This window comes from Aristolochia californica, unplaced genomic scaffold, assembly GCF_029961685.1.
Source record: "Aristolochia californica isolate CCGP_79_NKW_82.1479 unplaced genomic scaffold, dmAriCali1.0.hap1 SCAF_1, whole genome shotgun sequence".
NCBI lineage: Eukaryota > Viridiplantae > Streptophyta > Magnoliopsida > Piperales > Aristolochiaceae > Aristolochia > Aristolochia californica.
This window is the reverse complement of record NW_027181770.1, coordinates 54,258,010-54,320,713: the sequence shown is the minus strand read 5'-3', so window position 1 is coordinate 54,320,713 and position 62,704 is coordinate 54,258,010. Positions and strand designations below refer to the sequence as shown.

General features: G+C 38.3%; 3 protein-coding genes across 3 annotated transcripts; 1 reads left to right on the top strand and 2 right to left on the bottom strand.

Moving 5' to 3' along the window:
* The first annotated feature begins 5,208 nt into the window (after positions 1–5,208).
* LOC137948894 (uncharacterized) lies at positions 5,209–9,185 on the top strand. Its single transcript, XM_068795107.1, has 4 exons — positions 5,209–5,769; positions 5,964–6,212; positions 7,259–7,400; positions 8,782–9,185. Exons 1-4 carry the CDS (start codon positions 5,209–5,211, stop codon positions 9,183–9,185), a joined length of 1,356 nt encoding a protein of 451 aa, XP_068651208.1.
* A 7,164-nt stretch (positions 9,186–16,349) lies between these two features.
* On the bottom strand, positions 16,350–36,614 carry LOC137948887 (origin of replication complex subunit 3). The gene is made up of 9 exons (XM_068795094.1): positions 36,500–36,614; positions 36,205–36,417; positions 35,952–36,126; positions 35,562–35,731; positions 35,270–35,400; positions 25,539–25,812; positions 25,346–25,420; positions 16,740–16,816; positions 16,350–16,458 (listed from the first exon to the last, which is right to left on the bottom strand). Exons 1-9 carry the CDS (start codon positions 36,572–36,574, stop codon positions 16,350–16,352), a joined length of 1,299 nt encoding a protein of 432 aa, XP_068651195.1. The 5' UTR covers positions 36,575–36,614.
* A 4,195-nt stretch (positions 36,615–40,809) lies between these two features.
* LOC137951216 (beta-amylase 1, chloroplastic) lies at positions 40,810–43,393 on the bottom strand. The gene is made up of 3 exons (XM_068797803.1): positions 42,612–43,393; positions 41,878–42,088; positions 40,810–41,789 (listed from the first exon to the last, which is right to left on the bottom strand). Exons 1-3 carry the CDS (start codon positions 43,238–43,240, stop codon positions 40,896–40,898), a joined length of 1,734 nt encoding a protein of 577 aa, XP_068653904.1. The 5' UTR covers positions 43,241–43,393; the 3' UTR covers positions 40,810–40,895.
* Between the last annotated feature and the right edge of the window lie 19,311 nt (positions 43,394–62,704).

The window sequence follows — 62,704 nt, the reverse complement described above, 5'->3', positions numbered from 1 at the left end:
TAACGTGTCTTTCCTATCTTATTCGAAACATGTCCTTAAAACACTAAGATCGGTCTTTCCTTTCTTATTTCTTCTCCTTGAACATCATCTCTTGTGTTGTAGAAGTACTCTCCTTATTATGACAAAACAAAAGTATCTGGTGTGCACCTCCTTATTTCTGCAATTTCTAATTTTAGAAACTCAGTTTGAAAGTTATGAACGCTGCTGCCTTTAATTACATCTTTGAGATTCCTCAGCCTTTCCAAAAGTAGTTCTTCAATCAGTCATATTTTTCATCACTTCAGAACAATACCTATAGACCCACTACCTGACAAGATCGGGAGTATGTTCAACATCCAGCTTGAGTCAAGTCGAGTAGTTTGTTTTTCACCCTTAAAAATGGTGAATTTTAGAGCTATCCTTAAAAAGTGAGTAGACTCTTTCTATTGCCCTTTAAAATTAAGTGGAGCTTCTCATTGTTTGGGAAGGCTTCCCCCCTTGTAATCTGCTCGTTTGAGTTTTCACTTAATAAAAATCAGCATCTTTTCAAAAAAAAAAAAAAAATTAAGCGGAGCTTTCCAACTTAGACCCATTTTTTTTACTGGTATATGGAGCCTTGGTATTTGGCAAGGAATGATGTTTCTTCTCCATATTAATTCTGAGCAAGTTAGGTCTCTTGGAAAATGAATAATCCCCAACTTGAGGAGGGGAAGTACAAATAAATAGGTGTTTGGTAGAGCCTACAATGAAGAATTCAACTAATTATGGTGAAAGTTAGACTGGAGACCAGTGTCAAATTTTGAATGGACGTCCAAGTAAGGGGGAGAACGGAAGATGAAATTTTTAAGCAAAGGTATTGAAGAGTATCTATGCCTAAAAAAACTGAAGTAAATTTGGCAGAAGCGGAACTTGGGAAATGGCTGGACAAGGGGTCGGTCAAGGAGTAATTTCCTCCCACCAACCATCTGGGGAACGAAGTAACTCCCACTCAACGACCACTCCCTCTGATCCAGCACCTCTAGTAGGACAGCACCCAGGAAGAGGCGAAGATCGAACCAGTCTGGGGAAGCAGCACCGGCAGCAGCAGCAACGAAAAGGTAGACAACCGGAAGAAGAAGAAAAGAGGGAAAAGGAAGTTATTGACTCTGAAGATAGTTCAGGCGAGAGATGGCAAACTGTAATCTCGAAATCCTCACGCCGAAGGATCCTTGTGGAGGATCCGACCAGATACGAATTCCGGAATGGAAAAGCAAAGCTGACTTTTCGAAAGAGGAAGGAGAAGAGTGGGGAGGCCATCCAGATTCATGCACAAGAGGGGAAAAAAAAATCATACATCTCCCTCCCGATCTCCGCAGTCAGTTTTTTCCTAGACATTTTCAGGAAAGTCCATGTAGGAAACACGGGAAGAAAATACAGTAGATCACTCCTCACCGGCGATCTGGAATTCCAAGTACACAGACAGTATCATGGAGGACTTCTTCAATGCGTCATCAACCAAAGACGTGGCCAAATGATAATGGGTATGATTTTTCTCCCACAGCCCTCCACTTCTGGAATGGGTTGGAAACGCTTTGATCAAATTCTCCAGCAGCTAGCCACCCCACCAAAAATCCACTCACAACCCAGCGCTTCACACCAGACAATTCTGTCGCTCCCTCCGGATCCTCCACCAGAGAAGACTCAGGTCTGCAAAACCAATTATCCAATACCACCACCAACACCACTCCCCCAATTCTCACCCCAAAAAAACCAATTCTGTATATCCCTACCAGCCCACATTGAAACTGAGGGCAAGCGCAAAATGTCCCTGGCAGTGCTTTTGGAAGACCCGGAAAATTTTTTCACCAAAAGACAACTCCAAGAATGGCTGCAAAAACGAAATATCACGTTCACAGCCATCATCAAAGCTCATGAAAGGAGCTGGATCATCAACTGCCATTTGGAGGAGGGCCGCAAGAGACTACATTCACTAAAGGCAGAGACTATTTCAACGATCCTCCACATGACCAATTGGAGCCCAGAACTCACAGCCCCCATCTCGGGCCAATGGGTGATCGTCAAAGGTCTTCCGGTGGAAATCTGATGTCGGCATACTCTAGAATGCCTCACAAAAGAATTCGGAGAGATTATTTGGGCCGAAAGCCAGCCAACGCAGCTTCACAAAGAAAAAATTTTCATTCGGCCAAAATCACCGGTAAGTGGTTTACAGTTTTTTCATATCTCCTGCGGAAAAACCATGATCTGGGTCTCCATGGAATTCGGAGATCTGGAAACCCTCCCGACAGCCAACTCGGAAGAAAACACAACCCAGACTCAGCCGATCCGCCAGTTGCTGACTCGGAAGCATCACTCGGAGTTCAATCGGACATGGGTTCCGAAAAAAAAAAAAAAAAAATCCAACCACACAAAATCAATCCCCATATCCCGAAACAGTCCAATCAACACCAGTTCACAGTAACCCTCTTACTGCCTCCGCCAAAAAAGATTCTATCCACATAAATGCCTCCGCAGACAAAATCCCATCTCTGAAATCGCCCTTGGCCACAGTGCCAATCACCAATCCCAAAACATCTGCAATACACCACTCCCCAAATCCAAAATCTGACAGGATCTCTCAACCCGATCTACAGACACATCCTGACAAGGGGATTATTACTTCCCCATGCTCACATCCATCACTGTCAAACTCTACCTCACCTCGACATAAAAACCAAAAAAAGAAACACTTTCACCCACATACCGACCTCTCCATTTACCAAAAACCATCATCACCCTCTCAAATCATTGACATTTCCAATGCCCCTCCGATCTGGCAACCTCGAGCCCCGCACCATACTTTTACACATAAAAAAAACACCTTTTCAACCATCAAATCCACAGCAGTCGACCTCATCAACTTCCAAAGCCCCTTAGTCCACATCACGCCGTCGCCCCGTCATTTCCTTTCTACATCAACCCCTTCCCCACCGCCGCACCTCGATTCCCAAAGCAGTACCACTCGCCTGCCATACATCAACCTCCAACACCCTTCAGTCGACATCACGTCGTCGCCCCGTACTTTTCTCTCTACATCACCCCCCTTTCGCTCTGCCGCTCCTAGATTCCCAAACCATTACCACTCGCCTGCCATATGTCAATTTCCAAAACCCCTCAGTCTACATCACGCCGTCGCCCCGTCCTTTCCTTTCTACATCAACCTTTTCACCTTCGCCGCTTCTCGTTTCCCGAAGCAGTACCACTCGCCTGCCATACGTCAACCCCTCAGTCCACATCACGCCACCCTCCCGTCCTTCCACTTTTAAATCCCTCCCCTCCCCTCCGCCGCCTAAATCTTCCTTTTCCCGAAGTCTGCCGTACGTCAACCCCTCAGTCCACATCACGCCACCCTCCCGTCCTTTCACTTTTAAATCCCTCCCCTCCCCTCCGCCGCCTAAATCTTCCTTTTCCCGAAGCCACACCCCTCACCTGGCATTCCCGTCCCGCAGCTTCTCTAACTTGATAAATCCCCTTTCCCCCCCACTTTCACCCACATTCTCGGCTCCTTATCGAGGATCTCCCTCTGCGACCCCCCCCGACCTCAAACCTTCCACATCACCCATCCCATCCATCCCAGCATCCCGCTCCTCTCGCCGTCCCATCAGACCCTCCCTCTCTTACTCAAATCTCCCCTTATACGGCCACCCCTCAAGCCCCGCTAAGGCCATCCCTCCTCTCCAATGAATCCACTTGGGATTTCGAACCCCCCTTTTACTCCCCTCCCCCTTTATATATTCACTCTCCCACTATCCTTTGCCCCACCCCCCTTCGTATTATCTTCCCCCACTCAGACACCATGGAAAACCCAAACCCCAACACCTTCACCCCTCCCTTCCACACCAATACTGGAAAACAAATTGCCAACACCCCTTTCCGGTATACCTACTCCAGGAAAAAAGAAGCAGGGAAAACTAAAGCCAAATTCGGTAACCCCGCACCTTCCGAAAAAAACACTGACAAAGATAAAATCAAAGACACTACCCCCCCCACCTTCCCCCCCTCCTAATCCCCCTCCTGTCCTTCCAATGGAATTTCCCCATGATTGGTACGATCTCCCCCTGCTTTCCCCTCTGGAATCCCTCCAATTTGGTCCGACCTCCCCCCAACTATAACCTTTGAATCTACCCTAGCCAAGGCCTTCACTCCCAATCTGCGGGATGAGCTCCTCCTGTTCCTGCTGGAACAGGAACAAGACTTTCCTAGAGAAGAATTTTCAGAAATGACAGAGCTTGCCAACATCTTTTGTGCGGGATACATTGAAGCTGGCGCCGTGGAGCGAAATATCAACTCCCACCGTTCCCCATGATCGTTCTATCATAGGAATGTAAGAGGTCTCGGCTCTCTGGCCAAGCGTGCCCTCGTCAGAGCAGCGCTTTTTGATGTTAAACCAAAAATTGCTATACTTCTTGAAACGAAGATACAGTCTTTTGATTACTCAATTGTGTGTAATATATGGTATGACTCCAACCCAGCGTGGGCGCATGTGGGTGCAATTGGCCATTCTGGGGGCATTATTGTCATCTGCGATCCAACTGCTTTTGATGCTATTTCCGTCCTTCCGGGGCGATACTTAATCGGTATCCAGCTCCGGGATCACAACCTCGGTACTTCTTGGGCTCTAACTGGCATATATGGGCCTACTCATTACTGTGACCGAGCATCTTTCTGGGAGGAAATCTTTCAGCTTGTCCAATTGAGGGACCTCCCTTGGCTCATTGGAGGAGACTTCAATGCGACATTACTTTGCTCTGACAAAAGTCCTCCTGCCTCCCGAACCTCATCAACCATGAGAGTTTTTTCTGACTTTATCAATAGTGTTGCTCTTTCCGAGGTTCCTCTATCGGGGAAAAAATTCACTTGGACAAATTGCCAGAACACCCACCCCCCCCCCCCCCCCCCCCCCCCCCTATTTTGTCTAAATTGGACAGATTTTTTGCCAATATAGAATGGAACCTCCTTTTTCCCAACACCTCTGGCCAAGTCCTAAACAAAATAGGATTTGACCATTGACCTATCCAACTCAATTCTCGGCCTGTTGCATGGGAAAAATCTCCCTTTCGGTTTGAGAATGCCTGGTTATTAACCAAGGCTTTCATCCCTTCTTTGAAATCAAGGTGGCTCGAATTGGAAAATCATCCGAACCCGGGTTGGGCCCTCCCTCAAAAACTGAAAGCCCTCAAGACAAAGATCAGAATGTGGGATAAAAATCACCGAGTTTCTGCTGCTTCCCAGAAAGATTCGATTCGCCGCCGCATTTCTGAGCTGGATCTACTAGAGGAACAAAGGTTAATTTCTCCTACTGATTTTTTGATTAGAAATAATTTAAATGTTGAATACCGTACGTTTCTTCATTCTGATTCTGTCCGTTGGAAACAACGTTCAAGATTTCGTTGGATGGCTGAGGGTGATGGAAACACAAAGTTTTTCCATTCCATCGCCTCGGCCAGGAGGAGGACTAACCGTATCACTGCTCTCTGTAACGGAGACCAAGTGGTAACAGATAGTGCCTCCATTTCTAACCTTTTGGTGAAGTATTTCTCAGAGCTATATTCAGAAGTCTGTTTCAGAAGACCAAATATCCATCAGCTCGATTTCGAGCGCATCTCAACTGAAGACGTTGTTGATCTTGAAACACCATTCTCCTCAGAAGAAATTGAACGGGCTGTGCTTGGCCTTCCTAAAGATAAAGCCCCCGGACCAGATGGCTTTAATGGTGAGTTTTATCAATGTTTTTGGGATCTGTTAAAAAATGATGTATGTGCCTTCGTTCACAATTTTCACCAAGTGGGAATTACTCACTCTGGAATCGGCGCATCTTTTATTGCGTTATTCCTAAAAAAACAAATTCGGAGGAACCTAAAGATTTTCGGCCTATTAGTCTCACTTCCAGTTCATATAAAATTATTGGACGTATATTGGCTAATCGGCTAAAAGTTGTCCTTTACAAGGTACTTAATCCTTGTCAAAGTGCTTTTATCCGAGACAGAAACATCCTGGACTCTTCTCTAACTGCTCATGAACTTCTTGATTCGTTCAAAAAATCTTCACTTCCTAGGTTTGTTCTAAAAATTGATTTTGAGAAAGCCTTTGACCCGGTTGATTGGAAACTGGTGGATTATCTTTTTGACCGTATGGGTTTTGGTACAAGATGGAAATTTTGGATGAGCTGTATTTCCTCTCCTTCATATTCTGTTTTGGTAAATGGGAAACCCCGAGGATATTTCAAAGCCTCTAGGGGGATCAGACAAGGAGACCCCCTTTCTCCATTTATTTTTACTCTCATTGGAGAATACCTTTCCTCTATGATCCGGTTTGTTAAACGTTCGGGTTGGCTCAGTCCTATTTTTTCTGATCCAATCCAAGACGTTCCCATTCTTCAGTTTGCAGATGATTCTATTTTTTTTGGAGAAGGGTCCATGAGACAAATAAAACACATGAAAGCAATCTTGAGCATCTTTGAAATGACGTTTGGTCAAAAGATAAGCTGGGAGAAAACAACAATCTTTGGATTTAATATTGATGCATCTATTCTCAACTCAATGGCAAACTATCTGGGTTGTAAGGTAGCATCAGTTCCGAGTACATATTTGGGCTTACCTTTGACTCCTTTCCTGCCTTCGAAAAATTCTTGGTTTCCGGTTGTTGAGAGGCTTGAGAAGCGTCTGGCTTCTTGGAAAGGAAATTTTTTATCCAAAGCTGGTAAACTGGTTCTAATTAAATCATGCCTTCATGGAATTCCATCCTATTTCTTATCTTTGTACCATTGTCCAGCTTCTATTCGGGATAGAATTAATTCTTGAAAAGAAGATTTTTGTGGGATGGGCCAAATGGGGAAAAAAAGTTTAATCTTGTAAAATGGGTAGATGTTTGTAAACCAATTGTAATGGGGGGCCTTGGGATTCGCGACGTTGCTACCACCAACAAGTCTCTGCTATTAAAGTGGTTTTGGAAGTTCAACATGCAACCCAATCTACTGTGGCGCCGAATGGTTGCAATTAAATCCGGAAAAGAGAATGGCTGGTGGACGGATGGGGGAAGATTTTATAAGTTATCCCTTGTTTGGAAGAAAATTGTCAAACTCTTACCTACCTTCAAATCTGCCGTCAAATGCTATATTGGGAGTGGTACAAATACTCTTTTCTAGTCGGTTTGGTGGATCGGGGCTAGTTGTTTAGAGGAAAGTCATCCTCTTTTATTCCAACTGTCAAGATCTCGTAGTTCAATGATTTCTGACCATTGGCAGTCTTCGGGTGGTTGGAATCTTCATCTCAAGCGGGCATTAAATGACTCTGAAGCTGTTGAAGCTACTGGTCTGATCAATTTACTTTCTGGTGTGGCCTTAAAAAATTCTGCCGATACACTCATCTGGACGCCCAACAAACAAGGTATGTTCTCTACAGCCTCAACGTACCATCATATGATTTCATACCCGCCTCTTCACGCAGAACATCCTGCTGCTTTTGCATGGTCGCTCCCGATTCCTCCTCGCATCAAATTTTTCATCTAGACGGTATGTCGTAAGAAAATCTTAACTTCTGACGCTTTGCAAAGACGAGGCATTAATATTTCCAATCTAGAATGCCCATTTTGCAACACATCTCCTGAAACAGCAGATCACACGCTTCTACATTGCGAATATGCTCATAAGATTTGGACCGAATTAATGGACAAGATCGGTTTATTATATTGCCCTTCGCAAGATTTGCAAAACACTATTTTAACATTGGTTAGCTCTCGTCTTCCGAAGTTAGGGAAAATCTTAATATCTTGTTGTGTTGGACACATTGCGTGGAATTTATGGAAAGAAAGAAACAATCGCAAATTCAATCAGAAAGCTATTCCTCGGAATATTCTTTGTGGTCAGATAGTCAGTCAAGTTAGCTCTTAGGTTCTCCTTCGCAAAGAATTCTGTGATCTAAGAGCAACAAATATGAGGGAAAATTGGAGAAATGTTGCGAAAATGTCTCTTATTTCGAAGGTTCCTATTATGTTAGAATGGACTAGACCTCCTCCTAGACACTTTAAATTAAATTTTGATGGAAGTGCTTTCGGTTGTCCGGGCCCAGCTGGATTTGGTGGAGTAATTCACGATGATCAAGCGAATCTTCTCTTCACTTATGCGGGTCCAATTGGAGTATCAGACTCTACTTGTGCGGAATTACATGGCTTGCTCAACGGGCTGAAACTCTTCAAACAAAAAAAGGACGGTGCTCTCTTGATTGAAGGGGATTCTCAAGTTATTATAAACTGGTGCTCCAAGCCATCAAAACCTCCTTGGCGTCATTGGAAGATTTTTGATGAAATTTGTAATTTAACTTCTGTTTTATTATGTATTTGGAAACATGTTCCAAGATCCGCTAATCATTTAGCCGATGTTCAAGCTAAAAAAGGCGTTACCCTCCAACATCTTGTTGTGGAGGAAATGTCTTTTTAGTCTCTAGGTTTGTATTTTCTTTTTGAATACATTTACAACTCTTCTCAAAAAGAAGCAAAAGTATTGAACTTGGAGAAATATTGAAGAATAAAGATTCAAGAGCAAAAGGAAATTACTCTTTGCAAGTTCAAGTTACTAACTCCAACTTGAAGAGTGTTAAACACGATCGTTTCATTGACTATAAGGCAAATCTCACAAGTGAAAGCGGCTTGAATGTCATATAGGGCTACGGGCTCTAGTGATCAAGGGACTTGAACATCACCTCTCCGCATGGAAAGGTAGGATGCTCTCCAAAGCGGGTAGATTGATCATCTTAAACTCATGCCTCGCAGGTATTCCTAACTACTTCCTCTCTTTCCTGGCTTGTCCTGCCTCTATTAGTCGGCACATTGACAAGATCAAGAGACGTTTTCTGTGTCATGGCACTGGAAATGAGTTTCACTATCACCTTGTCAGATGGGATGCAGTGTGTAGGCCAAAGTCTTTGGGTGGGTTCAGGATTAGACGCACCAAGGAAATGGGGTATGCTCTATTGCTCAAGTGGTTCTGGAAGCTCAACTCTTCCTCAAGAGCTTTGTGGAAGCCAATGGTTGCCTTCAAAGCTTCGGGCGTCTTGGAGATAGATGGATCACTGATGGCAATTGTCGTCATCTCTCCCCCATCTGGAAGGCCATGTTTCATTTGTTCTCCACTTTCCGCAATGCCATTCGGTTCTTTGTTGAAGATGGCTCCTTAGACATGGCCTTACCAATGAGGAAGCCATTTCTGTATGTGGCTTGATTGATAGTCTTGGTAGTGTTATGGTCCGTCCTCAGACAGCTGATCGGATGATTTGGCTCCCTGACGATAGCGGGCGATTCTCGGTCTCCTTGGCTAGGGGTGGCTTTGAACCGAGCCAGTTCGCGAGCCGCTCGAGTTCGGCTCGGTTCAACTAGTTTTATATCGAGCTCGAGCCAATCTCGAGCTCAGAAATAGGTTTGTTTAGATTAATGAGCCGAACCCGAGCAGACCCAGGTTCGGCTCATCGGCTCGCGAACCAGCTCGTTTTAACGAGCGGCGATTCGGGAATCGGAGGAGTTCTAAAAAAAATTCGGGACAGAGAGTCCCGTCTCTTCCCTTCCATCCTACCCGTCTAGAACCCATACTTCTTTGCCATTTCCTGCCATTTCCATGCCGTTTCAGTATGATTTTCTCGCAAAAATCACTGTCCGTCAGCGGGTATTCATGGGAAACGGGGGATTTTGGTCTTCAAATCCCTCGTTCTCCCACTCCCTCTCCAATTCCTCAATCTTTGTCAAAGACTTCGATTTTTTCGTCTTCCTCTGCGATTTCTTCCTCTTCAATTTCTTCATCCGAAGTTCTTCCTCACCGACGAACGAAAGCCACGGTCCGACAAGAGGTAAGATTTTTATTTAATGTTTTTTTTTTTTTGCGTCGCCGACCTAACCCTACAAAATCTCTAAATCTCACTTCGTTTCAGCAGTGATCCTTCATTCTTTGAAAGGTTTTGGAGATATCCCCGAATGGCGAACACTCTCTATTTCTGTAAGTGTTGATTTTTTTTTTTTCATTTTTATCTTCTGTATGTTTTCTTCCTCTGCGATTTTGGAGTTGATTTTTGTTTTTCATTTTTATCTTCTATACGTTTTCTTCCTCTGCAATTTTGGTGTTGATTTTTTTTTTTCATTTTTATCTTCTGTAAATCTAGTTAGCCTTTGGTTGACAGGACTCTGGGGTTCGTTGTATATGTTCCAGATAAAGTTAAATACATCATTTTAATCATTTTTTTACCTTTTTTCCTCAATCAATAAGTTTTATCTCGTATCGTTTTCTATCATGTGGTTTTTTTTAAGCACGAAGAGAAATTAGCAGACCATGTAGTTGATTATTATCTTATTACTCACATGCCTAAACTTTGACCTTCCAATTTCCATCAATATTGCTATCAACGGTATTGGTTTTAAATGCATAACTTCTGTTCTCTCTTAAGAATCTGTTTAAGCTGAAAAGGATCATTCATCCTTTGCTCGGCATTGCATTCTGTACAGTGGTCATTCATATGTTGTCCTACATTTGGTATCCTATACGATTTTCCTGTGGACAAAGTCTCAAAGCCCTTCTTCTAGTCACAATATGTGGATTATCAACATTTTCAATGTACAATGCACATCTACTTTTGCTAGTTCACTACTTATATTGATCTCTGTTCATATAGATTGTGTCCATATTAATTATATTTTATCTGGTAGTGGACTTTTTTTATCCGAAATGCAATGATTAGTCTTTACCTTTTTTCTGCAGCTTCTATTGTGACTTGGTTCTGTTTTTTTTTTTTTAAATAACTTGAGAGAATTAAAATTACGATAACATGCTCTTTGAATCAATTGTGTAGACAAAAATCATGTCCTAACTGCAAAATTGTAAAAAAAAAACCTATCTGGTGTGATCAGAGTTTGTTCTTTCTTCATGTGTCTTTTTCTTATTCCTATGGAACTCTTCCTCTTCCTAAATATAATATTGTGGTCCATAAAACAACCATAATAATTAAATTGTTGTTCACCAAAACAAAACTTTTTTTATGCATATGGAACTCAACCCAATTATGTTATGTTAGACTAGTAACAAGTCTAGTAAGTATGTATTCACCATACATATTAGATCAGAACATTTCGGAATACAGTACATAATTTTTATTTTTAGACCCAATATTTCGTTGAATTGATACGTTAGATACAAACGGATGTAAATTATCTCTCTTTTTTGCAATCGATTTTTATCCTTCCTCTTCAATTTCTTCATCCAAAGTTCTTCCTCGCTGACGAGACGAAAGCGACGGTCCGACGGGAGGTAAGATTTTTATTTAATGTTCTGTTTTTTTTTCGTCGCCGACCTAACCCTACAAAATTTCTAACTCTCGTTTCGTTTCAGCAGTGCTCCTTCATTCTTAGAAAGGCTTTTGGAGATATCCCTGAATGGCGAACACACTTTCTGTTTCTGTAAGGTTTGAATTTTTTTTTTCATTTTTATCATTAATTTCTTGGTATTGAGGTTGAATTTCATCAGAATATTAGAAGAGAATGTTGGTATGCTTATTTCCTTCTCTTAGAAGTTTTAAAATTTATATATAAAAAAGGATCGGTATATTGGACAGGAAACTATTGGATGCAGGGCTACAGGCTCAAAGAGACCCCGTTGCATTGAAAGACAAGGGTCGTCTCACAACGTCACGTACCTTCCTCTAAGAATAGACAAGTATCTTAAATTATGTGTAGGATCTTTGTTGTTTGGATAACTTTCTTTTCTCTATGTTTTTAATTTGTAATTTTGTTTTTTTGTAGAAGTAAGAATGTCAACACCTCCTCAATTGACATCAATAATTAACACTAGTTCTAGTGTAACTATAAATAGTGACTCAACTCCACCAGAGTCACTACCCTCTGTCATAGAAGTGGACCCAGATGAAATTACCATAAATGAGTATGAAGGTGACTCAACCCATACTTCAAAAAGACAAAAAAAATCTCATGTGTGGTTGGAATTCAAAGAAGTATCACTTAAGGGTACAAAAAAGGCTCAGTGTGTTCATTGTAAAATCAATTTGAGTGTTATTAGTAGTGGAGTGACCACACATATGAGTCGACATTTGAAACGTTGCACTAGTAGAAAAGTGGAAATGAGAAAACAAAAAAACTTAAACTTTCAACCAATGGGAGCGGGGTCTAATGTTGATCAGAGTCCATCTGGACTTCCTTTTATGGATTTTGGAGGAAAATATGATCAAGCTAAAACGAGAGTACTCATTGCTCATTGGATTCTTATGCATGAGCATCCATTCATGATAGTAGAAGAGGAGGGATTTAATTTTGTAATGAAGATGGCAAATATGAATTATGAGAAAATATCCCGTAAGACCATTAAGGAGTGTATGGAGGTGTATGAGGCAGAAAAAAAGAAATTGAAAATTTTGTTAAAAGAGATTAACAAGATTAGTCTTACCACGGATCTTTGGAAGTCCCAAAATCAAAAGATTGAATACATGGTTATTACTGGGCATTTTATTGACAGTAATTGGAAGCTACAAAAACGAGTCTTTGAGTTTTGTGCATGTTCCTCCCCCTCCTCGTGGCGTTGATATAGCAGATGTTATTTACAAGTGTTTGAAAGAGTGGGAGATCGAAAATAAAGTTTTTAGTATTTCAACTGATAATGCTGCATATAATGATGTTTGTATCAGAGTTTTGAAACAAGATTTTTCAAGGAAAAAAATTTGGTGTGTGGTGGAAAGTTGTTTCATGTGCGTTGTTGTGCTCATATTTTGAACTTATTAGTCCAAGATGGTCTTGTTCAGATTAAGGATATCATTGATAATGTGCGTGAAAGTGTCAAATTCATAAATCTGTCTGAGGCTAGACTTCGCACTTTTTTCTGAAATTGTACAACAATTAGAACTTGGTGAAAAGAGGTTGGTTATTGATTGTCCAACTCGTTGGAACTCCACTTATGACATGTTGTCTTTTGCATTAAAATGCAAAGATGCAATTTCTAGATTTAAAGTTAGAGAACCAACTTATGATTGTTTGCCAAGTTTTGATGAATGGGAAAAGGTTGACATGGTGTGTGAGATCTTAGAAGTTTTTAATGCAGTTACTAATATAATTTCTGGGAGTGACTACCCTACTTCTAATTTGTACCTTAGTGACGTATATAGGGTAAAAAAAGTTTTGGATTTTCATTCTACAAATGAAAATGTTTTCATTAGGACAATGGTTAGTAGAATGAAAGAGAAATTTGAGAAGTACTGGGGTGAATGCAATTTATTGATGGTTGTTGCTTCAGTTTTGGATCCAAGGGTCAAATTAAAGTTGATCGAAATGTGTTTTCCAGTGATATATTCTAAGGAGGAAGCTACAATGAATATAAATTTAGTTCGACGCACCTTATATGAGATCTACGAGGAATATGGATCCTTTTATAATGTGGATACTAGAAATGAAGAGATTGTTTCAAGTACTAGCTCTATGGGTGTTTCCACAAGTCGTAGGCCTTCATCAAGTTCAGGTTGGTCAAAGTTAATGAGTTATATGAAACAAAAGGATATAGTTAATTCACCAAGGTCAGAATTGGAAATTTATCTTGAAGAAGGTGTATATAGTTGTGAGGAAACTTCACAATATGATTTTGATGTTTTAGAATGGTGGAAAGTGAATCATATGAAATTTCAGGTATTATATAAGATGGCAGCAGACATCCTTGTAATTCCCATATCCACAGTAGTTTCAGTGTCTACATTTAGTGTTGGTGGTAGAGTAATAGACTCATATCGTTCTTCCTTGGCACCAAATACAGTTCAAACTTTGATTTGTGGCAGTGATTAGGTTCGGGTTCTTCACAATGTAAAGAAAAATCAAAAGGTGAATTTCTTTGCTTAATTATTTATTATGATATTTTTTAGTTTATTTTTTAGTATTATTTATTAAAATTTTGTTTTATGATTACAGCCTGAGAAGAAGAGTGTAGAGATAATGCTACCAGCTACATGATTTTTCATGTTTCTCTCATCATGGTAATTTTAATATTTTTAACGACATTAAGTAACTAGTAGTGGAAGAGTATTTTTTTTATCTGACAATAACTAATTTTATTTTTTTGTTTTTGTCATAGGTGGAGATTTTGCTCATGCAAGGACTCATATTATTTTCTAGCATTAAGAGAAACAACTATAGTTTGTAATTTTATAATGGATTTATAGTTTTTATTTGGGTGATTGTAAATTGATAGTGATATTTCATTTAATTTTGTTGTGTTTGATTAATGTATGGAACTTATTTATAATGTTATGCAGTGTATAAAGTGTTTAGACTATTTTATGGAGTGTATAAACAATTTCATGGGGTGTTTATGGAATGTATAGATAATTTGATGGAGTGCTTATGGAGTGTTTATGGAGTGTTTATGCAGGTATTATGTATATTGATTATGCCCAATTTTATACAGGTATTATGTACATAGATTATGCTCAATTTTAAGAAAAAGTTATGCCCAATCTTATACATGTATTATATATATAGGTTATGCTTAATTTTATGTAGAGGTCATGCCCAATTTTATGTAAAATATATGTATAATTTTATATACAATTTATTTGATATATATTTTTTAAAAAAATTTAAATGTATATTGAGGCTCGAGTTCGGCTTGAAGCTCGGCTCGAGCTCGATTAAAATTTTTGGGCTCGAGCTCAATAACAATTTTAGGCTCGAGACGAGGCTCGGCTTGAACATAGGCAGGTTCGGGCTCGGCTCGGCTCGATGCCACCCCTATCCTCGGCCCACCGCCATTTTATGGGATGGACTCAGCCACCAGCCCCCCACCTAGTAGCTTTTGTTTGGCGCCTCTTGGCCCCACTCAAGGTGAATTTTTTTCTCTAGAGTGCCTGCCGTAACAACATCCTCACTGCAAACAACCTTATTAGGCACGGTAACACCACTCTCGATCCTCTTTGGCCTTTCTATAGGACAGAGGCTGAAACAGTGAGTCACCTTCTACTCCACTGTGGCTTTGCTTGGAAGGTCAGCTAGACATACATGATTGATAGTATGTGTCTCAACTTCTGCATCCCACTTGACCTGAGCACCATGTGTTGTTTCTCTTTTGGGACCCGCCTTCCCAGTCTGGGCAACCTTCTGTTGGCTCCCTGCATTGCTTTCGTCCCTTGGTGCCTTTAGAAGGAGAGGAACTTCAAACGGTTTGACTATACTTTCCGCTCTGGTGTTGAGGTCTCCTACACTACCAAAGGGCTTATACATGGATCCGTACTCGACAAGAATTCGCTTGCCTCTCTTGTTCCCCGGTCCACACAAACTGGAAGATTATTGCTCAGATGTCCATCCCCTCTGCCCCCCACCAATTTGCTGTTTGGGAGCCTCCTGCCACCGGTCATTATAAGCTGAATTTTGATGGTATCACCTTTGGGAACCTGCGTTTAGCTAGTTTTAGCAGGGTGATTTTTTATCCAACAGCACTACCATACTCTCTTACTTTGGCCCTCTCAAAATTGCTGACTCGACCACTACTGAGTTCTCTGGTCTCCTTCACAGCTTGCGTATTTTTCAAGACTGCTTCAATGGTCCCCTTATCGTGGAGAGAGACTCCAAGGTCGTCACCGGATGGACAATTTTTTTTATATTTTGGACATTGTATCCACCATTTCTTGTACTTGGTCTCATGTACTTAGATCAGCCAATTCGGTTGCTGATTTGTGTGCTAACCAGCCCCCCCCCCCCCCCCCCCCCCTTTTATCCCTTCAATCTCTTGTTGTTAGGGGAAGTCTCCCTTGATGTATCTTCCCTTTCTTTGAAATAAAATTATCATCATTTAAAAAAAAACAAAAAAAAAAGTCTCATAAGTGAAAGCAACCCAAAGAAAAAAAAAAAAAAGTGGTCGCCTATTTGAAGCGCATGAAGATGGAATGATCTTGTTTAAATTCTCTCGTTTTAGTTCCTATTTTAATTTTATTTCTTACATGTTATATTTAGGTGTAATTAGGTGGCTGACAAGTAAAGTTAGCTTGTAATTAGAAACTCTTAATTATAACAATAAAATGTTGTATTGAGAGGAGGAACACAGTTCTCCCTCCCCTCTTTTCTCTCTTTCCAACATGGTCTTCTTCTCTCTCTTTTTTCTCTCTCGTTCTCCACTCTCTCTAGCATGTTCATCCTCTGAAATTTAACATTAACAATCACAAATTGTACAGGCTACAGCATTAGAACAAAAAAGGAGCAAGCTAAAAGAAAAATCTGAGCCATATTGAAGAAAGTGATGTTGCTAGAACAAGTATGAAGATGCAATACTGTTCAAACAAAGCTTTACCATAAAGAACTATGACAAACGTAATATGCAATCAAATATGATGACTTACCATAACCACAGAACCCCATTTTTCCCGAGTCCTCTTCAACTTTGACAGCCCAAGCGCCAAATCATCTCTGGTTTTTCCCACATCTTCTTCCCTGGGAACAAATACAATTTTTTTCTTTTTTATTTTTTAAATGATGAGAGAAAACAATAAAAAATAGTAGAAGAAAATTGCTTAGCATTACAAGGATAAAATCAGCATCACAAAAAATCAGAGAAGAAACAAAAACAAATTGTATGTGTTGCTTCTATCCAAAAGCAGTTCAAACATGAGATTTCTTGAGTTACTTTTTCACATTTTTAGACATCTATATTATCTTGTCACTAAGCTTACTTATGTTAACTAATTAAAATCCATGCTAATCCTGCATAATACCTCTGACTCGATGGAAGAGCAAAAGCATGTTTGAGCAGCTCATCAGGCAATGTTTCACATTTTTCTTTCCAAAAATCCTGTTCCAGAAGTCAAAACATAGTTAAAGAAATATTGAAAGAATGCCAAATACAACGCATCAGAGAATTTGTACCCTTGAAGGACCTAAATTTCCATCACTGTTCCTAGAATGAACAGCAAAACTCAAAGATTCAAGCAGTTAAAAACAGCAAAGAAGATACAATAAGGCGACACTCATAATCCTCTTTTGTCCCTTCAGACATGTATTCTTGGTTTCAAGGGTCAGACAGAGAATGAAGAAAAAGAAAAATCTCATACAATATGAAGTCACATGAATCTTAAGATTAAAGGGAGATATCAAAGAGAAATGAGAGAGAGAAGAAAGGGAGAACCAGAGAAGCTGTCACGATTTTTAGGGGTCAAGTTCAACCCCTTGCCCCTTTCATATATTTCAGTAAAGTCAAATATATACAAAAAGACTAACATGCCCCTCTCTCTAATACATGTAATTCAGCATATTCTTAAGTATATAAACCATAAACTAACATATAATAGAAGCACGTAAAAAGCCTTTAATCCAACCACCCAAAAAACTCCCCACTATCTGACCCCACACTTTATAAACCAGTGTCCTCTCCCTTCCCCTACTCCACAACCAAGCGACCCAATCAAATGGCAACTCCTCTTCATCCATGTCCCCTCCCACAAGTAGTCACCCAAACTCCTCGTCTGCAACAAGCAATCCTTAACCACCCACAAATGAAGAGCCAAGCAAATAGAAGCAAAAGTCAAAATCAATCAATTTCCTGAATGCAGCTCAAAATGGAGCTAGAAAGGATAGGAGAATATGATCTAAGGTCTTTTGCCCTCCTATATCAAGGACATACTTCAGGAAATGACTTCAGCGTAAACCTTCTCAACAACCATATCTGGTCCTACAAGAAATTTTCTGAAGGGTCTAAAGAGAGAGTGGGGTTGACCAGACGACATCCAGATCACCAATTCACAAAATACAGAGTCCTTAAAACCGGGCCATTTCTCAAATCAATGCCCAGTAGAGAATCAATCAAGCATACAGGACACTCAACTCATGATCCGGTCAACAATCCAAGATTTTGTTGCAATGATGGGTATAGATGTAGATAAGCTGTAAGAACCGGCCTTTCATACAATTCTCCAACCCTCCAACCAAACCCCCCCTCCTCCAGTCCTTATGATAACCCATTCACAGAACATTAGAGGCCTAGGAGCCTCCAGCAAGTGTGCTTTTGTTCAAGAAATGCTCCAAGCAGATCACCCCCATCTAATTATTCTCCAAGAGACCAAACCACCTTGATTCTCCCTGAAAGACATTTTGTCTGGTCAATAGTAAGCCTAGGAGGCCACGCCTCCAGCTCCCCTGGAGGAATCCTTGCAATTTGGAAAACCTCCCTACTCAATATTCACTAAATCCCCAAAGGAAGTTACTCCCTCGCACTGAAATTTCAAGATTTGAAGAACAACTCAACCTGGCCTTTCTGCAGCTTTATGACTCCACCACTAGGCCTAGATTGAACATGAGAATACTAGGAATACACAGTCTATCCCATGGGGTCTCATTGGAGATTTTAACATCGTCAGAAGCCTCAATGAAAAGAAGCCACCAGCCACTTCCTTTACAGCATTAATGGAAGATATTTTTTTACGAAAGTGAGAAATTTCATTAAAGAGAGAAATTACTTAGGTACAAAAGTAGGTTATGAAACTGCCCAAAAGAAAAACTCATCTTGTATCCAAAGGGAATGATTCACCCACAATAATATCATGTAAAATCAACATCCAATCGAGCTAGAGAATTTTGCAATACAAATAGCACTTCATACAACATGAATTCCAACAAACATCAAACCCAAACAAATAGAACGAATCTCATCAAAGACATGAAGTAACCACAATGGTGGTGTGCCTTATCCATGAGCCAACTAATAACAGACATCTCCTTCAATAACAAAGGAAGTTGCGAAGAATTGCCTATTGAGCCTTAACTATAGAGAAGTGCTCAGGATTCTGTCTTTGAAGAGTCCTAGACACTTAAGGGAACAGAGAAAACACAAAGGACTATACCTGAATGATCTCTAGCGAGACCTCCCCATGCGGGGGCATGGATTACCTTTAGAACTTCCATCAAAATAAATTTCAATCCAACCCTCCTAAGAAGGAGACCATTCCACAACTAAAGAATGCCTTGATTAGGAGACAACCACGTTCAAGACTGTGTTATAGAGGTGACAGAAAGCAAAAGATTTTTTTTTTTTTTTTTTTTGAAATGATATGCAAAAGATTTACTTACCCAAAAACTAAATATAGTGAATTATACACTCAATAACACCACTTATAGACTGGGAAGCGCCTCCAAAAGTCTGACAATTTCGCTCTTTCCAAAGAGCCCAAAGTATAGAAGAAAATGCTGCTGACCATATTGAAACAGTATAAAACTGAAGAGTGCAAAGAGAGAAATTAAGAGGGAGAAAAGGACAGAGAGATGAGAGAAGAGAGAAGAGAGAATGACTCTCATTGGAGGTCACGCTCGAACCCCATCTTTATTAAGTGGATTTAAGCCAAATTACATAAATGGCCCTATACACTTAAAAACATTTAAACCTTTACATCTCCCAATATACATACTCAAATTGCATGAAAATAAAATTAGACACAAATCTAATCATGCAGAATAAGATAGTGTAAACTCTAGACATTACAGCTAATGGAAAAAGACGAAACTACCTTCAATAGATTTTCTAACACTCTCTCTCAAGCTAGAGCATATATATCCATAAGGCCAACTTGTTACAGGATATCCCAAACTTCGTTTCTCCAATGCTTTAGTAAACACATTTCTAATCTGACCACCAAATTGCATGTAGGGGGTGATAACTTTCTTCTTTATCACTGCATCTCGAATAAAGTGGCAATCTACCTCAATATATTTAGTTCATTCATGAGACATTCCCTGTAATAAATATGGTTGTCTGATTGTCATAGTACATAACCATAGGCTCATCCCTCCGTAGATTCAATTCACTTACCACAGATTTCACTGACCTTATGAGTCATAGTTCTATACTCAGTTTAAGTATTGAACTAAGCTACAACATTTTGTTTCTTTTTCTTCCAATTTAAATTACGTCTTAGAAATACACGATAATTTGTGGTAGACTTCCTGTCAAGCTTAGATCCTGCATAGACCGCATCTGAAAATGCTTCTATCTTCATGGAATCACGAGGCTTAAAGAATAGCCCTTTCCAGGTGACCATTTCAAATATCTTAAGCTTTTCTGGGCAGCCTTCAAATGAACCTTGCAATGACAACCCGTGAATTGACTAACAACATTGTTGCCAAAGAATATGGGAGGCCTAGGGATTCGGAAATCTAAGGAAATGAACCAAACACTGCTCCTAAAATGGTTATGGAAGTTCAATACACTTTCTTCCAATCTTTGGAAGGAAATGATACTTGTAAAACTTGGTTGTGATTCTCCATGGTGGATTTCAGGTGGTAATCAGAGATGCCTATCTTCAATTTGGAGAGCACTATACTTACTTCCAAAATTCTCCTCAGCCAGTAGATTCTTTGTTGGAAACGGCAGATTCCTCAAGTTTTGGGATGATCTGTGGATGGGGCAAGAACCGCTACAGAACTTTTTCAGAAATTTTTTTCTCCTCTCTGCACAAAGAGAGATATCAATAGCTGATGCTTTTGAGGGGGGTGGTCTGAGCCAACATCCCAGAAGGGGTCTTTCCAACACAGAGGCTTTGGAAGCCAGCCGCTTGATGGATTCTTTAAATTCGATCAGAATTAGACCTTCAGAGGCGGACAAGCTCATCTGGTGGCCGAACAAAAGAGGTACTTTCTATGTATCATCTGCATACGGACACATTAATGGCTGGGTTTCAACTCAAAGGGAGCATGAGGTCTACTTTGTATGACGTCTTTGTGCCCCTCCAAAGATCAAATTCTTCATGTGGAATGCTTGTCAAAGTAAGATTCTCACGGCAGACGTGCTTAGAAGAAGAGGTCACCCCTCTATCGACCCCTTGTGCCCTTTTTGCAACATTGTGGCTGAAACCACAAGTCACATTTTGCTACAATGCACTTTCTCATGGAATGTGTGGACTTCCATTCTTTGTATGTTGGGGTTACAATTCTACATGACAGTTGATCTGATGTCTTTCAGCAAGTCGCTCATAGCTACTCTCCTTCCTGGTCTCGAAAAAGTGATGATCTCCGTTTGTGCTAGTTTCATCCCGTGGGGGCTTTGGAATAAATGCAACCGAAGGCGTTTCGATGCAAAAAGTGAATCAACGATAAGAGTCGTGGACCGAGTGGGTGACCATATCTCCTCTTGGTTTCTGACTAAGAAGTCCTCCTCATTTGTGGGTACCTCTATCCGTGAAAACCAGAGAAATTTGGCAATGATGCATATTGGGACAAAGGTCCAAGTCATGCAAGAATGGACCCCTCCTAAACCCGGTAACTTTAAGTTGAACTTTGACGGCTCTTCTTTTGGTAATCCTAGGATTTCTGGCTTCGGAGGTGTTATTTTGAATCCTTCCAGTAATCAGCATTTCTCGTATGTCGGTCTTTTAGGCATCTCCGATTCTACGTCAGCTGAGCTACATGGCCTCCTCAACAGGTTCCATGTTTTTAGAGATAAGTGCAGCGGTCCCCTTCACATTGAAGGGGACTCGAAGGTGCTCATCGATTGGTGTGAGTGTGCATCCCCTCCCTCGTGGCGCCGTTGGGACATCTTTCAGGAGATTCTAGAAATTGCCTCCCAATTTTCTTGTATTTGGTCTTACATTTCGAGATCTGCAAATTCAGCAACAGATGTGTTTACAAAGCAAGGAGCAACCCTGCAATCTCTTGTCGTTAGGGATCTACTCCCTCCTCCTTTGTAATTTTTCTCTTGTTAATATAAATACATCTTTAGCAAAAAAAAAAACATTGTTGGCAAAGGATATGTCAGGACAAATAACAGTTACATGTATAAGTTTGCCAACTAACCGACGATATACAATTTTATCATGGAGTCCACACTCTATTCATCATGAAGATCATACCCAACCTCCATGGGAGTCTCGGTTGTCTCATCACCCAACAACACATACTCTTGCAACATATCTATCATATATTTTCTTTGTGTCAAATCAAGGCCAGCCTTGGTTGTAGTTACTTCAATGCCTAGAAAATACTTTAGTGAAACCAAGTCTTTAGTCTAAAACTATTTGGTCAGATGTGACTTTACCTCCTCAATGCATATCAAATCATTACGAGATAAAAAATAATGTAATCTGCATATACTAGCAACACCACAATATGAGACAATGTCTTTATGACAAAGAGTGAATGATCACAGTGACTTCTGGAAAACCCAATAGACATGACGACCTGACTAAATTTCTCAAACCATGCTCGAGGACTTTGCTTGAGGCCATATATAGCTTTCTTAAGCCTATATACCTAGCCAATCTCCCCTTGAGTAACATTCTTAGAAGATTGCTCCATATAGACCTTCTCATCAAAATCACAATACAAAACACCATTTTTAATGTCAAGTTGACACAGTAGCCATCCCTGGTTTACCGCTACAGCTATCAAAATTCAGACAGAAGATAGTCAGGCAACTGGAGAGAAGCACTCAAAGATATCAACTCCATATATTTGTGTGTGGCCCTTGGCTACCAACCGAGCCTTGTATCTCTCAATAGATGCATCGGCCTTATATGTTAACGTATATACCTATCTACACCTAACAACTATAGCACTGAGGAGCAGGTCCCACAACAGTCAAGTGCCTCTATCTAGTAGTGCTTCTATCTCAACATCCATAAGAAGCTTCCAATGAGGAGTAGAAAGAGTATCCTCCACATAAGAAGGCATAGTGGAAGAGGACAATGACAAGACAAACTGTTTGTGCTGATCAGACAATAAATCAAAGGAAACAAAGTTGGGGAAAGGATAAAGAGTACCTTTTCGAACATCTTTCCAAACAACAATAGGAAAGTGTAGATCACTAATGCCAAGATCAATAGACAAAGAGGGTTCATGGTCCAATGTGAGAGAGGGAACTGTCTTGTGTGGTGCCACAAGCCATTTGTGATATAACTGTTAAGGTTTCTCTATATCCGCATCAAATGAGGGACTGGGAAACTCTCACACTAAAGCAAGGACAACAATCTTTGGACCTGTAGTAGATGCAAACACATCTATGGAGGATGAATGGAAAAATGGAGTCTTCTAAAAAAATGTCACATCAATCGACGCAAATGTTTTCTTAGTAGAAGGACAGAAACATTTGCATCCCTTCCCTGTATGTGAATATTCCAAGAAAACACACATTACTACACGAGGAGACAATTTGTCGCAGGAAATACCAAAGACATGTGTAAAATATACACAACCAAAATAATGTAGTAGATAGCATTAACACCTGTATAGAGATTTCACCATCTAGAACAAATGAAGGGATCCTGTTATTGAGAAAGCAAGTAGTAAGAACAGCAACAAGCCAATATGATTCGGGTCATACGTATGAGCATGGGTACGGGCGACTTCCAAGAGCTGACGATTCTTAAGTTTTGCGATAGCATTTTGTTGTTAGGTAAAGATACAAGATGACTGATGTATAACACCATGATTCTGAAAAAACAGGTCAAACTTCTGATTCATGAATTCCTCATTATCAATGCTAAGCACACAAATAGAGGTATTAAACTAATTTTTTGTTTAATTAAAAAATTTGGTACATATCAAACACTTTAGATCTCTTACGTAAGATATACACTCAATTACATCGACTAAAACCATCAATACATGAAAGAAATTACTTATAACCAAAAATGTTGAACACTGGAAAAGGCCCCTAAACATCAGAATGAACAGTATCAAACAAGCAACTGCTTCTGGATTGACTTATGGTAAAAAGAATCCGATGATGCTTGCCCAACTGATAGGAGTCACACTGAAAGGAAAGACAAGATGGAAATGCAGGAAAAAGTTGAATCAACTTTGCAGGAAAAGGATGACCTAACCATAGATACCACTATAAATGTTAGACTGCAGAATGCAATGCTTGTAGAAAATCTTGTGAAGGAGAACGAGGCCCGAGGAGCATGAGGCAGCCATTGCTTGGCACTTATCGGCACCCAAAAAGATAAGATTATCACTCTGAAGAGCCTGCCTGAACAAGATTCTCACTTTAATAATCTTTGTTCCCCCGTGCAACCTTTGCCCCCTCTGCAGCATTGAAGAAGAATGTGTCACTCACATTCTCCTTCATCACTCACATTCTCCTTCATTATCCTTTTGCATGGCAGGTATGGTCATCTTCTCAACTATATCAGTTTGCAACTCTGCCTCCCCAAGGACCTTGTTGCCACCTGCCAAATGCTTCTGGAGACCATGATACCCAAATTGTGGAAGCTTCTCCTCCTTGCATGTCTGGCCCATATCCCTTGGTGTTTATGGAAGGAAAGAAATAACAGAACGTTCAATTATAAGTTTGAAAGTGTGGAAGACATCATTATCCACATCTTTGGTCATGTTTCTTTCTACTTCACTCAAGGAAGTCAGTTCGCTTGCCTGCCCGAGGCTCCTCTCTGCATCAATTGGCGGGCTATGGCCCGAATGTCTACCCCTTCCAAGCAACCTTCTATGCAAGAATGGCAACCTCCTCTAGTGGGCACCCTCAAGCTCAATTTTTTTGGCAATGCTCTGGGCAATCCGAATGTGGCTGGACTTGGTGGTGTTTTCTACAATTCGAATGGTACCCCCCTCATCATCTATGTGGATACGATGAGAATATCTGTTTCAGCTGAGTTTTTTGCCCTCCTCCAAGGCCCCATTGAAGGTCACTCAAAAGTGGTGATTAGTTGGTGTGCTTCCTTTGTTGAGCCCCCTTGGCAGCATTGGGATGTTTTTTATGGAATTTCTGATATCACTTCTGTAATTTCATGTTCTTGGGCTCATGTCCCTAACTAATTCCTTTGCAGACAAACTTGCCAAACAAGGAGCCTCCCTCCAATCCCTTGGTGTAAAGGGATGGCTTCTTTGATCTGTAATTCTCTTTTCCTAATATAAAAGTACACTCGTTTTCAAAAATAAAAAATAAGTATAGTATAATCAGCCTCTCTCGCACTCGGAAATAATCGTCCTCCTTGTTATGAGATCCTGAAAAACATAGTGAGAAGGACAAAAAGTTAGGTCAGGCTGAGTTATGCCTTCAACCCCTCTCCTCCTCTATTTATTATACCTTTCAACTTAATAATTACAAGTATGCCTCTCACCCAGGGTTGGAATAAGAAAAGAGTACAATCTGAAATATAAACTAATTACATCAATACCCTTATTCTTTCTATTTTCCTACAGCTAATATAGCCCTCTCTCTCTAATACAAGAAATTCAGCATATTCATAAATCCATAAACTGTAAAGCAAACATATAACAGAAAATTTAACAAATTTAGAAGAGAGAGGACTGAATGAAACGAGGATACTCTTTCTCAATTCTCTGTTTTTTCTTTTAATTAACATTAGGCACAATAGTTTACCTGCTCATCTTCTTCAAGCATACCATTGCCTAAGAAGCTTAAAGGCTCCAGCAAGAAATGTTTAACACGAGCGATCTGTAGAACTCATCAATATTGATTAATAATTTGATCAATGTGAGATATCAAAAGTCACAATGAATGAAAAAGTACTTTTGGAAGAAAAGTATGACATCAAAACAACTGAAACGCAAACCTTTATAGCCCGAATGAAAGAAGTTATTGTTCCATCGTGCTTTAGGAAATAATTCTTCAAAAATGCTGCTACACTGTATCCAATATTGAAACCAATATTCTGCTTTACAAGAACATCCTCAATTATGGCATCCAGTTTCTCCAAAGGAGATCCCATAGTGAATTTACAAGGCTGCAAGTGTTGCAATGTATTTGATGGAAGCAGTTTTGCTGGAGCATCAACCGTTGTTGCAACTCCCACCAATAAAATGATAGGAATCTTAACAACCCACTGACTATAAAACATAAAAAATAAGTTTTCAGGGCCAAGACAATATATATGAACCACCGATAAAATACACTATAAAGAAAAGTGTGAGAGCAACAACCTTTGTTGAAATAATAGAGACCGTAAGAACCCAATCATCAAAAAACATTGAAGATAAGTTTTTAGTGCTAGCACAAAAATATTTGTAAAGATAGGGCCAACATAAGTTTCCACCAATGAATATTTTAGATACCTAACCAATGCGCCAAAAACTCTCGGGCTAATGGAATGCAGAAAGTTAAACTCTTCAACCTATCCCATACTAAGTTGGGCCAGACCCAGTGCCCATACCCCAAGTTGAGCCTCTTAGGATAATTACATCCCACTATGCTTACGTGTTGGCGTCCTTGATGGCCCACTCAATGACGGCTTTCACTCCAAATCAGGTAGCTTTTTTCACCTTTGCAACAGCTCTCACTCTAGTACCAGGTAGCCTTTTTCATAGGCTACCCTATGGGGTTCAAACATATGACATGGTAGCTGCTATGTACGACCATAACATAGGTTAGTCCAACCCAGCACACACGGACTCGGTTGGGCCCCATAGGACCATAACAAAATGCATGAAACAAACCCATGCAAAAAGCCCAAATGAGCAACAAACAATTGAGAGTAACAAGTAATGACCTATGTCGGCATTTGAGAAATATCTCCCAATATGAATGGAACAAATCAGTTGGGAGAAGAAATCCTCAACAAAAACATACCCTCCAACTTCAAAATTAAAATATGAATATAATCATTTTGTTAGGTTGACAGCAGCACAATATCAGGAATGTTACAAAGAAAGGTCAATTGCCCTTATTTCATAAATGCTACAGGCAAGCATCATGATCAAGAGTGACCTGCCCTGGTCCAATAAACAACAGTGACAACTACAAGAGCAATTTGAAAGAGAGCCCAACATCTGAAAACTCCACTGGCAAAGACAACGTCAAACATGCACAATGATCAACATTTTCTTTTTGGAATGCTGAGAAAAGCCCTTATTTTAACTTACGAAGATTTAATTTTTTTTAAATTACCTTACAAGAAAAGAGAGTGAGGTAGAGCCTCGAACTTCAAGGGTAAGGGAGAGAGTCCCCAATCACTACAACCTGATAGGAGAACCCATCCTTTAGTCAACCCGATAAGTTCGTTGTTCACAAGAATCTAGACAGCATCAAGGAGAACCCATCCCTCAAGGACAAGAACCTTTGATCTCTAAATGTCCATTCGACCTATACACAAGCCCTTTTCCATTGAACCCTTCAGATACCTTAATATTGTGTAGACAGGATCCAGGTGAACCTTTCAAGGAGATTCCATAACTTGGCTAACTACACTAACGGCACAAAATATCTCTCATTTGTAACAGTAGCATATAACAACTTCCCAACTAGTCTTTTATATTGCGTCTTGTCATGTAATATTGGATTGTGCTTGTCATGTAATATTGGGTTGTGCTTGTCATGTAATATCGGGTTGTGCTTGTCATGTGATATCGGGTTCTGCTTGTTATGTAATATCGGGTTCTGCTTGTCATGCAGATCAATATGACTACCCATACGAACAACAATCGATTTAGCGCCCAAGATTACAGTCTCCTCTAAGAAGTCAACTATACCCTTTGTGACAAATCCAACCCAAAATTAGCCTTTGAAACTTCAATGCCCAAAAAATATGTTACTTGTCTAATATCCTTTGTCTAAAAATGATTCTTGCCTTCCTCAATACCCCTACAAATCACTGCCAAAGCTCACAATATCATCAACATATACAATGTGCATCACTACTCCAGAGTTTCTCTTCATGAAACACTAAATGATCGTAATGGATTCTCTAAAAATCGAGGTCATGATACCTTACTAAACTTCTCAAACCATGCTTTTAAACTCTTCTTCAGCCCATACATAGTGTTTTGGTCTATAAACCTTTGCAAACTTCCCCTGAGCAAAACATACCCTAAAGATTACTCCCTAAACACTTCTTCAGCCAAATAACCATAAAGGAACACATTCTTAACATTAAATTGGAGAAAGAGCCATCCTTTATTACCTACTACAAATAATAAGATACATACCAAGCTTAAATGAGTAGAAGATAAAAAGGTTTCAAAGACATCAATAAAAAGTGAAAAATTGAAGAAGAAAGAGAAAAAGAAAGGGAAAATAGAGAGAAAACAGGCAAAGAGTGCTTGAAACTGCATTGATTGGATGCTGAAAATCGTGCCTCCTTTCAATTTTATTTCACTCAAGTGATTACACATAAGATGACAATAATGCCCCTTATAACCTCAACTTACATAAATGAATACAACTCGAAATTTAACCAAACTTGAACTATAGGTTCCTAACATGGCATATACTCTATAGTTAACTCCAGAAGTGTACACCAATAATAAAAAATGACCAAAATACCCTTACACATATTTTAACACTTCCCCTCAAGCTAGAGCATATATATCAAGAAGCCCCAACTTGTTACAGAAAACTACACTCTTTCACGCCCAAAGCTTTTGTGAAAATATCACCAGTTTGATCAGCTGACCTAACGTACAGTACAGTCACTGCTCCACTCATCACGACATCATGGACGAAATGACAGCCAACCTCTACATGTTTTGTACGTCCATGGAATACAAGATTGCAGCTCGATTATCACATTGCATAATCATAGTCTCAGTAGGAATAAAACTCATCTAGTGTAACACTGATCTAACCCACATGAGTTCGCTTACTGTATGTGCCATTGTTTGGTATTCAGCTTCACACTTGAGCAAGTTACCACATTTTCTTTTTTACTTTTCTAGCTAACCAAGTTTTCACCAACAAAAACAAAATAGCCAATAGTAGATTTCCTATCCAATTTTGACCTTGCATAATCTGCACCCGAGTATGCTTCAATCTTTAAGTGACCATGGAATGCATAAAACAACCCTTTTCCTTGGTGCTCCTTTAAGTATCATAAAATCCTATAGGCTGCCTCCAAATGAACCGTATGGGGAAATCCCATGAACTAGCTAACCATGCTGACAGCAAGTGATATCTCTAGACATATGACAGTAACATAAATAAGCTTACCTACCAGCCTCCGACCCATAGTCTTGTCCCTAATCTCTGCACTATCATCTTTATCAAGGTAATGACCAACTTCCATAAGAGTTTCTACAGGCTTTGCCTCTAGTATCCATACTTCTAGAGCATATCTGTCACATATTTCCTTTGATTCCTGTTTAACTCCTAGTAACCTCACTACCCAAAAAATAATTTAGGACCCTAAGTCTTTAGTTTGAAAATGTTTACCAAGATGTGTTGATAGAAAATCTATTGAAAGGTACTTTCATCTTTTTTATATTAAGTATAACTTCTAGAGTTTACACTATCTTACTCAACATGACTAAATCTGTCTCTAGTTTTATTTCATGTAATTTGAGTATATATATTGGTACATATAAGGGTTTAAGAGTTTTTAAGTGTATAGGAGCAATTCTAAAAAAATGCACTTAATAAAGAAGATGGGGGGTCGAGCACAATCCCCAATGAAAGTCATTCTAGAACTCTCTCTTCTCTTCTCTCTCTCTCTCCTTCTTCTCCCTCTAAATTCCTCTCTCTACACTCTTCAATTTTATACTTTTCATGGTATCAGAATAATAGATCTTGGTTGGAAGCTTCTATCCCTTATCAGCCCTCCTACTTTAAGCCAACAACCACCAAGGAAAGGGATTCTTCAATTCTTTGGTTGACTGGTTAGTAAAAGTTTGAACTTTTGTGTTCTTCTTCTACCATAATCCTTGGGTTGATGGTTCCTACTGCATATTAACCAGTTTTGTGGCTGATTACTGCCCCATGAGGTTTATTGAGTTAAGATTTACCCTTTTTGCATTATGCGCACCCCAACACTAGGTTCTCTATTTGCATCATTCATTAATTGGCTGATGTCAGCCCTAATGCTATTTTAATTGCATAGATTTAGATTATTCTACTCTTATGGTTGGCACATAATGCAATTTTTTCCTAACCTTAATTTTCAAAGAGTGGCCCACCTAGAAGTATTCACACAAGTGTGGGAAATGAAATTAGGGCTGAAATGAGTATTATTTTACTCTAATTGCTGATTCTAGAGAGATTATCACTCCAGTCAAGGGAATCAGAAAATTCAAAGGGGAAAGATGCGATTTTGATTAAATCTAAGAGCCTGAATGGTCAAAGCTATCTCAGTTTGTCAAAGTTAGTTCAAATATACCTGAAGGCAAAGAGAAAGTCAAGTTCATTAGGGAAGACCATCCTGTCTCTCTGAATGATAAGTGGAAGTTGAAGATAGTCGAGTGATGACCTAGCTGATCAACAGTATTGATTCCAAAATGTGGAATCAGATTATGAACTGCTAAGGAGATGTGGGTATCCTTAGAATCCATTTATGCTCAGAAGAGCAATTTGTCATGAGTTTAAGAATTACATGCAAGATTGTTAAGCCTCAAGAGAGTTCAGAGATCTGTTATAGAATACTACAATGAACTCGTGGGTATACCATAGGAGATAAATATTTTCATTCTTTTACTATTGATGAAAGGCAATCTAGAAAACAGCATGGACAATTACATATTGCAAAATTTCTGAATAGCTTAGGGCCAGAGTTTGATGCTGTTAGGGCACCACTATTAGCCTCAAAGGAAGTACACACTTTGGCCACGGCCTTGTGAAGAGTCTTGAGCAAAAAGTCTGCTACTATATCCCAGAGAAACAAAGATGTGACTGGTGTTACTGTATCTATGCTCGATACTTTGGGTAACTTGGAATCATCTAGAGGTCGAGGTAGAAGTGCTAGAGGCAGAGGAAGGGGTGAAAATAAGCCTGAAAAAAAATGTATTCATTGTGGTGCTCCACCCATTTTTTTTAACAAGTTGGACAAATTTTGAAAAACCTACATGGGCTAACACTTTTGTTCATGTAAGCACAGAAGCATCTATTGGGCCTATAGTGAATATTATACCTGTGGCATCTAATGAAATGCAACAACTAGTTTAGCATATGGTACAGTTGACTACCGCCTCATCTATAGCATCTATGGCTTAGTCTTCCACTCCTACAACCACTATGGCTAGTTCAAGTACTTCTCCCCTTTATGTGCATCCTTACTCCACCTGCGGTCTTGACTCAAGAGCTACTACCTAAATGTCAGGTATGTCCTCTTTGTTTTTTTATTTAAAAGAGTCTACTATTATTAAACATGTTAATCTGGCTAATACGTCCATTTCATCAGTTCAAGGAATGGGCACATTATTTCCATCTTTAATTCATGTCACCTCAGTCTATACTATTTGTCATTGAATTTCCTCACTCTATGTTAAGTTAGTCAACTTACCCAATCCATGAATTGTTCTAACTTTTTATCCTTCTCAGTGTATTTTTTAGGATCTCACGACAAGGAAGACGATTGGTTCCGCGCATGAGAGAAGCTGATTATAATATTTGGAGAGCTACTCACAGATTCTTTACAGGCAAATAGGGGTATTTTGATCATTTTATATATTTTGTGTGAGTTTGTAGAAGTGACAGAAAAATTGGGTGATTGGTAGGAGTCTATGGTCCATATTGCACACTATTTTGATGCGTAATTAGTGATATATAGAGCTTTGAGACATGAGAGGTATTTCTGCAAATAGACATTAAATCACTTAAGTGAGAAACAAAAGAGAAGGGGGTCGAATTCTTTTCCCAATCAACTGTCATTCAATGCACTCTCTTTCCCTCATCTCTCTTTCTTCTTTCTTCCTCTTTTCACCTATTTTCCATCTTTTCACATGGTATTAGAACAATAAGATCCAAATTCAGATTTCTTTAGGCACTTTATTCCTCTTTTTTTTACATTTCCACATTCCAAGTAAGGGGAATTTCAAGATTTATTAACGATTGGAAGTCCAGTTTAGGCTTTTTCAATTCTTGTATGTTTAACTTATGCCCCTAGAGGGTTGTGTCTTGGGAATTTCCCAACTAGAGTGTGCACCCACGAGAAGGCTGACATCAGCCAATTTTTCAAGAATTTTTACTTGTTTATGGTGTTAATTTGTATTATTGAGATTGAATTTGGATGATTGAACTCAGATTGGACTTTTTTATTGAAACCCCTAAGTGTTGAAGTACGGTCAACATTGCCTGCATAGGCATCGAGTTGTGATTGCTATCTATTGTTGATGTGTTCATTATTTTTGGTTGATTCTGAAGAGAAAATTATTCCTACAAGAGAGGAAAGGAGTTCGGAAGGTAAGCACACCATTGTTATTACTACAAAGTTCAGTACACTAGAGCGTCAATCAACCAAAGAGAAACACTTTCTCAAAATTTTCAGGTGTGTGCAGTCTAGTGGGCCCCACACCGAATTCAATTAGGGCATTTCAACACCCAATTTACATAATTTCGAAGCAATAGTGATCAACTTCAGCAATTAAAACCATAAATCGATGAAAGAATGACTTAATTGCAAGAAATCAGGATGATGCAGGCTATATAAATGATGACTCAAGTATTAGGGTTGATGATGCAAGCAGATTTGAGGAATTTCTTCAAATTAGGATCATCAAACACTTCTAAATCCCTACAATAAATCAAATAGAAGCAGTAATCATTAGCCAAGAGACTAAGACAAGCAAAAAAAGGGAAATTTTGGAATTTTTACCCTATCAGTCTAGAAATCTGGGAAAATCTTTCAAGGAGATTGCTGAAAATGGAGAGAAGATCCACAAAATTAAAAGAAATCAACCCAAGAATTGCGTTACAGCTCTGGTACCATTAAAATTATGAGATTTGGGGAGAAAATAGAAGAGAAAAAAGGAGAAAAAGAGGCCTGGAAGAAGAGCAGCCTTTCTGCCTTGGAGAGAGTGCCAAAAAGGCACATCCTCCTTTATAATCAGGGTTTAAGTGATAATTTACAAAAGGATAAAAATGTCCCTCAATACTGAAAATTACTCTCCTAAAATGCATGTCTAAATTGAATGAAAATTGAACCAGATATAAAATAAGATATTGTCTATCTAATAGCCATACTATAAGAGAAAAATATGCTATGGAAATATGGATAATGACCAAAATACCCCTAGACTGGTATTTCAACATCTTCTATTATAAATAAAAGACCATTGTACTCAATTTCATACACAATTAATGAATTATTTTTCTCTCCTAAAATTCTAAAAATTCTTAATGCAATCACCCAAGAGGATCAAAAACACGACAGTTTATTAACTGTCACACACACAGGAAGGGCCAACCAGCACACCTCCTAACCCAATGCAAAGCACAATTATTTCATACAATGGTAGAATCCCACATCACACCTGCAAACCTGGGGGTTGAGGCAGTTAAAAAAGAAAATTGAAGTCTTTGAAGACCTCTCTAAACAAGAAAGGTTGAATCTTGTAACTGGGAGTTGCAAATGCAGAATTCAAAAAAAGGAAAACTTATAAGATGCTCACCATGAACTCGTACATCACTCTGATACAATGTTGGATTAGGTAAATAGAAGGGTAGAGAGAAGATTTAGAATAAAGAAAGATAGAAAGAGACAAGAAGAAGGAACAAGTAAATTCTGGTTCTTGGCAGAGAGACCAGCACTTGATTTGGGGTCAAAAGACGATCCCTAATCCTCTTTATTAACTCCCTTAAGTCACATTCAGGAATAGTACATTAATACCCATCTCACTAGAATACAGTCCCTCATACCTCCTTGTTACTGAAAAACAAAAGCATAACTAACTTTTTTTTTTTGAAATCGGAAGTATAAGCTATAAAAAAAAAAAACAATACAAACACAACTAGCTAGGCGGGCCTTCCTCCACAACGAGGTGTTGGAGCAAAATACCCAAATTAGCCTGGATGTCAGCCAAATGATTGGCAAAACGAGGTATGCTTCTAGTTACAGTTTAAGGAAGAAATTAAATTACAAATATCAAAATACATATCCCAATGTTGCCAAGGAGGTTGGATTGACTTTGCACACCAAGGACGGGGGGGGGGGGGGGGGTACCTAAATTACACATTCAATCATAAGCACAATGACCAAAATACACTGAAAAGATACATTATTCAATAGAGAAGTAGACATTGTGAATCATAAAGTTAGCCAATCTACCAGCAGAAAGTGTTTTTTTTTTAAATTTCCTGTCCAGCATGTAGAACTAAATTTGGTAAATCTTAATTAGAGTTTATCTCCTAAAATGGAATAATATAGAGTTTACTGTTTTGTTGAATGTCTATTCCTATAAAAGCACTTCATATGTAACAAAAGTCTATCTTTGCCTATCGAATGAAATTTTCGTTTATGATCTCTTCAATAAACTTATCCTTTTAGTTTTTATTCTCTGTTTGCAATTTTTTCTTCATAGCTGCAAAAATCCTACTTTTCATCCTTCTAGTTTAACCCATCAGAAGTTTTCTACGTTACTGTTGAAATACAGGTTACCCATAAGAAGAGTCAACGATGTTAGTCCTTGAATTGAAAACACCATGCTACACCATAAGGCTTATTTCCAAAGAGCATGGCCTGCCTTAGGAAAACAATTTGGCTGTTTCCAGCTAACAAAGCCTGAAATGATGCTGAATTTTTTCAATGTGGGCTCCCCAGACCTAAAAAACAATTTTTCCTGTTTATTTCACTCATCCCACATCAGGAATTTTTCATGACCCACAGTCTAGATAACCCTGGTCCCATAAATGTTCAGGTTATTGCAGTCATATGAGAGTATGTATAAGAAGAATGAGGCTAAAGCAAGTTATAGAAAGTTACTGTAGTGAACTGATCTGAGAATTCTGGCTTCCATATGGAAAAATCAGATCTCAATCCTTTCACGAGCATGCCATTAATTTGCAGAAGGAAATTGTTTCACTTTTCAGTTTCCCCATCTCTAAATGATCTATGAAGATTTGGATCAAGCCAAATCAAAATTTGGCTCACATTCGGAGCACAAATAGAAAAATGCTGATTTCTTGCCAGGCAAAATAATCTAGGAAAACAATCAAAAATTAGTAATGGAAACAATCAAGATCCTCCCCATACATTCCAAGACATGGTTAGCACAGAGAACCAACAGAAAGAGAAAGAAAGAACAATATCCTGGATAGAGAAGCAACTAGGGGGAGGGCACCAATCAAACTACAATAAGCCAAGTTATGCATGTTGTAACTGCATAACCACCAATTTCACAATTTCAAGTTCCATGAGAACTTCAAAGATCAAGAGAATATCCTGAAGCCATTTAACAGACACCAGGATGAACTGTAATTATTCAAGCTGATCTACTTAACTTTTTCTTGAAACAAGAGCTTCTTTAGTTAGACAATCATTTCACAATAAGCCAGAATAATGCATCGAAGATACGGGTTTATGGTCAAACATGTGCAAACAAATGGGACAAAATTGAAAATAAGCTAAATAAAAGAAAGCATAAATACCTTAAGAGAGCAATGAAGTCTGCTAAGACAGAACCATTACAGCGTTCCATATCATCAATTATTACAACCACTGGTTTATCATAGTTTTCTGCTTTGATATACCATGCAGCTAATATAGCAATATCAGCAACCTATAGCAAACAATATGAAAACCCATTTAAATCCAATGTAATAATTTCATGTAAGAAAAAATGATATGAAAAACAAAATTACACAAACAGAACAAATTAGAAAAGGTAACAACAATTTTTTTTTCTTTTGATTGTGAAAAGGAACAACTATACTGACTCACCTCCACAGAAACTGCCACTAATTGCCATAATAAACTTCTAAGGCAACGGCCAACTCCATCCTTCATACAAAAGTCTGCTGATGATAAGCTGGCCACATGAAAACTATGAGACTTCAGATGCACCCGAAGCTCTTCAAAAGTTAGCAGATCGTCAACAAATTCCACATTCTCTGATAAATGAGATAAAGAGTCTTAGCAACAGATTAACAGTTATCCAACTACATCTTGCGCTCAGCAAAGAATTCATGCCTTCATGTCGCTATCATATATAATCCTTACTTTCGTTTTTAATTTATTTTCAAAAATGATTTACTAAACCATGGTACAGCAGAAAGCAGGAACCTCATTGCAAAGCTTTTCTTAAAGGAAAATAAAGATATTGAAGCTTACTGGTGAGCATCAACGCTGTAAATATCTGTTTATCACTAGTATCCAGTACAGTAGAATATGGCCGAGTCACCTCCGAGATTTTATGAGCTCCAGACGATTTTATGGTCTTAAACGATCGATCAATCCAACAGCATATCTCTTCAAAGAGATCATCATTAATCTGCCTAAAGCGGCCCTTCAATTGGCAACAAAGTGATAAATCAGCATAGTGGAATATCACATGCAACCATAAGATAACACAAAAATGTTAAACCTTGATAGTATTTTCGATGTTTGACCAGGCATCTTCAAACGCTTCAACCGGCACATGCTTGTGGACATAACTATCTCCCTCTACTGCTTGAAAAGCATTGGATTTCTCCTTCGGAGATGCTTGAGATAAGTCTATCCTTCTTCTGGTTTTAACTGAACCAGCAGGTCTTTTCTCAGACAATTGGGGCAACGACTTCTGGAGAATGAAGAATGGCTGCACTACAAATGACAAACTTAGAAGAAAAGCAAAACCAATAAATTAAAAGCTAAAAGTACGAGAAGAGAAGCGAATAGACCTGGAGATTGCTTTCTGCATTGTTGGATTTTGTGACAGGCGAAACCGAAGAATCAGAAGTTGTAGAGGGTGACATTAATCTTGCCAAATGGAAGAATGAGGGTTTGGGATAGACCGCAGGCCTCTGTTGCTTGTTTTTGGCACGAGAGTTTTGGCGCGAAAGCCTGACGTACCTTGTTAAGTAGGTTAGTATTTAATTCTAGACGGTAATCTGCTTAGGCTAGTTTGGAACAGACAAAAAGAAAAGAAAAAAAAATAGATAAAATTAATTTTTATTGCTTAGCACATCGAGAGAAAAGAAAATAATGATGGAATTTGAGGAGAAAATAAAAGAAATAAAAAATTAAGAGAAAAATTTAATCATCAAATTTTTAAATTATCACTATTTCTTTTTCTTTTTCATTTTTCATGTGTATCCAAACAAGAAAAACTATATTTCTCTTACATTTTCTCTCTCGAAAAACAGAAAACCTCTTTCCATTTTTTCTCTTACATTTTTGAGTCTCGAAAAACAGACTCAAAGTGCCTAGTTTTTTTACATCTTAATTGAGGCTACATAAGCTATTTTCATGACTTGCATTGAACAAGGAAGTTGTTAGGTGAATTTGAAGCTCTTAAGTGTATCTGTGCCTTGAGATTTTTAAATTAAGTGCTATGTAAAAGAAGTATTTTCACGAAAACAAAGTAATTTTACTCTTGAATTTGAAACCAACCCTGTGCTTAGCCTTTAATATTGCTGAAACTACGGTGCTTATTTTGAAATCAAAAGTGTTTTGAATTCAGTTATACATTTCTAAAGCATTCAAACTCTATGCATAAAGCTTTCCAAATGTCATTATGATTATACTTTGAAATTAATAATTGAAGTTTAAGTTGAGTTGCTAATTATTATGGTATATTACATAGGAGTGGGTGTCCTTTTATTTGCATTTTATTTTATTTTAATATGTGCCTATTAAGAAGCCTTGAGCTATATTGAAAAACAAGTAAACCATTAAAATCGATTGAGAATTAAATAAGTCAAATGGTAATTTTTGATAATGTTGTTGTTACTGCTAAAAAATCTCTTTAAGGGTTTAGGTGCGTGTACCTAGTTGTTGTTAGCTATAAGTCCCAAGTGTTGAGTATGTGTTATAATTTGGACGTTTGATGTTTGCTACTGTAGATGTTATTTAGCTGCTTATAGTGAAACTTTTAACTCTGAGGCAAAAGATTCATGGGAGCATATGAACAATCTAAAATAGCGATTGTGAACCACTATAAATCTTAGTGTTCATTGTGGGTGTATGTTTAATTATCCAAAGTACTTGCTTATTTGCATTGTGAAGCAATAGAAGTTGAAAAGTAGCTAAAATGTGATAAACTTATTCACTCCCCTCCCCCCTCATGGCTAATTGTGAGAAGAAACATGTGTAAGAGATGTAATTCTAGCATGTAACTTTTCTTTCACATAGTGACAATCTACCTCAATATGTTTAGTTATCTCATGAAAGACCGGGTTGGAGGCAATGTGGATTACAACTTGACTATCACAATGGAGTTCCATCGATTCTCCTTTGCTAAGAGTGATTTAACCCACAGGAGTTCACTTATTAGATGTGTTATAACTCTATATTCGACTTCAACATTGGATCTTGCAACTATATTTTGGTTTTTACTCTTCCAAGTCACCAAGTTACCTCCAACTAGAGTATAATATCCTGAAGTGGACTTTTCATCATCTGGTGATCCATCCCAATTTGCATTAGTGAAACCTTCAATTTTGAGGCGTCCATGACACTTGTATAGAAGTCATTGTCCTGAAGACTTTTTCAAATATTTGAGAATCCTTGCTAATGCCTGCCAATTAAACATCTGGGGTATGTGCATGTGTTGACTGACCACACTAACTACAAAGGAAATATTCGGTTAAGTCACAGTAAGATAAATCAGCTTCCCAATAAATCTTTGATACTTGCCCACATCAACATCCTCTCTATAACCAATACATAATTTTGTATTTGTATACATTGGGGGTGTCTGCAAAACGACAACCCATCATATTTGTGTCTATGAGTAAGCCAAGTACATATTTCTTTTGTCATGCCTAGATTGAAGAACTTCAATGCCAATAAAAGTATTTTAGGAGTCCCAAATTTTTCGTCTTGAATTCACTGCAAATCTTATGTTTCACTTGATAAATATTGTCGGTATCACTACTTGTCGAGATAATATCATAAACATGTACTGCAAGTAGAACCACACAGACTTTGGAAAGCTTGACAAAGACTTAGTGAGCTATGGAGCGCTGCATGAATCCAAAATAGAGCATAACTTGATTGAATTTGTTCAAACCAAGCTCGTAGAGATTGGTTAAGGCCATATAAAGATTTATGTAAACGATATACCAACTCCCCCTTGACCACATAACTAGGTGGTTGCTTCATATATATCTCCTCCTTAATATCACCTTTGAGGAAAACATTTTTTACATTAAGCTGAAAAAAAAAAAACCCACCAAAGTTTGCAGCAAGAGAGAGTAAAAGCTTTACCGAATTAAGCTTGGTGATAGGTGAGAACGTCTCCTCATAATCAACTCCTTAACACTGAGTGTAACCTTTAGCCACTGGTCGAGCTTTAATGCAGGCCACAAAACTATCTGGACGATTCTTCATAGTAAAAACCCACTTACAACCACTAGTTGGTTATTAGAGGGAAGCGAAATCAGTTGCCAAGTTTGATATTCATAAAGAGCTGCCATTTTTTTCATCTATAACTGTTTTCCATCCTGGATGTTGGAGGGCCTCCTGATAAGACTAAGGAATAGAAGTAAAGGAAATAGAAACAAAATACTGACAACAAAATGGTGAGAATCGGTGAGATGTAAAGTGATTTATGGGATGAGAAGTAGATGGTCATGTGCAAGACCAAGGCTATTCGATGAGAGCAATCTGACGAGTATCAAAAGGAGGACCAAACGCACGAGTAGGAGAAGAAGATACCTCAAAAAGATATGCATATGGCATAGGTGAGGTGTCGTCCATGGCCTCAAGGGGGTGACAAGAGACATCATAGCAGCCTAGAGAAGGGAAGTCATCAATTGGCACAATAAGCTTTGGGAACTTAGTCGCGGGAGAGAACCCAAGGAGGGCACCTATGGGGGAATAAAATGGTTGGTCTTCAAGGAATGTCACATCTCTAGACACCCATATTTTTTGAAGAGAATTGTCGTAACATGCATATCCCTTTTGAGTACAAAAATACCCTAAAAAGATACATATAAGTGCTTTCGAATCCAATCTAGTAATGTGAGGAAATGCGACATGAAAAAAACCAGTACAACCAAAGACACACACCGAAAGAGAAAACATGTTATCGCTAAGAAAAATATAAGAATAAGGAGTGACACCATTAACAAACCAAAGACGATAATCTGTTGATAAGAAAATGGGCCATATGGATAATATGTGGCCAACAAAAGTGAGACACATGCATATGGTACAGAAAGGCCTGTGCAATCTCAAGTAGATGACCATTATTTCTTTCAGCCATACTATTCTATTTAGTGAATAATTCTTTTATCAACGCAAAATGAATCAAAATCAGCCCACATGCGTTCCGTGGCAAGGACTTTTATGGTGGTATGCTAGACCATGGTATAAAAGATTTAATTTTAGGTAAGACCTCTGATATATCCCCCGAGAAAAAAAAAGCCATGTAACTCTTAAGAAATCATAAAAAATTAAAATATTTAGACTTTTGATTCTCAGCCGTACTTTATATTTCTTTAAGCAAGTGGTTGTCTCTCTGAAGTCCGCAGTGTTACTTGGACATTGCTACGCGTTTTACGCAATAACAGATAAGACAAAAGAAACGAAAAAACTTTGATTTCCACTTTGCACGATTTGCGCATTTTGTTCATTTTTTCCCGTAAAGCGTGCAATTTTCAAATGACTAAAGCGGAATTATATTTCCAGGCTTGACTCTCCATTTGAAAGCTAATCAAAGAGTACACGTACATGCCAAGCGTCCTTTGTTTGCTTGACGTAAACTAGATTGTTGTAGACGGAAAGTGCAACATGTGAAGGCATTTCTTTCTTACGCGTTTCCCTGTTCAAGTTGCCACATCCCTTTCCCACGAGCATGTTACACCACCGACGTGCCCTAATGGTCCATAATCAACACTAGATCCATTGTCGATGATCTAATATGTCTCAATCCGTGGAACATGTAACACATTGTGACTTTTACGTAGGATTTCAAATTAATAGAGAAAATATTAATTAACTCTAACCCTTTTAGGTTCTATTATTATTCAAATTATCCAACAAATGGAAACATGTATTATCATTACATAGATAATGTAATAAATTAACATCGAACTTAGGGGTATACTAATTATTTGTGAAAATGTAGACTCAGCCGTGGACTAGAGCCTCTTGCACTAAAGGCCGAGTTGCGAGCACAAACGACTCCGCCTCCCGCTCCACCTCCTCTCTGCACCTATTGGCCGGCTTTTCTCCCATCGTCTTCACAAATGCCACGAATCGCCTCCAGTTTTCCGGGTGGAAGAGATCCGGACCCATTCTTAAGTAGGTAAACGCACACATCTCCCTCCCTTGCTCTACCCCACCAGCCGCTTGCAGGATCTGCTCGTGCGCCGTCTCATCGTACCTGGGCAGAGCATTCTCCCCCGCCAGCGCCACTCCCGCAGCCTTCGTCGCCAGACCCACCTGTCTCACCAGCTTCTCCGGCGCACACTGCGCGTCTTGGGGCTGCTCGTGGTCCCGCATCTCTATGCACGTGAAGTTGAAAATGCCGCCGTGGCGCGCCAGCATCTGCGCGATGGGGAGATACCCGTCACGGTTGCGCGTGTTGTAGTAGCCCGCCGTGAGCTCGGGCGCGTGGGAGCGGGTTCCGTAATGCCAGTGGATGCCTGCTATCTTCGCGGAGATCTTCACTCCCGCCTTCTGGAAGATGGCTGTGGCCGATTGGAGTATCTGCTCGCCGTGATCTATCAGCATCTTTGAGTACCAGTTGAGGAAAAACTCGCCGTAGGGACTACTCCAGCCTCCGTCGCGACGGAAGAATGGGGTGTCCTCCGGCCAGTTGTTATAGTGACCAGCATCGGTGGGCCCGCCGTTGCCCCACTCTGGTTTTCCCACGGCCTCGGCTGCCGCCTTAAGGCTACTAAGCATGTACTTGTCGGAGCACTGGAAAGCTCCAATCCCGGGGAATTTCCAGGTCCCATTGAGCTCCGGATAGGATGGATACCGCAGTTCTCCGGCAGGACCCATTCCCACTTGAATTTCCTGAAAACAGTTCATCGTGCCGCAATTAAATTAAAAAGGGCGTGAAAAAGCAAAAAGTGAAACGCGCCTTCTGTTCTAGAATGCTTACCACGATAGTGTCACCTAGAAGATGTTTGAAATTGTCCCTAAAAGCGCGCATGAAATCGGAGTAGCACTGAATAGGCGTCCGCCCTTTGAGCACGGGAAGCTTGTCGCAGCCGAGGGAAACATACTCGTGGTTTCGTCTACCCCATTGGTCCGTGTAGGCCAGATCTGGGTCCTTCTCGATCTCGTCCACCACCCAGTTCGGCAGAGGGATCCTGCAAGCACACGAAGCGCCATCTAAGTATTTTATATTCAGACAACCCGTCACTTCCGCCCGCCCAACAAAAATGTAGGGAACCGGACAACTTCTCTACCAAGTCAATGAAAAGAGAAGACTCCAGTACTTCGTTGCGAAAGAACTTAATTGAAAAAAAAAAAAAAACTTTCAAATTCAAACCTTTCCTGCGGCAAGGGTTCCGGCGATTACCGTGGCCCACTGCCCACTGCTCACCGACCACGTTTTAATGGAAAACAGAATTCGATGACTCGATTACCCAAAAAAAAAAAAATTCCAAGTCGGAATTCCGATTGAGATGTAAACCTGAATTTCCTAATGAATCGGAAAAATTATGGGACAACAAAGGAAAGGGCTCGAAAAGCCACGACAATCAGGGACAATGTGACAAATAGTCGATAAAAAGAAAACATAAATTAGGATTTTGAATCCCGCAAGAAAAATCGAAGAAGATCAAATTTTAATGGGATGACAATTGAAGGTTGAAGAGGAGGAGAAATTACGTGCAAGAGTCGCCAACGTTGCCGCCGCACTGGTGGAAAGACATGACCGCCTGAACTTTAAGCCCGTGCTTCCTGCACATTTCCAGAAGCTCCGCGTACCCCCCGAAATTGTAATCCCCGGGACGCTCCCTCTCTACCAGTCCCCACCACACATCCATCATCACCCCTTCAACCCCCGCGCTTTTTAGCGCCTGCAAGCTTGCGTTCATTGCTTTTTTCCTATTCACTCCGTGCCCGCTATTAACACTGTCCAACGGCATCATCACGTAAACCGGCACCCCCTTCCCCTTAGCAAGCGCACCCCCATGCTCCTGGTATTCCCGCATCACATCTACCTCCTCCCTCTCCCCAATCGCCGCTTCCGTCCCTACAAACGCCTGGCACGCCATAGACAGATCAGGTCGCATCGCTCCAAATACCGGCGACGGTGACCGGCACGGACTCAACGGTGGCGACAGCCCGTCCATCTCCATCGGCTGTTTCTGAATCCGGCACCGCAAATTCGGCGTCGGTGCTTTCATGCTCACAACGCAACCTGGGTCGGCCGAGCTTGTGCCGGAATCCGAAGAAGGCATAGGCGTTCCGCAAAGAGATCCGATCTGATGAGAAATACTGAACGCCATGTCCATGCAACGAGAAAACCAGTAATCTGAACTTTTGGACTTTAGAAAGAACCAGAGATTTTATTCCGCGATTTCGGTGAATTCTGCTTCCCCCGGGATAAAAAGCGGTGAACAGAACAACCAGTGGATGAGGAGAGAAGGGAGGACGGGAGGCTTTTATTTATAGTAAACCCGAAACTATTAAAAATCTCCGTCCAAGCTTTCTAACATCCGACACATGTTATCTTATACGTGTCGATAGGAGGATAAGGAAAATCTCCCACGGCGGAGATTTCTCACGGGGGGTGGATGGACGGACCAAAAACTCGGAGCAACCATTCGGTTCGGCGACGCGGTGGCTAAATATTGCAACCAATGATGGATATACACGTATGTAAGAAGAAGCACACGTGGCGGTACCTTTCGGTAAAACCGAGAGCTCGCTTTGTTTGTCTCCTTGTGACGGTGAAATTGTAGCAGCGTCGGGGGAGCACGTTATGGGGAAGTTTCCAGTAGCTCTGGAGCTTCCGCCAACACGGCTGCGATTGCGTCCACGTCGAAGGGATAATGGTAGTGACACGTGTCGCATGTGTGTCTTTGATGGTAAATCTGGAAAATAATAGCCACTAGAAATTTCGTGGTTCCTTCGGGTTTGCACTTTGGATTTGACTGTACGTTTCAATGATCACACGGATCTAGACATGCGGATTAAAGTGCTTTTGGACTTAATTCAATGAGATCTTCTTCGAATAGGGGCTAGTAGAGAGCATCTTGCGGTTTTTATCCGTGACTAATTGGTTAAGGTTTTCACCATATAAGAGCTTTCTATTAGTCACTATGGAAGAGCTTAGGGACAATTTTTTTTTTTTTTTTTTTTTTGGGATTTTAGTATGTTGTTTGGTCATTTCATAGTGAGTAATAGGAGATGAATATTTTATGTACAAAAGATTTTTTTTTTAAATTAATATTTTTTATTGAGGAAATTTTGATTATCAAAATTTTATATTGTGATAATTTTTATGCTGAATTTTATCCATTATTTTTTTTTAGTGACAAAATAGATTTGTCAGTAAAAAAACCATAAAATTAGGGTTTTAATGACAAAACCCTTTGGTTGTTAAAACGTTTTTATAACAATGAAATTGCTCATTACTTCAAGTTACAACCCCTTTTGAATGTCGAAAACAAGTTGATTGTTAAAGGAATGCCTTTCCTCATTAAAAGAATTATTTAACAATGAACGAATTTGTCATTAATAGATACTTTTGTTAATAGCCAATACTACTTAAAAGACCGGCCTGTTAGGAGCGGAAGGCATATCTACTTAACCCAGGACCATAACATCACACCCACCTGCACGAGCCGACGACCACGACAACCACACTCTAGCGGTGGCCACACTCTAGTTTCTGTTATTCTCCCCCTCCACTCAGGACTCACGCTGCGGGGATTCGAACTCGCGACCTACCCAAAAGACGCCTGTTAGGAGTGGAAGGTATCACTACTTAACCCAGGACCATAAAAATTTTCTTCTTAAAAAATAATTTAATAATAAATTTGGTTATGTCGTTAAAATATTTTTTAAAGAAATTGATATCATCGTTAAAATAGTCCTATATAATGAATTTGTGTCATTAAAAAGCTTTAATGAGATGGGTTTTTTCTCAGATGATTTTTGACAAAGAAATTGATCATTATTAAATAACTTTAATGATTATAATTTTCTTCATTAAAATTTGAATTTCATGTACTGGGTATTATATTGTTCAAAAGGTCTCCTTAAGGTAAGTATTATGGAAAAATGCATTTGCAACTTAAAGTGCCCATGAAATTACATTAAGTTAATTGAGTCATTGTTACATAACAAACAATTTCCTGTAAACAAAGGATTTTTACTTGTGTGAGGCATTACTTGTCTGAGGCAAAACAAATGGTGCAATTATTTCCATTACTTTATCTAGTCAAATAATCAAGTAACAATTATTTACACCAAAATTATTGCTTCTGACACATTTGGTAGAAATTGGCTATAAATTGGGCATTTATAATCTATGTGCACAAGTTTGAGGAAAAATATTTAACTCATACATTTTATTTTTTCTCGTTTGAGACCTATTGTTGTATTCTCTTGGTTATTATGTGTATTTTTAGTTAATTATTGTACTACCCTCACTTTTATGTAATTTAGTGAGAATTTATACATTTTGTAACCCTATGTGGGATGGAAATTAGTAAATCTATTGCCAAAATTGTAAGAGTTAGTAAATCTTTCTTGAACCATTTGTTGGAAATTTCTCTATAAAAGCCAAAGTGGAACTTTGATTAGTTATTTTAATCCTATTAAATTCTTATTAGAAATTTGAGTTAGCAAGTCTCTAGTTGAGTTTTAATAGAAAACTCAATTTTGTTAGGTCCATGAGGAATAAACCTAGACGAGGGCTTAAATAGGTTTGTTAATTTTCTATTAAATTCTAGGGTTTCTTTATAAGAGTTGTCTTCTAGTGTCAACATTTGAGTGTGAATAGAGAAAAGAAGTGAAAAAGGGAGAAAAAAAGGAAAGACAATGTTGACATAGGTTAACCTCCATTTATATTTTGATGATAACAAAACTTAATCATATTTGTACTAATATTTGCAATTAAGCATTTCACATGCAACTCTTTCGAGACACATATTTGCACAAATAATCAACGAAACTTAAAGCAAGACTTCAAGCTCAAACGTGTGTCAAATCATCTTGAAAAAACATCCACAAGTAAAGAAATGAAGATTTGAAGATTAGAGTCTATGTTGTATAAAAAATCTCAAAAACTTTAGAGATGTAAGAGGACAACACAAAAACTCCGATTTTGAGGTACATAAAAGATTTTGGAGGTTTAAGGCTTATTTCTCTCTCAGTCATGTTCAACTCATGCATTCTAGAGTTCTAAACAAATAAAGACCCTTAGAAAATTCATCATCACGCTTAATCGATCATACAAAAGGTAGTCTAGTAGAAATAGTTTATTGACTTATACTAATTTGAGTACAATACGCCTCCATTTTGAATAGAGGAAAAAAGTAGAATCTAATTACAATTAAACTACTTTTATCCCCGTTACACCTAAAGTCTAACACTTAAAGATAAGTTCTAGCATAATTAAACAAGTAAACATAAATAAAAGACTAACATATCCAAAACACTTTTAATTGTGACTCTTCTTTGACACCTCCTTCCATGACTCTTCTTAAACTCCACCATATTAATTTAGGCTCTGTGAGACTTCTTATCGTGAGAGTCTTGTAAGACCCTTGCGAACATACTTTTCAACACTTCCCCTCATGGTGGAGCAATTTTTTTTTTTTTTGGTTTAGATAAGTTCTAGCATGATAAAATAAGTGAACATAAATAGAAAACTAACATTACCAAAACGCTTAACTGTGACTCTTCTTTGACACATCCTTCCATGATACTCCTCTTAAACTCCACTATATTAATTTTGGCTCTATGAGACTTCTTATTGTGAGAGCCTTGTAAGACTCTTGCAAACCTACTTTTCAACACTCCCCTCACGTTGGAGTTTATAATTTCAACTAGCAAAGAAAAAAAAATGGTTTTGTATCTTCTTTTGTTGAAGACATTGTTCATAGATGCAAAACTTTCGTGTTTTGTTCTCCCCCTTTCTTGAATATTTTTGTCACTTTACCACAATATGCAAAAAAAAATACCTTTCTCATGTACAGTTTTTTCTACTTCTCCGCCTCAAGTTTGAGATAAAAAGGACCTGAGAACCAGCTTGGACAAACCACAATATGGGAGAATAAAATCACTTTTAGCCATACGGCAAAACTCCACACACTAGTCAAAATGGTCATAGTTTGAAATACACTGTGCTAAGATTCAAACGCAAAGAAATGGCCGATTTTAAGGACAAAACAAAGAGACTACTAACTTTTTAAGGGTGACTCAAACACAAATCACCTCTTGGGTGAAGAACAAAAGATTTGACTCATTCTGGATATTGGAGACATTCATATACTTTTTAGGTAATGGGTTTAGGCATTGCTCTAAAACGATAAAAGCAAAAGATGATAAATTGAAGAAGCATAAGGGAAAAATAACTTTAATTGGATGGGAATCATAACAACTTGCTTATCACATCAATAATGAATATGTCTTTTTTAAACAAAAAGGGGGAGGGGAGGGAGAGGGGAGATTATAATTATGGAACTGTAAACATAACAAATAAGTTGGACCTAGTATAAGGTCAAACAATTTTTTTGGGGGTGAGCATAATTTTTGGAGAAGATGATTTTGAAGACAACCAAATAATGAAAACACAAAAATTGAAAACAACGTTAAAGCAGCATATCACATACCAGAACAAGTGCATTTTGGAGTGATTCAATTTGACTAAAACTCTCTTATTAGAAGGAAAGTTTGCCTAAAAAACTAGGACTTTAGGTCAAAATGAAGATCAGTTCATGTTAATGCATGGAGAGCTAATAGGATTGCAATATGAAAAACAAAAGATTTTTTACAGAATGACCTTTTGTACTTATGATATTAATATCTTCCAAGATATGGCTAAAAAAATATTTTATAGCTAAAGAAACTAGACTTTAAGATCTTTAATTTGATACCCAATTTGACTTAAAAATCTTCATTCGTGAATTTGTTCAGACCGATTGATTTGCTTCAATCATTAGTTATAACCCTTTCCAACTGCAACGAGAATATCTCATTATATGTAGATTAGATTATCAACCCCTTCCCACGCTCAATCCCCATCCCTACCCCCTGTCTAGTCCCATCTCTATCCCTAAACCCTTCCCATGCTCCATCCCTATCCCATCTGTAGTCTGCAACCCCATCTAGGGCCAAAGGATGAGGCATGAACACGAGTTGAGGAGAGAACATCTAGGAGTTGAGAGAAAGCACATGAATGAGCTTCTCCCCCTCTCTTTCTTATTTATATTGATGGAGCAAGTATCTATGAGTGACTTTGCAGCAATAGCCTTAGTGAAGATGTCTGCAAATTGATTCTTTAAAAGGATATACTGCATAAATATTATTTTGGTTTGGTGTTTTTCTCGTATTAAATGATAGTCTATCTCAATGTGTTTGGTTCTCTCATAAAAGACTGGATTGGTTGCAATATAGGTAGCTACTTGATTTTCATAGTGAAGCTATATAGGCTTGGTTATCTGGAACCCAAGTTCAGTCATAAATTATTTTAACCATAACAATTCACTTATAGCAAGTGCCATAGCTCAATATCCCGCTTCCACACTTGATCTAACCACTACATTTTGTTTTTCCTCTTCTTCAGGTGACTAGATTGCCCCCAATAGTTTTGCAGTAACCTGAGGTGGATTTTCTGTAATTAGGGGACCCAACCCAGTCAAAATTAGCAACACATTCAATCCCTGTATGACTATAACATTTATGCAACAACCTTTAACTTGGACTTTTCTTAAGATTCTAAAGGATTCTTTCTAATGCTTACCAATGTGGTTGTTGTGGTTGATATTGATGTTAGTCAATACTTTCTAATACTTGATTTGTTGAAGGAGACTAGGATGCTTGGATGCAATCATACAGACACACCTAGAGAACCTAATGTGAAGTTATGTGCAGGAACTATAGTGATATTGATGTTAGTCAATTTCAACGATTAATTGGGAAGCTGATCTATCTCACAGGCACAAGACCATAAAATTCCTATTCAGTCAGTCTTATTAGCAGAAAAATAGGGTTGAGATTCAAAATAGGAAACATCAGTTGAGATAAAATAGGGGTTTTTATTTAATGACAAAGAGTAAGACACATAGCCTTTTTTTTATCTTAGGAGTACCCCAAGAAAATGTACTTAACAACTCGAGGAAGGAATTTACTTTGGGGTGGCTCCAAGTGATGATCAAAAGATGTGCACCCAGGTACCTTCGGTGGCAACAGAAGGACAAATGAATCAGGAAATAGTTTGGAGAAAGGGGTGGCACCTTTGAGCACACTGGAGGGCATACGGTTAATAAAAAAATAAGCAGTGAGGCCAATAAAACTAAGGAACATTCATAGAAAACATAGTAGTTCGGCCAACTTCTATAAGATGGCGATGTTTTCTTTCAGATACACCATTCTATTGAGATGTGTAAACACATGATGATTGATGAATGGTCCATTTTTCCTTGCAAAAAAATTGTAATGTAGAGGAAAAATACTCTTTCCTATAATCAGATTGATAGATTTTGACCTTGGTTTTAAACTGATTTTCCATCATAGCACAAAATGAGGCAAAAATAAGCAATACCCCAGCCCTGTCTTTAATAAAATATAATCATGTAACTCTTGAATAATCACCCACAAATATAAAAGAATACTTTGATTTAGATATATTTGGGATATTAACAAGTCCCCACACATCCTAATGAACTAAAGTAAGAGGACGAGATACAATGATGTTTTGCCTGGGTTAAAAAACCGATCTATGGTGTATCCCATGCTCAAAAAATTCACATAAGAATTGTAAAACCGAATGAAGAGAAAGTACTAAACTTTTTAAATTTTCTAATGAGGGATGGCCAAGCCTTTTATGCCATTTGGAAACTTCTTATATTGTGGTTCTTGTTACTGTTGTCAATGTTATGGGGTCCATATAGTAAAACCTTCTCTCTCATGACCGCCACCAGTCACTTATTTCGTGTTGAAACATACAATGAGATGGAAAAAAGGTAACAAAACAATTTACTATTTTTTTCAATTGACTCATTGACATATGACTCGATGGAAATTGAGGGACAAACAAGGCATTAGAAAGTGTAAACAATGGTGAAATGGTTGATATACCAGTAACCTAAATCCTAGTTTGTGATCCATCTGCAATGGGGTCAAAGCGCTCAACAGTGCATGGTGTCATAGAGAATATATTTTCTATTTTACCGAGGTCCTCAGAGGTATTAGAATCAAGGATCCAATGTGAATTGCTAGAGCATGAGAGAAAGGAATACGTACCAGTAGTAGCACCTGTGGCGGTTGTGTTGCTTTGGGGAGCAACTGTCATACTTTGAAACTTTTGAAAAAATTCATGATCCTCTTTAGATAGAGTTGTCGATTTCTAGGGCCAACACATAAGTACAAGAGATTGCGAGGGAAGGAGAGAAAAGAGGAACTCTAGCTCTTGGGAGAGAGGAGAGAAGAAACCAATGGAGAGAAAGAAGAAGAAGAGAGAGACAGGTGTATGGACGAATTTGAGCCGAGAGGAGGCTTGAATGCTCTACCCCATGCTGTGTTGTGTGCCTATATTTATAGTTATGTGAAGGTGTTTACAATGACAATAATGCCCTTAGGGCTACATGCTTCAACAGGAAAAAGATAGAGGAGAATATACACGAGCTTGCATAATTACAATTCTATACCATCTCTATGAAAGTTATCCTTATTTCCTAGTCATGCCATCCCTACACAAGTGGGTGTCTCTTACCAAGAATGAATCTTCCTTTGGAGGATTCTAAGGGTGCTTCACTATTGGTAGATGTAGTAGAGGTTGCTTGATTAACCTGGAAGTAAGGTGGTTTTCCATGTAGGTTCCATCAATTTTATACAAGATGGTTGTTGAACCCACTAAAGGTATACTCCCTTTTGTTACCACTAGTTATAGAGGTAGGAACATTCCCACCTCTACCTCTTCCTTTGTCTAGTGATTTTCCACCTCTGATCGTAGGTGAGTTTTCCACTTGTTCTGGTTGATTGTTGGACTCCTTAACTGGAATCTATAGCATGGTTGCACATACATCATTAAAAGAAGGTTTTGTAGCAGAGCTAATTACATGTAAATTGGCAATATACAAGTTAGTAGAATAGCAAGACTTGTAGCCTAGATCAGGTCTTCCCTCTTCTTTTCTTGTGTGGCAACATCAAGTACATATGGTTTTGTAACTTTCCACTTTTGTAGTAGCCCTCTGAATCTGGAAAAATACTCATGAATATCGTCTTTAGGCTTTGTGTTGAACATCTTTTGAAAAATATCATAAATATTTTGTACACTATCAGGGGTAGAATATAATTTAAAACATGTGTCCTAGATTGCTTTGGCTGTCTCTTGGAGCACCGCATTATTTGCCAGTTAATCAATCACATGCTATTAATCAACTTGTTAATAACTAGTGTGTCTTCCCTCAACTACTTATGGTAAGAGGGTTGATCCACATGCATAGGTGACTGAGTTATATGCTCAACAAGATATGTATTTACTCAAGCCTTTATGTAGAATTTTAGTAATCCTCAAGGGATCACCTTTGCTGAAATCATCATAAGTAGAAAAGAGGAAGAATTTGACAATTCAAACATTATGACCTACAAATGAGCTTTTTTTTTTCTAGAAAATCTGCAGCTTTATGTTAACTTACGAGAAAAGAAGACAACACTTCATCAAAACTAACAAATATTCAAAGCTATGGAATGCAAAAAAATTTTAGGTCAAGTTATCAAATTCAGCAAGTAACAAACAAGGAAGCCAACCATTAGATCATACAAGCATGACCTCTTTTTTATTTTTATTTTTGTTGTTGTTGTTTGTGATTCTAAACCAGAAGTCTAATTGTTCAATAACAAATGGTGATTAAAAAAGGAAAAAAAATGAACTAGGTGTGGGTTAGAAAGAAAAATAAAAAAATAAAAACAAAGTTGCATTAATGATTACTTTCAAAAACTATTCTTCAAATCCTAACTTAGGGTTTGAACAACTTAATTGAGCAACCAATCCTTCAACAAACCAGAAATTTAGGAGAGCTACAACAAGACTTTTCAAATTCGTACATAAAAATTAACTAGAAAAATCAGGAAAGAAGGAAACACTTGAGCATGACAAAAAAAGAGTGATTTCAACGATTCAATATTAGGGAAAAAACTGAATATTGAGGGGGATAATTAGGCTTGAGTAAAAACAACTTCGTGACTATAAAAAAACTTGAATTGAATCTGTTAGAAGACATCTCAAAGTGGCACAAATATGAATAACTCTCCCATGTCAAGAGATTTCAAATGAGTAATTAAGTGACCAGTTAATAAGGATGTTTAGAGGGTGTAATTAAGAAAGATTATGTATGTTTACTTATGTCTTTTCTTTTACAAAGCTTGTAGCCCTAAGAATATTGTAGTAATTGTGAATTTCCTTCAACGACTATAAGTAGAGGCTCAAGGCATGGGGTAGAACACTAAGTCACTCCCTTTCTCTCAAACTCGTCCCTAGCCTTTTCTCTTCTACTAAATTCTCTCTCTCCATCTCTCCTGTCACCTGTCCCTTTTACCACTTTACTTCTTTCTTCCTCGCCTTTCTCTCATCTTCTTCTTCCTTTCCTATCTCACTACCTTGGTTGAAGATCTTGTCATGGGATCCTAAATGAAACAATCCCTCATAATTTGAAATACAAGGTGAAACTTATTTGATTAAGGAGAGAGCTTTCTGAATTGAGTTCAACCTTTTGCTACTCTTCAAAACTAGCCGAACTGTTTGTTGTTTGAAGGCTGAATTGAGTTTCCTTTCCATTATACTTTTATAACTTCATCAAATATATTTTAAACATTAGAATTCGAGCTTTGATACCATGTTGAATTCTAGGGTTTAATCCATGGATAACTTGGTTTGAGAAGAAGAAGAAGAAAGGAGAAGAAAGAAGATGAAACAAGGAAGAAGAGAAGAGACGATGAGAAGGAGAAAGCAAGAGCAAGAGTTGAGGAGAGAAATTTATAGGTTAGAGAGAGCACGTGAATGAGCTCCTCCACCTCTCTTTCTTAGTTACATAGGTGGGGCATGGATGCCCTAATACATAAGAATAAAAAAAACACTTAATTTAACTACTAATTATAACTTTTGCCACTCACTCTCATAGTTACATAAAGACCACTCAAACTACTTAACCAATGACCTTGTTCAAGATCTTCACATGTTGTCAAGTGCTAAAGACAAAGGCCACTTGAAAAATTAGCAAAGCAATCTATAGGCTATTGTGACATCTGGAAGCTTTACTCCATCCATTTGTCTGTTTTTCAAACTCGCTAGATTCAACACTACTAGCGATAGAGGTTTGCTTCAAAGATTTGGATTTCTCCAGGCATCTCTTTCAAGCTCCAACTTCAAAGCTCTTCTATGCCTCTGCCATATCTCATTTGAGCTTTCTTGGAAGATATGGTAGATTGTTATATTATACGGGAAGATCCTAAACAACGTTTGCAGCAAGCTGGGCGTTTATGATGTTATCTCACCCCCAGCTTGAGGGGGTGTGTTGGAAGATGGGCCGAAACCCACACGATCCAAGAAGGTCACACGTCCAAGTGTGTGGAAGATGAGCTCCAACCCACAAGCCCACATAGTGATGGCATGTTGGTAAGTAAAGAATATTTTCATAAAGATGGTACTGATGTAATTAGTTTATGATTTTTGTCTCTTATTCACTCTTACTAGGGTGAAGGATACTCTTGTAATATTTGTACTTTTGATATCTATGAATACAACTTAAGGGGAGGGTTTGGAGAAGTCCATTACCCTAATCTTCCTCCTTTTTTCTCCAAATTCGTCACTCTTCCTCTTTTCCTCCTAAAACCTTGTCTCCACAACTGCTTTTCTTCTTTTCACCCCTTAATCCTCTTCTAATGTGATTATACATCATGAAATCCTAGGTTTCAACAATATTCAAAGGTATAAGTATTGAATCGACATAAGTTTCTCAAAGACCTCAAGCTCCATCGAATGTCAAAGCGCTCTTAAAGAAGCATCTTTAGAAGAAGAAGAAAAATTGAAGACTTAGAGTTTAACCAACTTTGTGAGTCTTGTGAAATTCCTTTCTTCGTGAGGAACTCTTGTTGTGAGATCTTTGTAAGAGTCCAAATGTCAACTTAGCTCTTTTATCAATATAATTTTGGCTTTAAATCTTTTGGGTCCCCAAAAGTTTCCATCATAGATAGGTGTGTAAAACTGAGGCAAAGAGATTAAAACAGAGACACAGAGAATTATTTCAAAGAATGCTTTCCGACGATGTATTCTTTTCTGTTCGGAGGCTATTTATAATACATTACATGTTGATTTTCGGATCAATTTAGATCCTAAAATCAAGGAAGAAAATCACATAATCAAAGGCTTAGTAGAAAACTCAATTTTAGAAAACTCGATTTTGTTAGGTCCATGAGGAATAAACCTAGACGAGGGCTTAGTAGGTTTATTAATTTTCTGTTAAATTCTAGGGTTTCTTTATAAGAGTTGTCTTCGAGTGTCAACATTTGGTTGTGAATAGAGAAAAGAGGTGGAAAAGGGAGAAAAAAAGGAAAAAAGTGTTGACATAGGTTAACCTCCATTTATATTTTGATGATAATAGAACTTAATCATATTTGTACTAATATTTGCAATTAAGCATTTCACATGCAACTCTTTCGAGACACACATGTTTGTACAAAGAATCAACGAAACTTAAAGCAAGACTTCAATTTCAAACGGGTGTCAAATCATTATGAAAAAACATCCACAAGTAAAGAAATGAAGATTTGAAGATTAGAATCTATGTTGTATAAAAAAATTTCAAAAACTTTAGAGATGTAAGAGGACAACACAAAAACTCCGATTTTGAGGTACATAAGTGATTTTGGAGCTTTAAGGCTTATTTCTCTCTCAATCATGTTCAACTCATGTATTATAGAGTTCCAAACATTCAAAGACCCTTAGAAAATTCATCATCACGCTTAAAATCCAAGTTTCATAATCCAGCATAAAGTATGATGGATCAACATACTGGTCTTGATTGATCATACAAAATGTAGTCTAGTAGAAATAGTTTATTGACTTGTACTAATTTGAGTACAATGAACCTCTATTTTTAATAGAGGAAACAAATAGAATCTAATTACAATTAAACTACTTTTATCCCCGTTACACCTAAAGTCTAACACTTAAAGATAAGTTCTAGCATAATTAAACATGTAAACATAAATAGAAGATTAACTTATCCAAAACACTTTTAGCTGTGACTCTTCTTTGACACCTCCTTCCACGAGACTCATCTTAAACTCCACCATATTAATTTTGGCTCTGTGAGACTTCTTACCGTGAGAGTCTTGTAAGACCCTTGCGAACATACTTTTCTATACTTCTCCTCAAGGTGGAGTTTATAACTTCAACTTGCAAAATTTTTTTTTTTTTGTTTAGATAAGTTCTAGCTTCTAGCATAATTAAATAAGTGAACATAAATAGACGACTAACATTACCAAAACACTTTTAACTGTGGCTCTTCTTTGACATATCCTTCCATTATACTCCTCTTAAACTCCACTATATTAATTTTAGCTCTGTGAGACTTCTGGTTGTGAGAACCTTGTAAGACTCTTGCAAACCTACTTTTCAACACTCCCCTCACGTTGGAGTTTTTAATTTCAGCTAGCAAAGAAAAAAAATGGTTCTGTATCTTCTTTTGTTGAAGACATTGTTCATAGATGCAAAATTTTCGTGTTTTATTCTCCCCCTTTCTTGAATATTTTCGTCACTTAAAAATTACCACAATATGCAAAAAAAATACCTTTGTCATATACTTTTTTTTCTACTTCTCTGCCTCAAGTTTGAGATAAAAAGGACCTGAGAACTAGCTTGGACAAACCACAACATGGGAGAATAAAATCACTTTTAGCCATATGACAAAACTCCACACACTAGTCAAAATGGTCATAGTTTGAAATACACTGTGTTAAGATTCAAGGGCAAAAAAATGGCTGATTTTAAGGGCAAAACAAAGAGACTACTCACTTTTTAAGGGTGGTTCAAACACAAATCACCTTTTGGGTGAACTACAAAAGATTCGACTCATTCTGGATATTGGAGACATTTATATACTTTTTAGGTAGTGGGTTTAGGCATTGCTCTAAAACGATAAAAGCAAACAATGATAAATTGAAGAAGCATAAGAGAAAAATAACTTTAATTTGATGGAATCATAACAACTTGTTGATCAAATCAATAATGTGTATGTCTTTTTTAAACAAAAAGGGTGAGGGGGAGGGGAGATTATAATTGTGGAACTGTATACATAACAAATAGGTTGGATCTAGTATAAGCTCAAACAAATTTTTGGGGGGTGAGCATAATTTTTGGAGAAGATGATTTTGAAGACAAGTAAGTAATGAAAACGCAAAAATTGAAACCAACGTTAAAGCAGCATATCACATACCTTGAACAAGTTCATTTTGGAGTGATTGAATCTGACTAAAACTCTCTTACTAGAAGGGAAGTTTGCCTAAAAAACTAGGACTTTAGGTTCAAATGAAGATCAATTCATGTCAATGCATGGTGAGGTAATAGGAGAGAAATAGGAAAAAAAAAGATTTTTTACAAAATGACCTTTTGTACTTATGATATAAATATCGTCCAAAATATAGCTAAAAAATATTTTATAGCTAAAGAAACTAGACTTTAAGATCTTTAGTTTAATACCCAATTTGACATAAAAATCTTCATTCATGAATTTGTTCAGACCGATTGATTTGCTTCATTCATTAGTTATAACCCTTTCCAACTCCAATGAGAATATCTCCTTATATGTAGATCAGATTACCAACCCCTTCCCATGCTCAATCCCCATCCCTACCCCCTGTCTAGTCCCATCTCTTTCCCTAAACCCTTCCCATGCTCCATCCCTACCCCATCTGTAGTCTATAGCCCTATCTGGGGCCAAAGGAGAAGGCATGGACACGAGTTGAGGAGAGAACATTCACATGAATGAGCTCCTCCCCCTCTCTTTCTTATTTATATTGATGGAGCAGGTATCTATGAGTGACTTTGCAGGAATAACCTTAGTGAAAATGTTTGCAAATTGATTCTTTGAAAGTATATATTGCATAAATATTATTTATGTTTGATGTTTTTCTCGTATTAAATGATAGTCTATCTCAATGTGTTTGGTTCTCTCTTGAAAGACTGGATTGGTTCCAATATAGGTAACTACCTGATTTTCACAGTGAAGCTATATAGGCTTGGTTATCTGGAACCCAAGTTCAGTCATAAATTATTTTAACCATAAAAATTCACTCATTGCAAGTGCCATAGCTCAATATCCCGCTTCCACACTTGATCTAACCACTACATTTTGTTTTTCTTCTTCTTCAGGTGACTAGACTGTCCCCAATAATTGTGCAGTAACCAGAGGTGGATTTTCTATAATTAGGGGACCCAACCTAGTCAACATTAGCAACACATTCAATCTCTATATGACTATAACATTTATGCAATAGCCTTTGACTTGGACTTTTCTAAAGATACTAAAGGATTCTTTCCAATGCTTACCAATGTGATTGTTGTGGTTGATATACTTGCTGATAAGACTGATTGGATAGGAATTTTATGGTCTTGTGACAGTGAGATAGATCAACTTCCCAATTAATCGTTGAAACTGACTAACATCAATATCACTATAGTTCCTGCACATAACTTCACATTAGGTTCTCTAGGTGTGTCTGTATGCTTGCATCCAAGCATCCTAGTCTCCTTCAACAAATCAAGTATGTACTTATTTTGTGATATGATTATACCATGTATGGAGCGATGAACTTCAATCCCAAGGAAGTACTTGAGTAGCCCAAGGTTCGTCGTTGAGAACTTCTTATTAAGATCTTGTTTACCTGCCGAATGCCACTAAGATCACTAGTAATAACAATGTCATCCATATATACCACCATAAAAATGCTGCCTTTAGAGGAATTTTTGGTGAATACTGAGTGATCATTTTCACACCTCTTGAACCCAAGTTTTGTAATCACAATGGTAAATTTATTAAACTAGCCCACTAAGACTGTTTCAACCCATGTATTGCTTTATTCAGCTGACATACTTTCTCCCCCTACACCACATAGCCAGTTAGTTGACACACGTAGGCTTCCTTAGAGAATATACCATTCAAACAAGCATTATTGACATCTAATTGATGTAACTACCATTTAAAATTGATTTCTAGCCAAATAAGAACTTTGACCGAGTTCATCTTGGCAACAACATAAAAGGTTTCATCATCTTCAACATCATAGAACTGAGTATAACCTTTAGAAATCATTCAAGCCTTGCATCTACCAACGAAACCATTTGGATTATGCTTTTGGGAGAAGACCCATTTGCACCCGACTACCTTTTTTCCTAGTGGAAAAGTGGGTAAATGCCAAGTGGTATTGTGTTACATAGCCTGAATCTTTTCATCCATGGCAGATTTCCACGCCGAAAGAGTGAAAACCTCCTCATAACAAGTAGGAATGGTGAAAGAAAACTTTATAGATAAAAAAGAGACACAACTCAGAGAAAAACGGTGAGTGGAAACATAATGAGAGATAGAGTGTAAAGTGGACGGAGATCTAACCGCATTGGAGCGGGGCTCTTTGCGATGAGAAATGGACCTAATATCATAAGGTGGTCCACAAACTATTTTAGATGAAGGAGGAGAACATATCTGGAGATCATCTGAAGACTCCACAAGTGAATGAACAACGAATATAGAGAGAGGGTCTTCAAAAGGCTGGTCCACAGCTTGAAAATCATAACCCACAAGAATAAGGGGCTTGGGCATCCTTGTAGATGATGAGAAACTAGGAGGAAAGCTAACAGAAAAATAGCATTGAGATTCAAAATAGGAAACATCGGCTGAGATAAATAGGGGTTTTTCTTTATTGACAGAGAGTAGCACACATAGCCTTTTTGATCTTAGGAGTACCCCAAGAAAATGTACTTAACAACCCGAGGAAAGAATTTACCCTAGGGAGGCTCCAAGTGATGATCAAAAGATGTGCACCCAAGTTCCTTAGGTGCCAACAGAAAGACAAATGAATCAGGAAATAGTTTGGAGAAAAGGGTGGCACCTTTGAGCACATTGGAGGGCATATGGTTAATAAAAAAGAAGAAGAAGTGATGGCTGCATCAAGGCCAATAAAACTGAGGAACATTCATAGAAAACATACTAGTTCGGCCAACTTTTACAAGATGGCGATGTTTTCTTTCAGATACACCATTCTATTGAGATGTGTAAACACATGATGATTGATGAATGGTGATTTTTTCCTTGCAAAAAATTTTGTAATGTAGAGGAAAAATACTCTTTCCTGTAATCAGATCGATAGGTTTTGACCTTGGTTTTAAACTGATTTTCCACTATAGCACAAAATGAGGCAAAAATAAGCAATACCTCAGCCCTGTCTTTCGTCAAATATAATCATGTAACTCTTGAATAATCACCCACAAATATAAAAGAATACTTTGATTTAGATATATTTGGGATATTAACAAGTCCCCACACATCCTAATGAACTAAAGTAAAAGGACGAGATACAATGATGTTTTGCCTGGGTTGAAAAACCGATCTATGGTATTTCCCATGCTTAAAAAATTCACTTAAGAATTGTAAAACAGAATGAAGAGAAAGAACTAAACTTTTTAAATTTGCTAATGAGGGATGGCCAAGTCTTTTATGCCATTTGGAAACCTCTTATATTGTGGCTCTTGTTACTCTTGTCAATGTTATGGGGTCCATATAGTAAAACCCCCTCTCTCACGACCGCCACCAGTCACTTATTTCGTCTTGAAACACACATTGAGATGGAAAAAAGGTAACAAAAGAATTTACTATTTTTTTCAATTGACTCAGTGACATATGACTCGATGTAAATTGAGGGACAAACAAGGCTTTAGAAAGTGTAAACAATGGTGAAATGGTCGATATACCGGTAACTTAAATCCTAGTTTGTGATCCATCTGCAATGGAGTCAAAGCGCTCTACAGTGCATGGTGTCATAGAGGATAAATTTTCAATTTTACTTGTGAGGTGCTCAGAGGTATCAGAATCAAGGATCCAAGGTGAATTGCTAGAGCATGAGAGAAATGAATACATACCAGTAGTAGCACATGTGGCGGTTGTGTTGCTTTGGGGAGCAAAGGTTGTAGCCCTAAGAATATTGTAGTAATTGTGAACTTCCTTCTACGACAATAAGTAGAGGCTCAAGGAATGGGGCAGAACACTAAGTCTCTCCCTTTCTCTCAAACTCGTCCCTAGCCTTTTCTCTTCTCCTAAACTCTCTCTCTCCATCTCTTCAGTCACCTGTCCCTTTTACCACTTTCCTTCTTTCTTCCTGTCCTTTCTTCTCATCTTCTTCTTCCTTTCCTCTCTCACTACCTTGGTTGAAGACCCTGTCATGGGATCCTAAATGAAACAATCCCTCATAATGTGAAACACAAGGTGAAACTTATCTGATTAAGGAGAGAGCTTTCTGAATTGAGGTCAACCTTTTGTTACTCTTCAAAACTAGTCGAACTGTTTGTTGTTTGAAGGCTGAATTGAGTTTCCTTTCCATTATACTTTTATAACTTCATCAAATATAATTTAAACACTAGAATTCTAGCTTTGATACCATGTTGAATTCTATGCTTTAATCCATGGATAACTTGGTTTGAGAAGAAGAAGAAGAAAGGAGAAGAATGAAGATGAAACAAGGAAGAAGAGAGGAGACGATGAGTAGGAGAAAGAAAGAGCAAGAGATGAAGAGAGAAATTTATTGGTTAGAGAGAGCACGTGAATGAGCTCCTCCACCTCTATTTCTTAGTTACATAGGTGGGGCATGGATGCCCAAATACATAAGAATAAAAAAAAGAACACTTAAACTAACTACTAATTTTAACTTTTTCCACTCACTCTCATAGTTACATAAAGACCACTCAAACTACGTCAACAATGACCTTTTTCAAGATCATCACATGTTGTCAAGTGCTAAAGACAAAGGCCACTTGAAAAACTAGCAAAGCAATCTATAGGCGATTGTGACATCTGGAAGCTTTACTCCATCCATTTGTCTGTTTTTCAAACTCGCTAGATTCAACACTACTACCAATAGAGGATTGCTTCAAAGATCTGGCTTTCTCTAAGCATCTCTTTAAAGCGCTGACTTCAGAGCTCTTCTATGCCTCTGCCATATCTCATTTGAGCTTTCTTGGAAGATATGGTAGATTGTCATTTTATATGGGAAGATCCTAAACAACGTTTGCAGCAAGCTGGGCGTTTATGATGTTATCTCACCCCCAACTTGAGGGGGTGTGTTGGAAGATGGGCCCAAACCCACACGAGCCAAGAAGGTCACACGTCCAAGTGTGTGGAAGATGAGCTCCAACCCACAGGCCCACATAGTGATGGCTTGTTGGTAAATAAAGAATATTTTCATAAAGATGGTACTGATGTAATTAATTTATGATTTTTGTCTCTTATTCACTCTTAATAGGGTGAAGGGTACTCTTGTAATATTTGCGCTTTTGATATCTATGAATACAACTTAAGGGGGAGGGTTTGGAGAAGTCCATTACCCTAATCTTCCTCCTTTTTTCTCCAAATTCGTCACTCTTCCTCTTTTCCTCCTAAAACCTTGTCTCCACTACTTCTTTTCTTCTTCTCACCCCTTAATCCTCTTCTAATGTGATTATATATCATGGATTCCTAAGTTTCAACAATATTCAAAGGTATAAGTATTGAATCGACATAAGTTTCTCAAAGATCTCAAGCTCCATCGAATGTCAATGCGCTCTTAGAGAAGCACCTTTAGAAGAAGAAGAAAAATTGACGGCTTAGAGTTTAGGAACCAACTTTGTGAGTCTTGTGAAATTCCTTTCTTCGTGAGGAACTCTTGTTGTGAGATCTTTGTAAGAGTCCAAATGTCAACTTAGCTCTTTTATCAATATAATTTTGGCTTTAAATCTTTTGGGTCCCCAAAACTTTCCAACAAAGATAGGAGTGTAAAATCGAGGCAAAGAGATTAAAACCGAGACACAGAGAATTATTTCAAAGAATGCCTTTCGACGATGTATTCTTCTCCATGTCGGAGGCTATTTATAATACATTACATGCTGATTTTAGGATCAATTTAGATCCTAAAATCAAGGAACAAAATCACAGAATCAAGGAAACAATCTGTTTTTTGCAATCACGCTAATCTATTTTACAGTTCATTACAACTTTGCAAACACTCCCCCTCAAGTTGGTGCATAGATATCGGTCATGCATAACTTGTCAATTATACCATGAAATGCCTTCCCTGATATTGCCTTCGTGAGCCTATCAAGTAACTGACTCTCAGATTGAATAAAGGGGAATTGTATATGCTTTGCATCGAGGTTCTCTTTGATGAAATGACGATCAACTTCAACATGTTAAGTGCGATCATGTTGAACCAGATTTTGTGCAATTACGATGGCTACCTTGTTATCACAGTGGAGATTCATAGGTTTGGCGTATTCAATCCCATATTCTTTATCAATAAAAACTCACATACACCATGAGCCATACCTCGAAATTCAGCTTCAGTGCTTGATTTGGATACTACCTTCTATTTTTTGTTGTTCCAAGTGACAATATTCCCTTCCACAAAAGTAAAGTAACCTGACGTGGATCTTCTAGTTGTCTGATCACTTGTCCAATCAGAAGCTGTATATCCTTCAATAATAGATATACCATTTTTTGAGAATA

What these genes read in the sequence shown, in the direction of transcription:
- LOC137948894 (XM_068795107.1), top strand. Translation starts at nt 5,209, where the DNA reads ATGTGGGATAAAAATCACCGAGTTTCTGCTGCTTCCCAGAAAGATTCG. An exon ending in GGGATCTGTTAAAAAATGAT is followed by an intron (nt 5,770 to 5,963) that starts GTATGTGCCTTC and finishes GTCCTTTACAAG; the next exon opens with GTACTTAATCCTTGTCAAAG. An exon ending in CTCCTTCATATTCTGTTTTG is followed by an intron (nt 6,213 to 7,258) that starts GTAAATGGGAAA and finishes GACCATTGGCAG; the next exon opens with TCTTCGGGTGGTTGGAATCT.
- LOC137948887 (XM_068795094.1), bottom strand. Translation starts at nt 36,574, where the DNA reads ATGTCACCCTCTACAACTTCTGATTCTTCGGTTTCGCCTGTCACAAAA. An exon ending in ATGCAGAAAGCAATCTCCAG is followed by an intron (nt 36,418 to 36,499) that starts GTCTATTCGCTT and finishes TTTGTAGTGCAG; the next exon opens with CCATTCTTCATTCTCCAGAA. An exon ending in TACAGCGTTGATGCTCACCA is followed by an intron (nt 35,732 to 35,951) that starts GTAAGCTTCAAT and finishes CTCATTTATCAG; the next exon opens with AGAATGTGGAATTTGTTGAC.
- LOC137951216 (XM_068797803.1), bottom strand. Translation starts at nt 43,240, where the DNA reads ATGGACATGGCGTTCAGTATTTCTCATCAGATCGGATCTCTTTGCGGA. An exon ending in AACGTTGGCGACTCTTGCAC is followed by an intron (nt 42,089 to 42,611) that starts GTAATTTCTCCT and finishes GTGTGCTTGCAG; the next exon opens with GATCCCTCTGCCGAACTGGG. An exon ending in TTCTAGGTGACACTATCGTG is followed by an intron (nt 41,790 to 41,877) that starts GTAAGCATTCTA and finishes AACTGTTTTCAG; the next exon opens with GAAATTCAAGTGGGAATGGG.